At 30.6% G+C, this 65,589-nt stretch overlaps 3 protein-coding genes across 4 annotated transcripts in view; 2 read left to right on the forward strand and 1 right to left on the reverse strand.

Annotated features, from left to right (window-relative positions):
- Positions 1-2,235, forward strand: part of LOC124543783 (circadian clock-controlled protein daywake-like) — an 18,204-nt gene extending 15,969 nt beyond the window's left edge. Inside the window, exons 4-5 of the mRNA XM_047122088.1 lie at positions 593-748; positions 1,924-2,235. Of these exons, the coding sequence (XP_046978044.1) occupies positions 593-748; positions 1,924-2,087 (320 nt within the window). The 3' untranslated portion in view covers positions 2,088-2,235. The remainder of the gene's footprint in view (positions 1-592; positions 749-1,923) is intronic.
- A 19,315-nt stretch (positions 2,236-21,550) lies between these two features.
- On the forward strand, positions 21,551-54,071 carry LOC124543693 (prominin-1-A). Of its 2 annotated transcripts, none has more exons than XM_047121962.1 (18): positions 21,551-22,621; positions 22,708-22,763; positions 33,264-33,487; positions 35,559-35,746; positions 36,323-36,418; positions 36,794-36,996; positions 37,338-37,473; positions 37,936-38,106; positions 38,669-38,768; positions 39,448-39,529; positions 40,249-40,412; positions 41,114-41,335; positions 41,528-41,643; positions 42,979-43,169; positions 47,101-47,259; positions 50,448-50,581; positions 51,301-51,356; positions 53,176-54,071. In XM_047121962.1, the coding sequence occupies exons 1-18, from the start codon at positions 21,604-21,606 to the stop codon at positions 53,322-53,324; spliced, it is 3,465 nt and encodes a 1,154-aa protein (XP_046977918.1). In that variant the 5' UTR covers positions 21,551-21,603; the 3' UTR covers positions 53,325-54,071. The 2 variants fall into 2 exon arrangements, with proteins under 2 accessions (XP_046977918.1, XP_046977919.1); XM_047121963.1 differs by having other exon boundaries at positions 51,297-51,356; positions 53,176-53,340.
- On the reverse strand, positions 24,051-27,175 carry LOC124543695 (protein takeout-like). Its single transcript, XM_047121964.1, has 5 exons — positions 27,054-27,175; positions 26,215-26,437; positions 25,067-25,191; positions 24,800-24,952; positions 24,051-24,508 (listed from the first exon to the last, which is right to left on the reverse strand). The coding sequence occupies exons 1-5, from the start codon at positions 27,124-27,126 to the stop codon at positions 24,360-24,362; spliced, it is 723 nt and encodes a 240-aa protein (XP_046977920.1). The 5' UTR covers positions 27,127-27,175; the 3' UTR covers positions 24,051-24,359.
- Positions 54,072-65,589: the final 11,518 nt, after the last annotated feature.

Consider the following 65,589-nt stretch of genomic DNA (forward strand, 5'->3'; position numbering starts at 1 on the left):
TTTTATATTTTTAATAAGTTTAGAAAGCGAAGCAAATAACTGCATACTATTGTACAAGCAATCACCTTATGGAAGTCTGTTCTTATTTTAAACATTTAAAAAATTCCATTTTGGATCTTAGTACTCAACCATTTTTCATTTTTACTTTGGAAAGGACAAACATTCAATTTTCCATGTAACCTAACTGAAGGTACCTATTTAATAAACAAAGTATCATCGAGATCACTTGACAATTAAAAACAAATATATCTTACATATAATAAAATTGGAGTAGTCAATGCATATTTATGTTTACACGGTACACATGCCAAATTATTTTTTTTTACAATTTTTTTCTGTCAGTCTGCTTGTTCCAGCTAATCTCTGGAACGGCTAGACCGATTTTGACGGGACTTTCACTGGTAGAACATCGTGCATATTGATAGCCAACTTACTTTGTTGGCATAGATGCAAAATATACATAAAGATTAAAAAAAAATGAATAGCAATCACTTAAAGTAATGAAGTGAAACGTTAAACAAATTGGTTAAAAAATATGAAAAAAAATAATAATTTTAATACACAACATTACTTTAATTTTTATTAATTCCAGTAAACCTCAGAATGAAAGTCGACATCAACACAAAGTATATCAAGGATGAACAAGGAGTCAATCACTTCGCCCTTAAAAACTACAAGTACTCATTTGACTACGGAGATCGCGTCATGTTCGACCTAAAAAATCTCTTCAAAGAAAGTCAAGAATTAAGTAAGTACACATTTTTTAATAATAATTTTAATTGGGGCCTTTTTTAACATTTATAAACTAAAGTAAAAATATAGCAAAATATAATAATCCTCCTGATTGATTTTCGGCCCCGACCTAAAAAGTTGTCAAGTCAGAAATATTATAGATGAAGTGGTTGAAAAAACATGCAATGTACATGATGATTCCCATATGCTTATAATTCAATACGACTGTGATATAACGACAAGCTTACCAGCGGTAGTTTCCCAACACCGGGCTGTAGAGAATTCTTTGATGGAAAAATTAAATGCCCAACCTGGGACTGAACCACATAACCAGCAATTTATGTCTTATGACTAAGTGAACCTTATAATATTTCAAGTTTTTAAGGATATTATTTTAAATCATACACAAACTTACTTTAATTACGTGGATAACTGATCTGATCTTATTCTCATTACCGAACTGATCGTGCTGTCTTACCTGATTTTTATTAATAAAATAATAAAGAAAATTTATTTAGCATCACGTAATATTCACAAAAGACCTTTTCAAACTCAAGACAACGATAAAAAAGGCGTAAGAATATTTTGTTACATAATTTGTGCGACCAAAATCCAATATCTGAAGGAATTTTGTTCCTTTATTGTATCTCGAAAAAAATTGGAGGAAAGATTTTTTAAAAGAATAAGGCTCTTTTGTATCGAATATCTTCATTAACATTTTAACAAACCTTCTATATTCGTCTAGAAAATTGCGCAAAAATATAAATTCATAACGACTTATATAACCGTGAATGCATTGCATAATTATAGCATTAACCGTGGATTGACCTATGACCTTACTAATACAAGGACCTTACATGACAAGTTAACATAAAACATTTATTACCATTTTATTTTTAAATTAAAAGATTGATATTTTATTATTTTGCATGCAAATGATTGTTTTTATATATTCAATACCATTCGTTATATCAAGTAAAGTTTACCTTCCAGTAAAAAAGGCTAAGAAAATAAAAAAAAATCAAGCTATGATTGAAAGTGGTTACATATTAAATGAACCAATAACATGTCAGAATGTTTGAAGGGCATACACTCATCAGGGCAGCCTATATACCGGTGCACTTAAATAAATGAACTACTTTTTTTAATTTTAGAACTTTAATAATAGTTACAATATGTTATATTTTTCAGGTGAAACAGTGTTGAAGTTCTTGAATGAAAATTGGAAGACGGTAGCAGAAGAATTTGGGAAGCCTATCGTTGATTATGCTGTTGACTTAGCGATACGTACAATTGAAAAGTTCTTCCTAGTCGTTCCGTACGAAGAACTTATAAACGTGCCTATACCGAAATAATTTAAGACATTTATTTTTATAATAATATATAGCTGTCTATAAGAAATATGTATATAATTGAAAATTAAAATATAAGTTAAGTCAACCAATGATTTGGTTTTTGTAACAAATAAAATGTGCAATAAATAGGAACTTCATAAAACCATCACTTATAGTTTTATTTATAGAAATAAATTACTTAATTATTTAGAACTTCATTATTTAAAAATTATAGACAAAAAAGTTTATTCATATTGAATCTATTCGGTTTACAAGATTTCATGTCACAGGCACCGTAAATGTGTCCGAAATTTTCAATTTGTTGGACTACGTGCAGATTAATAATTCGCTGCAAGATTTATCACATATGTACTAATAGATTAAGTTAAGGTTTATATCCTCAGCTCTTGGTTATAGAGTGAGAAATTATTTTGATGATATAAGTCTGTCAGCGAGTTAATAAGCGTGAAAGGAAAGGTTTGTTATTCTGCATTGGAAGCCTTGATGCAGCTCTGCCACTTGATTCACTAAACAGGTGAATGTAGGTCGATTAAATTGATTTAAGGTTTCTTGTGACCGTGCGACGAATTTTTATTTTTCTTAAACTATGCAGCTATTTTGTATATGACAGTTTTTTTTAGATCATCTTGAGTAAGTAAAGAAATACTCGTGTGTATCTTCAGATAAATAAATCGTTTACAAATAATATATTTATTGTGAGTTGTTTTAACTAAAAACATAACTAACATCACTCGCGATGCATTACGATTATTTCAATATTCAAATTCTAATTTCATTATTTCAATCATTAACCATACTTTGAAATATCGCCGAAAAGGGACTCTATTTCGATAGGTACGCTAACTACTCTGTGGAGAATAAGTACAGAAAGTATATGTAATTCGTCATTCTACCATTGTACAACGTCTTTAGAGATGGGATCGAGCTCATTGTGACAAGATTTAAATAGTGGCCCTTTTGTAGTATGTGAGCTCAGATGGCCCAGTGGTTAGATACCGATGATTTCGGGTCCAAACCCAGGCAAGCACCACTATAGATGTGCTTAATTTCATCGAAATTCTGCCTCATGTGTATTCCACCACCCCTCATTGGAACAGCGTGGTGAAATATGTTCCAAACCCTCTCAAATAATGGAAGAGGAGGCCTTATCTTAGCAGTGGGAAATTTACAGGCTGTTACTTTACTCTACTTTACTTTGTAATAGCTATCATTATTTTGGGCTATTTTTATATTAGAAGATTTCCAAAAATTACAATGTCAGAAATGTTTTTCTGACTCAAGCATAGCTAGAGATACTTGTTTAGCTATAGGTACGATAATTTACTACTACTCGATTAGGGTCGACAACATTGGAATTCGTTACTGATGTCGCGGCCAACAACTTCATACATTAGTTAAATCGTATACTAAAAGAGGGCATAAATATTTCGGCAACAATTTTAGTTAGTAATAGTTAATTGTAATTTGTTTGCGTTAATCTAACGCAATATTTTCTAAAAAGTTGTTTTGCTTCAAGTTTACAATATTATGATTTTGGCCTTATAATCTTTTGCAACGTTTGCTACGTCTAAAGGAAATAAAAGAAGTCCATCAAGATCTAAGAAGACGGTCCGAAGGCCAGCCCTCGAACATTACCGTTCAAATTACAACCAAACTACATGAATAATTATAAGTTATAGCTATTGCACAAAAACAAAAACATCCGCTTTTATTTGTCCGTATGTTGAAACCAGATACTAATTTTAAAGTAAATAAATGGATTATAAGATAAGATGCCGCTCAGTTTTTCTTAAAGTCAGTTCTGTCAGATAAATCTTAAAATATATTGAAATTATCTCAAGTTAGTAGCATTTTTTCTATTTAGAATTGATAATATGAATTGATTTACTTGGTGGTAGGGCTTTGTGCTAGCCCGCCTGGGTAGGTACCACCCACTCTTCAGTTATTCTACCAAATAACAGTACTCAGTATTGTTATGTTCCGGTTTGAAGGGTGAGTGAGCCAGTGTAACTACAGGCAATAGGGGCATAACATCTTAGTTCCCAAGGTTGGTGACACATTGACGATGTAAGGAATAGTTAATATTTCTTACAGCGTCATTGTCAATGGGTGATGGTGACCACTTACCATCAGGTGGCCCATATGCTCGTCCCCCAACGTAAAAAATTAAAAAAAAGAAACAAATCCTCGTGACATTAAATTTCAATAACAATATTACCAAATTTGGACTAAATTGGATGGACAATATGGAACGGTTAGAATTTGAACAAAAAAAATCATTTATTATCTATAAAAACAAATAATTACTAACAAATTGGGTATTATTCGGGCAAGCAGATATACTAAAGGAACGAAAAGTTTTCTACGTATATTTTTACCCTTATAGAAATTGAAAAAATGAAGATTCTTATTCTGAGCAAAATACGTTTTGTCATCAGAAATGAATGCAATGTAAGTTCATGGGCAAAAACAGTGCTACCGCATAACCATTTAACCAATATGTCTTGTTCAAACAATCATCAGTCACAGTAAGACAAGATCTAGACACGCCTTTTCCGAGTCGCTGCCAATTATATAGAAACTCGACATATTGCGTCAACTTTTTACTTTAATATCATTTATTATTACACTTAGGTATTATTATTATACTTATATACTTTAACATTTGATGACAGAATGATTGACAGTTTCTCTTTTGTCTAGCAGCTAAGTCAAGAGACCAAAATGTTCTGGGTTTAATTCCAATGAAATAAAATATGCAAAGTTAACATCCTTCTTGATCAGTCAGTCAGTCTTTCTGTAGGTACATATTTGGTTTGGCGTACCATAGGTTTATGAGAATAGGGGATAAAATAGTGTTCTTATGTTGTCAAATATATTTCCGCACTCCAATGTCATACGTAGATTCCTTGAGACTATACGTCGCGACTGAAATATGTCAGAAGGGCTGAAGATGATTTTCATAATTTTGTATGTCTCGTAGTTTTTGATGGTTTAATAAATAAAAGCGTTTGACTTCAATTATGCCATGCATTAACGCAAATTTAAGGGAAAATTTAATCTTGTAAATGGATTTTTCATTCCAAATATGAAATATATGCTTCCTTTCCACAGTTTATCGGATAAAAAATCGGCATCTTTCTGTGCTTACCTTAAAAAACTATTGTTATAATATTTATTAAGCTTAAACAGTCACATAAAACTTTCTAGTGTTTAGTATTAAATATTAAAATAAATTCAATCAATATATTTTATTTCTTAAATACCAATAAATACCAAATATTTGTTCCGACGTTCACGTCTTCATTATAATTTTTAGACGAGAGTGCACACGACATTTGAAAATATATGTCCTATATACCACAAGTCGAATGTCGCCTACATCATTATCTCTGAAAATATATTCGCTTGAATATCCCTTTCGAAATTCCAATATTTTGCCTCAAACGTGCAAACTTGAGTTCGAAATAAGTGATGTACAAACCACTTCATAACAATTTTGAAATACATCTTCTATTTTATTTTATGAAATATTTGATAAAAAAAAAACGTACACGGATTCTGAAATTTTACGCAATTAACCGAGACTTTACAATTTCGACTCTCATTCTGTAAACTTTATACATACAGTTTTTCCAATGTTTTGTTTGTTCAAGTGCTTCACTACATCTCCCAAAATTTTAACTTTCATTTTTTGACGAGTGTTTTTGTAAAGCGCTTTCCGCATTTAAAGCTCATTAAACTAAGCTATTTTCAGCATAAGTTATAAAGTCTCCAACATTCTCAGTCGCTAATTTAGTGCAACCGAACAACGATTGTTTGTAAAAGATTTTAAGGTTTTTTTCAGGGTTAAAATGTATAATTTCGTAATGCTGTGAATGGGTTAGGCTTTTACTCAGTTTTTGGTTGATTGAAACTATAATATAGTTCAGCAGAATACACTTTGAATATTACTTGGCGTAGTTTTAAAATTTAAGCGTTAATGTGGCATTGGTTTATGGGCCGCCTACCAGTGTAAAATGTAACAGTATCGATCCTGAATCCTTGAGCAATTGTTGTCCCTTCTTTAAGTTTAAATAGATGGGTAAATAAAAATATTTATAGTAAATTAATTTAATGGTACATTGCTACTATTATTTTTAATATTATCATCTTGAAATGTAAATATCTTCACTATATTCAATACAATCCAATAAACCCGCTTAAACATTTGTATTACGTTTCAACGTATCCTGAAGCTAGAAACGTGTAACTAAAATTAAATTGCAAACTAAAACCGGAATCCTCAGGGACTTCGAACATGAGGTTGTTTTCTGTTTAGAAAGCATTTTAAAACTTCTAGGAATTGTCCCTTTATTTTGACAAAATATAAAAGAGTCTATTTTATTGATTATTTTATTTACGTTAAGAAAGTTTATGTTGTAAAAAATCAAAATCAAATTCAAAATAATCTTCATTCAAGTGGGCTTTTACAAGCACTTTTGAATCGTCAATTAACAATTAAGTGAAGCTACCACCGGTTCGGAGAGTAGATTCTACCGAGAAGAACCGGCAAGAAACTGTGTTGAAAAAGGGTAATTACTTACTCTTTTTTAACATTTAAAAATACAAAGTCATGTTAGTTAATACAACTATTAAAATTAACATATCCTGCGTGGAAGTCAACAGGTATTAATTCCACGCCTTTTTATCATCTACAAAATCTTGTATCGAGTAATACGCCTTGTTTACCAGTGTATTTTTATAAACGATTTAAATTTACGAAGAGGTAAAGTTAAAAATGTCTGCGGAAATCTATTATCAAAACGGATAGCTTGCCCCAAGAAAGATTTATGTATTGACTTTGCGGAGTCGGAAACTTGGCGTTATAAGCTTATCCTTACTCCTAGTGCATATACAATGATATAATAAAAGATGACTTGTTAAATAAATTACGAACTGGCACAAACCAAATAGGTTTATTTCAAGCCCTTCGACCGCAAATAACAATTGTAATTATATATTATAATGCAAACGTGACTGATCATACTAATTTTATTTATTAATCAATTACCACGGCTTCATAAGTATTCCATAAATGTAATCCTAAAAAGCCACTTTCGGATTTATATTAACTGTGCCTAACTTGATTTGATACTCACAATATTCTGTATTTTTTATATGAGATGGTTAGGCAGGTCTATAAATTGCATGAATGTGTGTATGTGTGCGTACATGGGAAATGAATATAAAAAACAATTACTAAATCTAGTACAATTTATTTGTTACACAGTATTAAACCCAATAAAGGCCAAATACATACAGAAAAGCTTTCATAAAGTATTCACATTAAAAAAATATTTTCACCGTATGAATTAAGATAAATTACATAAAAAACTCTTTCAAAATGTTTAACAAATAAATAAGACTTGTTAGTGCAATCGGTGGTGTATTGGTAAATAAGCATGATTAATATTTCGTGCAGTATGAATGACTATGACCAAAGGTACAGACATCAACATCGACATCACGAGTCATATTTGATAGACCGCCATAAAAAGAATTAAAAAGTAAAAATTAACTGGTAAATCTAAGTTTTATTCCAAAATTACCATAAATATAATAAAGTTTTCTAAGTGTTAAATAAAAATTACTTTACATTATAATATTATCTTGTTACATTAAATTATGCAGCTAGTTAGGTTAGATTCTGAACAAGACTCAGCTCATTCGAAAACCAGCGACTTGTGGCCGTAACAACTTGAATGAACTTGTTCGGAGAATGAAAATTTAAAGATTTCCTTTATTTTACGAGGTATCTTATATGCTTCGATAGACTTTTTTGATCGGCATTTTTACTTTGAGAATTTTCAATTGATAATATATTTAAAAGTCAACGATACAATTAATTCGTTGATGAAATGTGATTCAGTTAGTTACCATGAGATATCTCTATCTATTCTAATTTTTTTTTTTTTTTTAAATAAATATGAGACAACATCACATACATTACTCTGATCCCAATGTAAGTAGCTGAAGCACTTGTGTTATGGAAAATCAGAAGTAACGAAGGTACCACAATTGTCTTTAACATCGTCGGTCGTGTTCTCTTCTCTCTCTCTCTCTCTCTCTTCTATTTTTGGCCTACTCTTGGCCTTTGGTTGTCTGAAAACCGCATGTCAGATTTGGTTTTTTGCGACCATTGATCAAAAATTAGTGTTAGTATATAAATAGAAGTAAAGTTTCCTTATTGATACTAAACAATTCACGTATTGGTGACTACATCAAACTTTATACAAAATAAACCGGCGTTGATGTTCCATTGTTGGGCTAAGGTAACTCTTCTCCCATGTGTTGTTGCTTATATGTGACAGATTTTCTTTAAAATTAGACACATGTAGGTTTCCTTACGATGTTTCCTAGATTGCCGAACACGAGACGAATTAGAAACACAAATTAGGCAATCATCAGTTAAGATGCCCGCGTTCTAACGATTGGGCCATCTCGGCTCTTACTAGTAATTCCAGTAATCCTATGTAATTATACAACTGTCGTTAATCACTCTAGCTCCCAAAGCAGAATGTCATAATGATGCTAGCTGACCTAGAGACCCGTGCTAAAAGGCGTTTAATAATTTTATAAGATGAATTTATAACATAAGCTTAAGTGTTGCTGTCGGTTTTAAATCTCGACCTTTAATTACGATTTTTAATGTTCGAACAATTTCATACTGCACAAACAAAACGAATGTTTTTAGGTAAACTCTTGTAACATCAAATAAATAATGTTATGTACACAATGACTAGAAAATATGATAGCTCAAGATAGTTTTACTAGGGAAGGCGATCGAATTTTATTATATAATGATTGTGGTGTGGGCACCGATGGACACTTGTAAGGTTTCTTAAGAGCAAATCACGCGAGATAGTATCCTTATTACATCGAACACTTCAACGAAACGTGTTTACGCAGAAAATTGTATTAGAGTAATACTTATAATATTATTTAAATATCAATGTATTATATAGTATGTATTTAGGTCTTATTCCAAACTATTTCTTCGTCCAAATTGCAGTTAAAACAATTGGACATTGGAGTAGTGCCAAAACCATCATTAAAACCATACCTTGTCTTATTTTCTTTACTGGTGACGGGAGTGCCCAGATCGAAAATGAATTAATAAAAAAAAAGTATTTACTCTTATAATAATACAATATAAAATATTGTATCTATAGCGGATCTAATATCGTCCATAACTAAGATAAATATATATAGGCATTCAGTGATGAATAGGTTATTTTTCTCAATTAACAAAGCCTTTTCAATAGTAACCACTTAAGTGTATTACGATATTAAAGCAAAATTGTATAAAATTGAAACGTACTATTTTATTATATACAAAGTAATATTAACTCCACTAGAACTAAATATCTGTTTGATATCTAAGGAAACTAGGTCGATGGAAAAAAAAATCACACTGTGGAGTGCTGGAGTGGCAAATTCGATTATTAAATTAACGCCCACGTCAACACCAGAAACTTTTAACTTGATTAGTTATCACTAAGCAAAACAAGCCTTCTGACATTTACAACCTTGAACTAAATGCTCTGCTACTAATGTCATTAGTAGCGTTACATTGTTTATTACAGAGTGATGCTACTTTTCATCGTTATATTACGTCATAGTTTATTGGACATTGGTAACTTAATGAGTTTCTTTTAATTTGATATAAAAAAAAATTTACTTGTTAAATTATACCACTTAACAACAGCCTGTAAATTCCCACTTCTGGGCTAAAGGCTTCCTGTCCCTTTGAGGAGAAAGTTTGGAACATATTCCACCACGCTTTGCCAATGCGGGTTGGTGGAATGCACATGTGGCAGAATTTCTATGAAATTTGGCACATGCAGGTTTCTTCACGATGTTTTCCTTCACCGCTGAGCACGAGATGAACTATAAAAACAAATTAATCACATGAAACAGCGGTGCTTGCCTGGGTTTGAACCCGCAATCATCAGTTAAGATGCACGCGTTCTAACCACTGAGCCATCTCGACTCTATATACATATATAGATATCACTTAATAACGTAACAACATTAATGTTATGTAAAATGTATCGTAATTTAAATGTATATGAATTCATTCAAAATCGTGTTTCCTGTCTTATTAAGAATTTTAGAATTTAAAATTTTATTTCTCGCTCGAGAGCCTTGACCGAGATATAAGCGCAGACCCCTTATAATCGTATCGCTTCACTTCTTATTTAATTCACGATCAAATTAAATTATAACATTAATTTTATTTTTCTCACATTATAAATGTAATATTTATTGTAAAGTCTTCAAAAACTTAATCTTTATTGGATTAAATAATTACAAAAAGAAAGATGATTCAATTTCATATGTATTAATTAAAAAAATTGTTTTAGATTTACTTGGTGGTAGGGCTTTGTGCTAGCCCGTCTGGGTAGATACCACCCACTCATCAGTTATTCTTCCGTCAAATAACAGTACTCAGTATTGTTGTATTCCGGTTTGATGGGTGAGTGAGCCAGTGTAACTACAGGCACAAGGGACATAACATCTTAGTTCCCAAGGTTGGTGGCACATTGACGATGTACCTAAAGAATAGTTAATATTTCTTACAGCTTCATTGTCTATGGGTGATGGTGACCAATTACCATCAGGTGGCCATATGCTCTTTTTATGCGTTACTAGACTATTGGTTATGACGTGTGATATGTCCAAATAGTTACGCTACATCTTCTAATATTGCTAATCAAAGTCCGTGCTATTAGATTGTAGTTTTGATGTTTATATATAAATTCATTTTTATTATTCGTCTCGTGCTTGACGAGGAGGGTAAACATCGTGAGATCTTGTACAAAATGAACACATCAGTGTACCTACAAATCTTGACCGCAACCTCAATCTAGAACCTTAAAGGTGCAACCTCAGGAGATGAGGAGGCTTTTAACTGGTATTAACTGGCTGTTACTAGTTTTGTTATATATCCGAGAACATATAGGATATCTATTTTTGGAATCAAATTTTATAGAACTAACGCCACTGAAGAAAATCCTATTCTAATTTGATAATTAATTTTTACATTCAAGAAAACTAGCACATAATTTTTGCATTTTTTTCATCACCCTTTAAATTACAGGATCGAATCGAGAAAAGCGAATACTGCCTATATTTAAATAATGAATTATTTTTACTTGACTCCTTTTTGCATTCGCATCGCCAAAAGATTTGATTATTTGGAGCTTTCGAGTATTCTAAGGTCTTAAAGCATATGATATATATGATAGCACAGTTATTTTTTCCTCAACTTTTTTATTGTACAACCCATAAATAAATATAATAAATAATCCCAATAATAAATAAATATAATAATAAGTATATAAATAAATATAACAATAAATAGCCCAATTCATAAAATACAGAAGTTCGTATTATACACTCTTTTAGTTTGTTTATATTTGTTCATTGCCAGAAGTACTTACAATATACAGATGCAAAACCTATTTTTCAAAAAACAATTATGTGACTTTGTTTGTTAAAACTACAACAAAGTGCAGCATTAAAACGTATTTTTCCTATTATTATAGCTATATTATAATGCTAGTACATTACATATTATTTTAAAATATATTGGTGAACAGTTCGAGCGCAATCATCAACTCAGCCTGTAATTATTACAGCAATTTAAATAAACATACCCATTTCTGGCAGGAATAATTGAGTCAAGGTAATTGTAGTATTATTATCGGTTACCTTGATTATTAAGTCTACGAGAGATAATATAATAATACAAAATAATGATCTTTGAAAAATGCAACTTACATCGTGTGAAAAACTGAAGATCTCATACGAGTCATAGGCGTCGTTAGTTGAGTACCTTGGACTCAAAACTGGAGTCAGCTAGGTTCAAGTCGTGTTGTTTTATAATATTATTATTTGAAAATGAACTTATCGCATTAATTTTAATAATAGTTCAAGGATCATTGACCAGGTTGTTGGTATTTATAATTTTGTATTTAAATTTTGTCAGATAATAAAGGCAAGTTTATATTCCATTGACGGAAAATGTCTTGCATAATTTTGAGTAAATCGAATTTTATAGAATACAACGAAGACTTATGACTACATTTTTATAGGTTTATTAGATTTAGTAGTAAAATTGCGTGATGATAAAAACAGAGCTGACTAGAATTCATAAACAGTTGTTCCAAGCTTATCAACTTGTTCAATAATAATCATAAGTATGTTTGTTACATACACATAATAATGATGGAATTAAGCAAATAAGTACTGTTGTTTGACGAACTTCTCTGTAGAATCTTAATTTTGAAGCGAATGTTTATTTAAATTTTAGTTAATCTTGTAAACTTACGATACAATAATGGCTAGACGAACCGACTTAAATAAAGTGGGTATGATGTTTTTAATTTTGCCATGATGTGATGCCCAGTACCACATTCTCACATTACACACACAATGATTCCAGTCAAATACCGCTATAAAGTAATTGCTACAAATATATACCAAAATATCTACATCTTTAAATGTACCCACTGACTGTGCCTAATGACCAAAGCGTAACTGGGATTACTAAAACTAATCACCTGATTACAGTTGAGCAATGACTGCTGTGTCTGGGGAAAACAAGTCTTGGATAAGTCTTAGAATTAACAGTCACCCTTAATCGTTGCTACTGAAATAAGCGAATCGATATAATATAGGCTTTAAAACAGTGACTACAATTATACGAAAACTTATGAAAAAAATCCAATAGAAAATCCTGATCTGACACATTTGATCGTAATAATAAGGACGATATTGCAATACTCATATTTATAATTTGATTGATTAACTATACTGTTCGTATGTATATTAATGTTATGAATGATTCGAATTTCGAATCAGGCTATTCAAATTACTTATAATTATTTTGTAAGTAAATTATCTACACATAGGGCTGGAATACTTACTTATAATTTTTATGTTAAAGATTTATCTATTACTATATTGCGCTTTAAATCATTAAGAGTGGATTAACAGGTAGGACTTTTGTTTGTACTGAAAAAAACAAAAGAGCTATAAAATATCTTATAATTTAATTGCTCAGATAAAAATTTTAGGCGTTTTTGGCGTATCTTAAGTCGATTTAATTTTTTTGTTACGAAATTTACACATGTATCAAAGATAAGACACAAGATGTATAATGGTTCAATACTATCGTTTTGAAAGTGGTGAATATTGAATAAGTATTGCCAGTCATCAGTTTTATGAAGCCTGTAAACATAAACTTCACGAAAAACACTTCGTTACATGGGCTTCATACACGTGTGTCATACACAAGATATTAAAGGGGATTAGAAATTGAAGTACTTACAGAACTGCCAACATTAAAAATATTATGTAATAAAAATTGGCGTATTTACGAAGTAGTTACAAACTACTACTAGCTGAAGTATCGGCTTTACCCACAAATTTATAAAATTTTACCGTATCCCACCCAAACCATTAACACCGCTTCAGCTTTTTAAGCGTGAAGAGGTAGCAGATAGAGTTACTTGCGGATTTATGATATTCGTAGAGACGATATAAGTTTGAAAATAATATAGTCAAATAGTAGTCTATTTACTTACATATTATATATAATAATTTACACTTACTTTTATTAATTGTCCTAATATATTCCAAAGAAAGGTGACCCTGACTCCATGCGAGTAAGCTTACAACTAAACTATAAGAGAATAAGAATAAGGTTTATAATTTGAAAGATACATTATCTTTCAAATTTTAAGTCTCTATCTCAAATATCTGTGGTTAAATAGTTAGTTAGGATATTTTATATTGCCTTTTATTTCTAACTGATAATATTTTAGTTTAAGTACAATGTTAATAAGAATAAAGATGTTTAATTACCAAGGATGAGCACAGCTTTTCATTGTCATTTTAAAAATCTCTCAGGCATCTTTTAAAAAAAATAACTAGAGTAGCTTATATTCCTATGACAGAATTTTAAAACTAGTGAGGACTTATTAAAAAAAAGGAAGTTTTTCATTTCAATTTTGGAACGGTGTGTCCTGTCAATGAAATAGTGCCCGCGATTCATAAAATATAGACAAGAACAGATATCGTTGCCGAGGACACGGGATATTCGCATTCTGTCAACGTCGACTCTTAATGACGTATACGTGAACCAATCTTTCTCTCTTTCAGCGGCAAAATGCTTTTATAGATAATGATGATATTTCATCTGAATCCGTCACATCATTATAATTATTTTTCTTCTTACTCTTCATTGGTTTATGAATGATATTTCAAGTATTTTACGCGTAGTATTCATATTTGATTTGCTTATATTATATTTAGCTTTTTTAGGGACTAATGAAGTCGGAAATTTAACGTTCCTTATTTTACCAATCCACGCCCAGTCTCGGTAACTAAAAACTTCAAAATCCTTTTATAATTGCTTTGGCTCATTTACCCTTAACAGAACAAAACAATAAAATTGATAGAAAACAATAACATTAAAACTGAAAACTTGTCGAGCTAATCGAGCATTTAATTTTTGTATTTCTAAAAAATAAAGTTGCCTTTCCAATCCTTTACGCGGCTCCTATTTGATCATAGTTAATCAATGTTTTCCATTCTATTGTGTCTATTATAGATTGGATTCTCTCATATGTGTTCGTATATCACTGACAACACATTTAAAAAAAATCGGGTTCAGAACATGTTCTGCTCTATTTTAAAGCAATTAAAAAGTATGACAAAACGGAATGATAGAAAGAAACAAAATACTTGAACGACAATACAGAAGGAATGGAATTCAGTATTAGGGTTTAATACTGAATTCCATTCCCTCAACAATATGTCTACAGATGTCATACTGTCATGATTCTTACAGCAATTATTTTTAAATTTAGAACCGCAGAACTATTTTGTCTGAAGTAATTTCCTATTTAACCTTTAAGTATCGACGTGCGGTCTAAGAGGCCCCGACAGGTACTCGACTTGCTAGTTCACCCCTTTCCCTGCACAATACCGAATCCAGCTTTTCGGTAGCTGCATAGTTAGCGCCCACATTGATTTCGGAACAGGCAGTGTTTTCATTGCGGGCATATACGGTGAGTTATTATCTTACACCGGTATAACATAACAGAAAATGCACGTCAGTAAAGAAAAGTAAAGCAACAGCCTGTAAATTACCCACTGCTGGGCTAAGGCCTCCTCTTCCATTAAGGAGAGGGTTTGGAACATATTCCACCACGCTGTTCCAATGCGGGTTGGTGGAATGCACATGTGGCAGAATTTCGATGAAATTAGACATATGCAGGTTTCCTCACGACGTTTTCCTGTATCGCCGAGCACAAGATGTATTATAAACACAAATAAAGCACATATATATATATATATATAGTGGTGATTGCCTGGGCTTGAACCCGAAATCATCGGTTAAGATGCACGCATTCTAATCACTGGGCCATCTCAGCTCACGTACTTAAAGGTTAATTCGTGTTACATCGAGCAGTTATGACCATGCATTGTTTTGAAACGAATGTAATTTAAATGATATAATCGTTAACAACGATAAGTTATAGTTTATTCCTGTATTTGTGTCAAAATTTGAATTAAAGAATATACGTTTTAGAATCTTTTTTAATTCATTCATATTTATAAAATAAATAAAAATAAAAATTAGCGTTAGCGGGTTTTTTTTTTTCAATCCCCTAATTTGGAAGCCTTGAAAGTTTGCCGCCCTGGGCTCATGTCCCTTGTGTGTTGTAAATCCAGCGCTGTCTAACTTGTAAATGATTTTTGCTTGAGTGCAAAAAATAACAATCTTATTAATCTTATGTTTTTATTGCTTTCTTTCCAAGTTTTAAAACACCAACTACTCAAAGTAATTGTAACCGATTCACAAATCATCATTCGTATTACTTTTAAACAATATCACTTTAAAAGAAACACAAATTCACTTTAAACTTATATATCATTGATATGTTATTTATGGTGTAACTTTTGTATGTTCAAAACCTTTAATACTTTTGACAAGATGTCTCGAAGCTGCTGTAATTTACTGCCTTAGGTTGATTTATGTTACGTTATATTATTAATATTAAAACAATTTAGCATTAAGATAAGAATAATAAATTTATTTAGCATACATTTTGGTATTTTGATTTTAGTGTTTATTATGATTTGGTACTCGATTTATCGTAAACGTTTTAATACGGTTTTTTTATTTATTTACTATAAAAGATTGTTATAGTGTTTTTCATTGAAATATTATTTAAATATGAAATTATGTAGAACACAAATATGTATATTATTACATATTGAATTTTTCAAATATTGAAACTTCTTATGAATAGCTTTTAAACGGTAGAAAAATTGTATTTAATAAAGTAAATATGAGATCAGAAGCATTTCAAATATTATATATGGGTATATCACTCGTATTTTTGTTATATTATCTATGATTGAAAAAATCCTCTATGTTGATCTTAGCTCAACAATAAAAGTGATTACAATACGAGTGTAATAAAATATTACTGAATAGTAGAAAAGAGTTCTTGAAAAATAATTTATACTATTATTATTTAAAAAAATACATATGTGTTACAATATTTAGCTACATATATATTTTTATATTGAAATAAATGAATAATTTTAAGATTAGGACGTGGAAGCGCAATATCCAGTGAGAGCACTTCCGATGAAACCCTTAAGTGCTGTGAAACTGTAATTAAATCTAGTTTGTACCACTAGCAGCCTTAGTGTTTGACTTCCTAATTGTATTTCGCGTGCATTTCGAGTAATACCGCTATCAATAGCTTCAGGGTTTTATTGAAGAATTTTAAAATAATTGGATCGTGAAATGAAAAATAATAATATTTTATTTATAGTTTCAAATATAGCAAAGATAAAAATTAAATTGAGACATTTAATCAGTGGTATGGCTTAAGCAATGAAAACTAATGCGGTCGCATGGAACCTTCTGTTCCAAGGGAGCCCAACGTGTCACAGTTATTCTATTATTTCAAACTTCTTCAAGGAGGGTTTCATGTTTCTATTTAAAAAAAATAATAATTAGAAATTTATTAGAAAATTTATAAATAATTGTCACAGACCCTATATTTTCGTTGTATTGAGTATAAGAACAACTTGAAAAAAACCTATTGCAATTTCAGTTTTATTTCATATTCAACCCAGCTTTCAGGTGTCAGGGTGATCAACTTTTCATCCTACGCTCGACAGACCACGTTCGGTTTCGTAATAGTCAAAGGGGAGCCATACTTTTTTGCATTAGGGCCCGAAAAGGCTATGCTAGTTTGAAATCTTATTAATTATTTCTGCAAACTTTATGATTGTGGCCAATTTTCTCACAAACACTCATACATTTTATGACCCTTATGTTTAATATAGTATATATAATACATTAATATTTAATTTATTAAGCTATTATATTATTTAATATTCGTCATCGCGATCAAATAGCCAAATGTTTTAAATCGAAGGTTGAAACAATTTTTTGAACTTAAAACAATTCTCAAATATGCCTTGTAATATGTTATTATTATTAATTTTGATCATTATTACACATTGTACATTGACCTGTCTCAGAAGCCCACCGTGAATAAATAATCCAATTAAAAACAAAAATCAAACGTTTTTTTTTATATCCAGGAAAAACTTTCAATGCAGCCAAATGCCAGTAGTTTTCCCAACAGACGCGTTTAGAAAAAGTTTTTCAAATAAGTTCCCATGCTTCTAGAAATTCATTTGAGCGATGTTTATAGAAAGTTTCAATGGTATTTTTCGTTTTATTTTTTCAACTAATAAATAATTAGAAACAGAAAATTGTACAATGAATATATTACTACTACTCACAGACAATTTATTTTGTTGTAATTTTTATAATTATATTAAAGTTAATCTTTCTTTTAATTATTGCAGATATTTAATCAAAAGGTCCATCTTGAAATTGATAGAGTTACGCGACACTCAAAATTAAATCTTTGAAACTAAGTTAAAGCTGAGATATTAAAGGAAATTGCCTATAAATCTTCGGTCATTTCTAAGCGCATCCAACGTAGGGTTGTCGTCAATTTTAGCACTAATGTTCCAAGCAGGTATCACCTAAGAAGGTTTTGCTATTAGTATTCTGTATGATTTAATCTAAACAAGTAACAAGTGACACAGATAATATGGTTAGATGCAATGTATAATTTTAACTTTCATATGTTAATTTTTGATATGGTAACCCTAAATATTATGTTAGATTTCGTTAGGTACTAACACATCTTTGAGGCGTTAATAAAACGAATTTAGACAATTTGCAAATTTGATGATCACTTCTGTAAATTTATATTGATTTCAAGAAAGGTTTAATACTTTTTGTAGCTATAATATATATTTTTATTATAATGTTTTATTTGATTTAACAATATTTTCATTAAATTTATTGAAAATATTACCTTTATTATCAAACATTTGAAACGTTATGAATTAAAAAAAAAAACATTTCGAATTCTAAATTTAAATTTATTGTTACTTTAGTTTTTTAAACTTGCTAGATTAATAGTGTTTTTTTAGTTTTAATCAATTCTTGTTCATTACGTGTCGAGCGTGCAATAGGCAGACTTCGGCTAGCGTGAGATAGGTGCCACGCCCTAGTTGTCACGGTAATTAATAGAAATATGTACCAGGGCGGGATTTTTAAATAACGTAATAATTAAAAACATGAAATTTTCTTTTAGTGTTAATACAATTTCATAACATCTATGTTATCATATGTTTTAAAATATGTTTATATTAGAATCTAATTAATATGTCATTATAAATTTCAAAAGAAATTTCGAATATATTAAAAAAAAAATCAGTAACATAAATTCACACAAGTACGTATTTGACTTTGTTTCTTGTAAAAAATCCTCTTGTATACGACCCTGGTGACACATGAACATGACATGCCGCCGAGACCCGCTGACCTGTTTCTCTTCAACCACCTGCGACTAGTCAATTTAGCTTAAAAAATCTCAGAAAATCTCGCCAAAAGAAAAGCAGTATGTTGACATAACACACATACATACCTTAACGGTCACGTGCCCTCATTCCGTTGCCACAGGAAAGGAGCCATTCAACCTATTTATATCTTTGAATTTAGGGTCGGTATTTCTTTGAACAGTTGAAAGATTCTTATGCTATTTCTCATTTTTAGATTGAAAATGCTTAGAAATGATGACCTAAAGCGCTATGTTTACGATATTCAAATTGCTGTCACTCGGGCGGAATACGCATAAAGTAGATAAATCAATAAATATTCCGACATGGTAACAGCAAACGGACGTGCACTTTAAGTTTTGATATTTTGTCAAAGTATTTTAAAGTTTTCATATACTTCAAGCAAAACGAACGTAAAATTGAAATGTAAATTGACGAAATGTAGCGTTTTGTAGGAATAAATTTCAATACTACATCACGTCTGTGTAGTGCAATGAATTATTCAGAGACGTAACGTACGTGTAAGATATAGAATTCGATACGTATTGGGCAGAAAAGTCGACAAAACCTTGAACGTGCTGCTTATGAAAATCATTACTAACAGAAAATGTTAGTTATAAAACAATATCTTGGCTTTCTACCACTAAATAGGAATTACATCACAGCCTGTATTCAGCTGTTGATATATGTTTATCAAGATGGATTTGATAGTAATAAAATACTTATGACGCAATGTATTTAAATGTTACACATATATAAAATAATATAACTTATATATGTAGAATAATAACATGCAGTCAATGTCCCTCTGAGAAAGAGAAGAGCTCTCATCTCCTTAAGTAGATTTTCGCGGATCTTTCACCACAATGGTCGCCACGTACTTATCTGACTTATAGAGGTTTCCTGACAGCCCATAATAAGATGAAAAATAATAAATCATACGAAAATTTACTTGCGTTCTCCCGAATTTGAACTCCAACCTAGCCTCTAAACTGACTCAGTAGTAAAATGAATCCATGTATTAATGAGATATTAATCAACTATTTTAAATCATTAAATAAAATTACTTGATAATGAATTTCAAAGGAGCACAAACTTTACTTATTCGGTTACAGAGCTCTTAAGTTTCTAAAGCCTCAGGTGATTTAGTCAAATGTCAGATTAAACACTAAGAAGTTGCCTCAGAATTTGTGAGACTCGACGATTTGTCATTCCAAATTGAGGAAATTAACAAGTTACTAAACCTATTACTTTAATTAAAACTTTCACAGTAATATAATCAATACGTAAAACCAACTAGGTTACATTTTATTATAGACAAAATTAAACGTTTTGAAATTATAAATTGATTTTGTATTTCGTGATTTAACCGCAAGTTTGATATGCCCGACGTTTTGATAGAATTTCAAGTACACCTATCGTGGTTCCATTCGTATTATAAGTATATATGAAATGGATATAATATTAAACGCGAATGGATAATGTTATAATAAAACTTTTATGCATATAATTATTTATGACAATTTTTTCATTGATAAAAATGAACACGTTAATTCAACTAAATTTGATAAAGTATTCATAATATTGGTTTTCCTAAAAAAAGCCAAAAAATGTATTTTGGCAAAAAAAAACACGTTTTCATAGCCATCAAATTAAATTAAATTCTAAACCTTTTTTCCTGTGAAAACGCTGTCATTCATTTTATTGACGTAATAATGATAAAAATTAATCCAGTCGCTGTGTATTTAGTGTTTTTAACATATCAGAAAATAATAAATTACAATCATTTTTTTGGGTGTGAAATTCTTATTAAATTTCACACTAATTAGCATTACCATTACTTTACCCACCAGCCCACATTGGCGTGGTGGAATACGTTCCAAACCCTCTCCTTAATGCTTTACCTTTACCAGCATTGAAACTTCAGAAAAGAGGTTTATCAAAGTACCGAATGATATTAAAAAGTTTTTGCCTAAATGATGTCACTCCATAGCGCCTCGTGTTTTAGGTCATGTGATATGTAGACTAAAAATTATGGCTTTATTTTTTAACATAGTAAAATAATAAAGTGCTTTACCCAAAAAATAATAAAAGTACCCTATTGTTATTATTCATTATTATTAATATATGTACATTAAGAGAATGCTGATCATCATCATTATTAAATACTAAGTCACGAAAACTATAAGATACGTCTTAAATTTTTAGATCTCATATCATATCTCAATTGAACTTAAAAGAAATAAATGTTTTTTATTTATATTAAAAAGATAAAAAAAGTTTTTTTTTTCTTTTTAACACACTAGAAATGTCTTAATTATATATTAGTAGAATATTTTATTTTAACGTAATATTTTGTATTTGATTACACTTCTCATAATCCCGTAAGTGGAGTACGGCAGACTGCTAAGTGCTACAAATCCTCTGTTCAATGCCCCGCACCGCAGTACCTCGTCGATATTATCAATTATACGACGTGAACAGAAAAAATATAGAAATATATTATATTATAATGAATAAAAAGTCAGTGCTTACACTTGTTTTAATAATCTTAGAAGCAAATCTTGTTATATCACGAACGAACTGTGACTTGCCGGCCGAAGTAAAGACGTTAGAGCCGAGTGGCTTTGCTACGGTTTTTGCCTTGCAAATCCAACAAATCCGTTCGACGTCGGAAGAGACGCCCGCGGTCTCTACCGGAAGCAATCTGAATGTCTTCGATACAAATGTACCAAGTAACTCTCTCGATGTACAAGAAGAAAATTTCCGAGCAATTTCAACTCTCCATCCGATTGAGGAAACGAACGTCGGTGAAAAAATGAGAAATGATCGAGACGAAGGAAACAGTGAATCACTTTTATCAAACAGAAATTTACAAGATGGAAAGAAAAGTGAATTGGAAGGTGAAAAAGTTTATAATTCAAAAGAATCTTTGAATCTTGTTTGGGACAATTGTTTTGAGAACGTTTATAGGGACAATACGAATACGACGAACACAAACGCAAAATTATACACAGATATAGAAAGTGCTAGAGATATAGAAATAGAAAACATTAAAAGTTATAGAAATATTTTAAATAAAAGAAATTCTCTAAATGTTAGCGGCACATCCGCTTTAAATGCGTGGCTGGAAAAATTCAATATATTCAGAACTGCGAACAATGAAGAGCCTGATATTTCAACCAAAGATATTTTATTATCGCCGTCGACATTAGAATTGTCAACATTGTCTAGTCCACAAAATACAATTCCTTTTATACCGATTACAAAGGACATATTAAAAGAATTTACAGAACCAATTAACATAACGTTTGATGTTGTGACGGAAAACAATATAAACTACATAAAAGAAACCAAAAGGGATGATTTTTATGTAGAGATAACAAAAGACAGAAGCAATATTAAATTCAGTAGTTTACCTCAGAAACAAACTTATTTAATTCCAAAATTTAAATTAGATGAGGGATTTTATCCTTTCACATTTATGTCCAAGTTTTTTTCAGTGATAAACCTATTCGACTATCCAATCGGTAAGTTTTTCTATTTATACCATTAAAGAAAACTTTATTACAAAAAAATATTAAAATAAATTTTGCAACATTTCATTAATTCTCAGGTCTTGTCAAGGAGATAGTAAATGGCAAAGCAACGTTCCCATATTCATTTTTAAAGGTATAAAGTTTAATTTACTTACATTAATGTTCATATAAAAATGCCATATGTATATTCCTTTGTCTTGGCTCTTATTATAATTAAATTATGGCACCTAAGACACGGTACAAAGTCTGTAGATGCTAAACTGGTAGGCTTATGAGTCTTTTTCCTTTGAAGACACGGATCGAAACTTAATCCATCAGATAAATCTAGCTGATTTTCATCCAACACACGGATTTTCTCAATATATTTTCCTTTACGAGCACGAGGTGAAATATAAACAACAAAGGAGCACATTGATTTAATGGTACTTGACCGGGCTTGAACCCCCAATCTTAGCTATATGTATCTTAATCTTATATCAACAATTATTTCAATACATAACTCATACTTCTATTTGTAAGATCACTTGCGGTTGAATTTTCTTAAGATTTTTAAGTTTTAACTTTTAACAAAAAGAAAACTGAACTTCAAATGCTTTTAGCAAGCGGGCACACTGCCCAGAGCCCATACTATTGTACTCAACAAATAATGGAAACTAAAACAACTATCGTTTTTGTCTCGGTGTTGCAGAAATGTTGTTTTGTAGTTAACCAATATAATATAAAGAATACAATCTGAATATTTTTCTACATAAAAAATGCAATATAATCTTCAATATTACATTATACTTAACTAACTTCAATATATTTCAAACGTAATTGTTTGCTTGTGTAAAGTGACAAGTTTGTGAATTTTACAGTGTGAGATAAAGCCCTAGTGATTTAAGAAATGTTTGGCTTGAGGGCTCATTTCACTACTTTACTGCAATGGATGTGACAGAATTTGACCGTCGGAAAGCTCACTCTCACTCAGAGAATGAAAACCTCAAAATTTTCTATCTAATCTGTCTAGTACCTCATTCCGCCTAAACACCTTTTTTATTTCGTTACAAGAATCACACTTCATATAGTTTGAACCACAAACTGTTCGCAACGTTATAAGTATTGGTGAACAACTTGACCCAATACATGTTTCGGTGTGGATCTTGACCTAATTTACTCAACAAAACATGTAAAATTGTAAGTCAATGCGTTGTCGTCTATATATGCCTTCCTATTAAATAAAAAAAAAACTAAATATCGATGGAAAAAAATAATTGTATACCAAATTAAAATGTAAGTGAGATCATTAATCGAACACGTTCTTAAATTATAATTTTCTTTCTTTCTTAATATGTTTATCAAATTGATTAAAACACTTGGCTTTGGAAAAGATACAGTTTTTAATGTCAATTTTATGAATACACAGAATAAAAATAATAAAGTTATAGAGCACGCATATTGCTTGTAGTTGATTATAGTTAGTTGATCAATGGATTTATAGTAAAGTCTCATTTATTAATTGGCAATAACCGATTGTTCTTACAATATAGTAGTAGTACTACAACTATTTTGACATTGTCGATAAATATAAAACAAATTCAAAGATACATAACTCACGGTTGGTGGAGTGAGGTTTTAAGAGACTATAGACAAGCTTTAAGTATCGCTCTCCGAAATAGTGCTCACGTTTTTATTAGTCCGCTCTATATTGCTTATTAACTCTACGTATGAACACCTTTATATCATATTATTACACGAATATCTCGTCTCTTGGAACGGCATGGAAGAACTTCTTGACGGAGTCAAAAACAAGACGTATGAACTTGTCAATAAGTGGTTTACCGAATTCATTTACCATAACTTGCCAGTTCTCATTCATGAATTTCAAAATCGCTTGACCTGAAATAAAAAAAATAGAAAGTAAAGTCAGTTAAGTATTATTAAAATAATTTTAACATAATTATATAAATATAATTGTTCAGTGTTCTAAAAGAGGGAAATTAAAATTACATAAATTGTAATATACTGTGCCATGGACATGATATTAACAAAAAAAAATTCTAATTTTGAGAATACGCAGTTTTAATTATATTTTATAGTCCATTGAGGGTTTCTTAAGTAAAACCACTGCATATGAAACAATATTTACATCCATGTATTTAAGGTATAATAATTTTATTATTGACTTACTAATTTCAGGATTGCCTTTGAATAAGTTGGTAATAACGAAGTCGACCTTTTCGTTGTATTTGTATACGACTTTGTGTTCTTTAATTTCGCGGTATATAATTCCATTGCGAGTTCTGTCCTCAAATTTGGCTTTAAAACTTAACGTCATGCTGGCTAAAATATAAAAAAGTACATTTAAAAATTAATTATAGGTAAAGTAAAGTAATTAATTCACATAACTTAGTTAAGTATAAAGAAAGGCCTTGTTTTTTTTTGTAAAACACTTACGGGTTTTTATTCTAGCTTCGCCATCCCCATTTAACGAGAATAATAATATCTGGCCAGTGGCCTTATATTTTCCTGTTACTGTCACACCACAAGTCAAATCCACAGATGCATCAAGTCCGACAAACCTGAAACATATGTTTACATAGTTTACTTCTACTACTACTACTACTAGTAGTCCTTCTACTACTACTAGTTTACTATGTGTACATAGTTTACATATCAAGGATTTTTATCGATATCTTCTACCCGTGAACGTTCAAACGCTAAAATAAATATATATTACTCATAAACAGAAGACCAAATACCGATTTTGATATTTATAACTTTCAAAAATGTCAAACTCTCATTCTAAAAAAGGAGATGAATTTTGATATATCCTTTCTGACTATTCAGGTTTCAGTAGGTTTTTTTATTCATAATTTCATACTTACCAGCTTTGAACAAGGGTGTATGTTAATAAAGTAAAATTTTAATTTTCTGAATTAGGCATTTCAACAAAATCCCAGACAATTATCATTCGTGATAGAAATATTTATATATTTTTGGATAATAATTGGACAATAACATACATTGAATAAATGTTGGATAAAGATCGAGGATCTTAAATGTATTGAGCATAGTTGTTTACCACGGTTTTTTACATAGATAAATATTATATTGAACAAATATTACCTAAATTAATCAACAGCTTAAAATTAATAAAAAATAATAAATTATAATCTTATTAAATATTATTATATAAATTTTATTCTTCGTAGAGATATTTGACTAAAATATTATTCGCCTGATAAATTATGGCAAGCAAATTTTCTAAAGTACAAAATTAGTCTAGAAAATCTTTGGAGTGTTTATTTTGTTTTCTTACATTCCATGGCCGAATAAAATTGCGTTGGCCATTTTCAATGCAAGAGTATTTTGCTCTAGCTTAATTTTACCTAAACAATGCTGTAATGTAGGTATATTGTCTTACTTTCACAATGTAATGATAATTAATACAACTAAAACATTTCCTGGGGTTCGAACCTTGGAAATCATTAGACTCAAAAGTTTAGTTACATATCCACTTTAAATATAATGTCTATAAATATATACCTTAAATTTAAAGGAATATTTTGATAATTTAAAAAACTAAAAATTTTTCAACTCACATAACCGAATCTATAACACAATTCCTTAGACCAGTCATAACTGAATCGATCAATTTCACTTTTATTTTACCAGGCAGCTCATAAGCGATACTATCCTTGTATAGAGGATCTGTTGAATTTATTCCTAAGCTCGGCACTCCTTTAGCAAAGAGTGGAATAGTTTCCTGTATACTCTTCTTCAGACATTCTGATTTGAGTCCTGGGCATAGTATTATATAGTCCGCTGAAAAATTTCGAAGTATTAATAAATAATTATTACAACAATATATATTTATTTGTTTCCCATTATATACAAGAAAATATATTTAAAAACAAACTCATTATATAGGCTCTTTTTATTTTCTTTAGTTAATTAATTCGTTTAAAATATTTATGTAGATCTTTTATAATCTTAGCATACTAAAATCTGGTGTAATTTATAGATTACTATTGTAATAAATTATGTTATAATGTATATCGTATTTATTAAATACTTGTTCTACAGTAAAATTCTCTAAAAGGAAATAGCCCCTTTGTGCTTCCGCTAAACCACCAGCTCTAAGTAGTTAAAAAACTAATTAAAATCAGTATATACCTAGGTATAACCTATAATCAAGACAAAGTTCAAACTTCTGTAAATTTCTGCTTGGAATCTGAACAGCATGCGCGTTATTAAATAGTATAGCAGCCAGGCAATTTTATAAATACAATATATAAGTAAATTAATCAGTAATAAGTATTTAATGGGGCCATACAATACAAAAAATATGCACTCAGCAACGTACAAATACAATTGTTTTTGAATAAATAAGTAAACATTATTAATGATTAATATGCAAATAAAATAATTTTATACTTACGAGCAACTTTAGAATCACCAAAACTTAATATAACAAAGAGTGCTATAAAAAATAACCATTTGTATGATAACATTTTGGCTTCTTAAAAAATAATTTAAATCAATAAATTAGTTCGAAAGACGGTTGTTTATAACCGTCGCCAATTATATACTGATTTTAACTCAGAGATGTTGACTTTATAAATTAAACGTCTTAAGGAATTCATACGAATATTTTTATGCTAAATATTGAAGAGGAAAAGCTTAATTCTCGGTACTCAAACCTTTTGAATCTGTTTTCGCGTCAAGAGCGAGTTCATCTTGGTGGTTTTGGAAAAGCAATTTCTTTAAACTCGTTTATGTAATATCAACTTATCAAGACTTGTGGATTCAGCTGATTAAAATGGCAAGCTCATGTCAAAAGTATTTTAAGATTGTTTGTATGGTGTTTTGATAATGCTTTTTTATATAGACCAATACTAAATCTATCAATACTGGTAGTTGACAAGTAACGTGTTTTAATCAACCACAAAATGATAGGGAAGCTCGGGTATCCAGTAATACAGAAACTTGGTCGATAATCATTGTTGTCAGACTAGTCTAGCTGGGTACTATTTACTAGCTACTGTATGGTATGAAGTTGCTCCAAATGACAGCATCGAACTGAAAAAAATCTTATTCAAATTTTATAAAATGGAAATAAAAATAAACTAGATATATTCGAATAGGCTTTAAAAAGGAATTTTAATCAGTTTGAAAGTTATACTAGCAAGTACTTTAGTAATGTATAGCTACCACAATCTGATATTAAAGATTCTACAAAGATGGACTAACTAGAAACTATTGAGTTACCATATTATTCTTTTATTTTAATATTTTAAATAGACTTTGATATTAATATGTTTTATATACCATGAAAACCAATAAGTACTAAATCGGAAAACGAGCATTAGCATTGGCCGTTATATTTTTATAATCGTTTAATAACGTTATAAATGGATTTTAAAGAAGTTTTGAAAGTTGTTTACGGTTCGTGAAATCTAGCATTATTTACTACATACAATATATATATTTTTTATGGCTAGTATGTTTTTTTTATAATTCGGGTATATGAAAGAAGTTCTGCGTGTTTAACTTATTTAATTATTTTTTAATACAAAAAAATATCAATGAATTATATTCGAGTTTAACGTTTAATTTAAAACTTATCGCCAAGATATTTTATATGCTATTCGCCATATTTTATCCTTTTTCTCTTTGTTATATTGATAAAGACATAATATACCGTAAATAATTTATTACTAATTCATTAAAAGATTTTTTATTTAAACATATTTTGGTTTCCATGGAAACTATTGAAGTGATAATTTTATGTAATTTACTTAGAATAAGACCCTGGTACTTTAAAAAATATTAATCAAAATCAAAAGATAAGTTTAGTAAAATAGTTTTTTAGAGGCACATTTTAATCGTCATTTAACAAACTATATTTCGTGAAGCTACCACCGTTTCGGATTGCAGTTTCTACCGAGAAGAACTAGCAAGAAACTCAGTAGTTATTATATTTTAAAATTCATGTTAGTTTAATGTAATCCTCACATCATTTTTGAGACACCAATGTGCCCATTGTTACTCTGGCTTACTAACACTTCAAACTGAAACACAGCATCACAGAGAATTGTTATATTTGCGGTAGAATTATTCCATTCCGATCAGTAATCAGTAATTATACGTAAAATTAACATTCGCTTATAAAAAATAGGTAATAAAAATGGATTCACCAATTCCAACTTTAAATTTCTCGTAATTAATGGCTTTCAGTAATACGCTTACAAAACTGTCCAAAGATTTAACAAAATAGATCCATACGATGACATTGACATTTTAAAAGGATCGCTTCCTGTAAGTCGATAGCGCCAAAATCTTTCTTGCACTAATGGAGGTATCGATAAGAAGTCCTATAATAATACGAGTATTACTTGTGAACTACAATTATTGGAGATTGTACCTGGCCTTCGAATTAACTTTTTTTAATTATTATATCGCCTTTGTCTCCTCATACCAACTAGTCAGTATGTTTTGTTTTCTTGTGTGAACTCGTTTTGATGTATATACGAAATGGATTATAGCGACAGTATGATACGAAGTTATACCAATTGGTTGGATTGCTCTAAAAAAATGTTTATTCGACGATTACAAAATACAAATAATAATATTTTATACTCTGGATATATTATGTCAATTGTAAAATGTAACAATTGTGTTGTGTTGTGTTATTTATGAAGAACCGTCAAATACTCAAAAGTTATTATATTTTACTTATCTTATCTTACTTGTCATATTAGATTTATTTAACGTATTAAGTATGAAATTCAAGTAATGCGTTCTCCAACTTTTTCTTAAAGTTATAATATCAATTGCCAATCCGTACATATCATTAAATATCAATCTTTATTATAGAAACGATTGCCGGGCCCTGGGAAGCTTATATTGACTTTGCGAAGTAGGAAACTTGGTGTTATAAGTTTACTATAACTTCTCGTGTGAATTTTCAATAAAATTTCACTGACATCAACACTATTGTATTAGTGCTAATACAAAATGGTGAAAAGTCCGTGCAATTATTATATACATTGTAGGGAAATTATAATAACATGGATTTGACAATAATCCTGAGGCATATGTGTAAGAATTTCTGTCCTTTTTCTGTTAATTTAAAATGTTCATAAAAAACAATTTAGAAATCGGTAATGTAAATGTATATTCAAAAACGCTTAAATTTAAATGAAGTGCGGGTCAAATCCTTACTATTTAACTTATCGTATTTTTGTTTTGGATATTCTACGAACCTGATAACTGATAGTAATTCCAGTTATGCTGATTGCCTCTACTTTAAATCGCATTCTGTGGAACTCACACTGACACTATCCTTTGGAAGTATTACGGGATCACTTGCACATGCTATCGTGAGGTCTCAAGGTTTGTCCTCGTTCAGAGAACGTCAGACAACACCCTAATATCCAAAATAATTAAATTTATAAAGAAAGTCGTCTGAAATTAAAGAACAGTTTGTTTCTATATATGGGTACAAAATATCAGTAATTTACCAAAAGTACAAATAATGTACAATAGTCACAAATAAATAAATGCCCTAAAAGTTTACGATAAAATTTGTAAAAAAAAAACTAAAAGTACCAAAAAATAAATCTAAAAGGAAAAGAAAATATGCAGATATACACACCAGATACAGATATACGAAACTTAATCCATTAGATCCCAAGTGCCGCATTTTTTACACAGATACAAAATGTTATCAGAGCAAATACTTAGGGTAATGAGATTGTATCTCATTAACAAATGAGCTTATCGCTCATCTAGCAAGATTTGGTCATCGTTGAAATGGATACTTCACGTTATGACCAATGTCTGTTTCTGATGTAACAATCTATTAAGATTATGAGGGTGTAATTGCTTGTCTTGGATTATTGTTTATGCGCTAGCATTTCATTTGTCAGACAAATCATTTCTGTTCTCTAAATTATGTAAAATTAATGAAACCGATATTGTGACAATGTATTATATCGTATTAATGTGTTTTGAAACTATATTTTAGTGAACTAGATAAGTAGAAAGAAAAATGTGACGTAAAATTTCGCTAAGACAAGTACACCTTTCCGAGGCGCGGTGTTTGAAATCAGAAAAAAACCGTTGATCATTCTATGAGTAATAAATTCTAAAATTACTTGTTTATTAACGTAAGAATATAAAATAAATAAAGGGCTCAACGATGTATATATAAATTATTAATAAGATTTATTATGTTGTATCGTTTATAATATATTCATACTATGTATATCGAAAGAGCTAAATATAGAAAAAGCCGCGCTTTCTGTCCCCGTGCGGACAAAATACGACAGACACCAAAGGGATAATAGACATAGAAAACCACAAACAGATTTGTTTACCAGTTTTCCTCGATACGATAGAATCCGAAACCGAAACCGAAAATCCGAAGAGCTTATTAGAATTAAGGATATATTATTATACGGATTAGAATTCGGTGAAAGAATGGCGTACAAACTGGTTTTTTTAACTGTATTTAATAATGCAAATACATTAAACAAACATTTGTAAGAACTCAATTATCTATTTACCATCTAATAAAATTGTAATGATTGCGCAAAAAATGTTTTCAAACAATTATTGTGTATCTGATCACATCTTCACGACTGACTTATTTAATTATGATTTTCTATGGGTAGAGTATTCAACTGGTGAGGTTATAGTATGTACGCAAAAACAGCACTCGCTTTTCCAGCACTCCTAAACCTAAAGTCCTACTTAGCTTGGTGCAAGCCCGTCTTTGTAGGTAGCGCCCATAATTTATTCTGGAGTATATATGTTTTCATCTATTATTAAAATAACGACTTACTTCGGTATCGTTGTGTTAAAGTTTAAATGGTGAGTGATCCGGACTAATATAAAATCCGCGTTGTACCTGTAAATGTTTCTTAGTGTCAATATAATTGGGTTGTGTTGAACACTTAACAATATTCTTTATTCAAGTTAGCTAATAAAAACAATTCTGAGTCATAATTTTACGAATTAAAAACTAACGCAGCCATATAGACTACCTGGCCTGCCCGAATAAATTGATTAAAAAGAAATATCGAAAACGGGAGGAATGACTGTACGTTGTTTCTGAAGTACTGTTAACAATACCAACATAGACCGGCTCAATAGTTCAAACTTCGAACTGCTAATGAGAATTTTTCGACGGAAAACTTCGTAACTTATATTGGCCCAAAGCGAATTTGAAAGGATCTACCACCCTATAAATTAGCCAGTGCTTTCCAAAACGACATAAATATTGTATTAATACAGGTCTCATTTAAAGTATAATCTTTAAACATTGTAGGTTTATGCATATAACTATAGGTTTAACAATTTAATTGCCTTTCTTGATTTTTACTTGTTTTTCCTTCCATGTAATGTTATAATTAGATATAAAATATTTCATCACTCTTTGAAATATGCAATAGATCATCCTCATATATCTACGCCAAAAATAAAGTACATAATTAACTTTTCATGAAATTAACTCGTAAAGATAAATTTAATGAATATCGTATCAATGTATTTATTAAAACAATTTATTTGTGATGTTATTACTAATAATAAATAAATAATTAAGTTCCTCTGTGGTTTCAATAAACCATTCTATGTTATCGACATTATATCGAAACCTTTGACACCTGCGCGATTGAACATAAGCTGAAATAGGTCCGTTACATTTAAGTTCATTTTGGCGTGTCAAAAGAAGGAATCATATATGACGTTTTGTATCTATTCAAATACAAATCTAATTTATAACCCCAGAGAACATTTTTTTTAAATACAACGTTTTTTCAACACCTCAAGAGACAGAATCCAATACAGACTTAATATGAAAAAATATATAGTCGTATAGATATTCCTGCCCGTTAATCGAAATTGTTGATTCAAATCGAACCAGATACCAATATGAAGCCAATTTTGGGAAATCATATTAACGTCAAACATGAGAAGTGCTATTTGGGAATACTGATAATATTTTTAATGTTTTTTTTTTAACTTTCTTTCAAGAGTCGTATATACCATAGTTATACAATTTTTTGGACGTTGTGATCAATCTTAAGGCACTGTTCGCAGTACTGTTAAAATTGATGAGGCGAGAAGGCTCAGTGGTTAGAACGCGTGTATCTTAATCAATAATTAATTGCGAGTTCAAACCCAGGCAATCACCAATGAAAATTCATGTGCTTATTTTGTTCTTATAATTCATCTCTTGTTCGGCGGTGAAGGTAAACATCGTGAGGAAATCTGCATGTGTCTAATTTCATAGTAATTCTGCCACATGTGTATTCCATACACCTGCGTTGAAACAATGTGGTGGAATATGTTCCAAACCTTCTCTTCAAAAGGAGTGGATGCCTTAGCCTAGCAGTGGGAAATTTACAGGCTGTTGTTGTTGATCGCAGTGTCAATAGTGTCCAATCGCTATTAATATAATTCCTATGGTATGGTGGTAGACAGTATATTTTCACTTATAACAATAATATCAATATATTTTTTACTTTTATTTTATTTTGTTACGCAGGGTACCACAGCCTAATATTGATTTTACTTAAAACTGTATAAGATACATTTTACCTTAAAATATAAGTATTTAATAAATTTCACTTTTTTACAGTCAATAAGGGTGGAGTCTTCGTTTTTGGTGTTCATCATTATATTTGGAATTTTCGCTCTGATCATTCCTCTGTATCTCTTCATATTGAGTTTAATATCGTTATTCTCAAAATCAAAATGCACTGACGAAATCGAATCTGGAACCCTATTCCTCGAGCCAGAGAGCGGAGATTGCCATAGCAAAATTCTCGTTATCTTCACTTTCCTGTTTCTTCTTATTAGCTGGTAAGTACAATAACTTTTGCATTTTAATTCAACTTAAAATTTTATCATTCGCATAGCCGATATACAAGGTAATTGTACTTTTATCTATAATCTATAAAACATTACACTATTTTAAAGTACAATATTTTATAATATTTTACTACAGAGAACGTGTTTGTGAATTAATACTGATAAATAAAATAATTGATTTTATTGTATTAATAAAAATAACACACAACGATGTTTTTCATTCCACGAAACACTATCGCGTACTGTAAGTAAGTATGTTTTTTTATTATTTTTGTTATAATAAAAATAATGCAAAACGGTTTATATGAAGTACATCTATTAAAAATATTAAACATGATAATATGATTTAAATCGTTTGTTAAAATGAATTAACTATTACAACTATGACAACATACCTTAATGCAATTATACATAAAGATGATAGAACTTCAAAACAAATAAAGGAAAATGTGCATGAAGTAAATAAGAGACCATTAGGCTCTCTGTTCCGAAACCGCCGTCGATCCAATTAAGAGCTCTCAAGACTATTGGAAGCAGGTAGAAATCTCGGGAACGCAAAGCATTACACCGTTAATGACGGTCCCAGACATTACCCAGTGCGAAGTCTTGGCTAAAGGTTTTAACGCAGTTATGGATACGATACTATTACCTTATGAGAATAGTGACAGTAAAATATAACTTTATGACTTACTAAAGGTATAGACTTTATATTACCCTCAATGAAACTGTCACCTACAATATTTTGGGATTAAATTATAGTGGGTTTACTATAAAATTAGAAGCAATCGAATATAGATTCCCAAGTGATTTATTGTATTTTTTTTTGTTAAAGAGCACATTTAAATGAAGTAGTCATAAGCATTGATTAAACCGAGTTCAATCATAATTCCTTAATAATCGTAAAAACTAAAATCATCAAAATATATCGTGATCTATGAATAAGTAAGTTATAAAAACAACTATTATATAAAGGCTTGTCAAAAGGTTGGTATATTGAAAAAAAAATACATCGTTTGTCAGAGTAGAAAAAGATACCGAACTCTTCTCTTCTGTGTTATCTCTCGATTTAAATATAATATATATATAATCAATACGAAAGAAATCCAGATGTATTTCCTTGCTTATAAACTAGAGAGCAGTTTTAGTAAACCGTTCTTAAAAATCAAATTCAATGGATACAAATACTGACAAATGAATAGGTATCATTCTAAGACCTTGAAATACCGTAAATACAGGTAAAGTTTAAGCATACTCGCTAAGTAACTATGACTTCATGAACCAAAATGGATCAGTTTTATTTATTTTTATATATTTACGAGAACCCGTAACAATTATTTTAAGTATTCTTGTAATAATAACATATTACTCTGGCTGTACGCGCTCGCTGAGTCGCTTCACAATCTTCACATGCTTATCGTCGCTTTGATGTTCTTCTCAAGAGTGATGTATAAACTCGTATCATTTGAATTTCGAACGCCCACTGGGATGGACTGACTAGGAACTGTTGCTGCATTTTGCCTTGGTTCTATAAGTCACTATGATCTTTTACGAGAGTATATGTGCGTTTTCGTTTTCATCACGAGACACAGTTTCAATAACAAATGAAGAAAGTGAGACGCGACGCAACGAAGGCATCATGGACACACTCGACTCATGATATCACGACGAGCGCGTATAGCTAGCATTATATTTTTCAAACAAGCACGTTTAAGACAATTCCTTTTACAATAATGTTCACATTTGCTGTATGAATTCATTTGGATTTTTCATTGTTATTGGCCTTGTATCTTTCGCGTTGTTTATTTTAAAATAAAAATAGAATTTGTTATTCTAAATGTAGAACTTTGAAAGTTTCGATAGATGTTTGTTAGTCTATTATGTGACGTCAAAGGAAATGGACTGGAATGAAATACAATATGATACTTTATGATATTCTGGATTTGCTTATTCTAATTTTAATATGTTATCACATATTATAATATATTTATTTTAATTAGACTTTTCAAATACAACGATTTAGAAAGCATAAAATAATAAAATACTGCTTCAACTTTGTTTTCAGTTTTCTTATAACCGGAATGGTTTTGACTAATGAGCAGTCACGCATGGCTGTAACTGAGAGTCGTAATATCATTAGTTGCGCATGCGCAGATATAGCATCCTGGCTTTCGACCGCTGCGCAGGAATTACACCACAGCCTAGTTCCACCAGTAGATATGGTATATTACGCTTATAAAGAGGATTTAAGGGGTAAGTAATAAAAAATAAGACTGAATATAAATAATTAACGTAAAATAACGTTCTTGTAGAAGGAGAAGCTTTAAAGCTTATTCCAGGTTTATATTACGTTGAGATTTTCTCACTTTGTTTTTCTGCTCAGTCGAATACGGTATGAAACAAACATTCAGTTTCCGGGAAATCCCTTAACTGACAGGTTACATTATATTTTGAGACGAGTCTCAAAGGTGTCCAAATATTCCAGGAAATTGTTGATTAAAAAAAAGATTAGATTTTATAACTTGTTTCCATTCATAGTATCTATATCAATGTTAAATATAGTACACAAGCGCAATCCTTCTACATTCTGCGATAGTAAAGACGAAACGACAGTTTTACACACAGACTTATATATTTTTAACTATAGTTAAGTTTCTATAGAATAAGACTCGATATTCCTTTGCCTAGTTTTTGCTGTTCTCTTTGGAAATCTTCGTCCATTGTATAAATTCACCAGTATATAGCAGGAAATGATAATTCTTTACTGAATTTCAAATGAATGTGATGTTAAAGTTATAAATTTAAAAAATATCTACAACATGTTTTTAGAGGCAGAGACGCTTCTTGGGCAGCCGATACAGCAGGCTATAGCTTCGGAAAGTGGCATTGACCTAGTTCTTGATTCATTGGCAGACATAATAACAGGTATCTATATGAAAACGAAAACTCTATTGACGTAATTTTACTTTTCAAAGCAAAATATTAACGTATATTTTTTGAAGTCATACTTCAAAATGTGGCAGTAGGTAGGTACATATAGAATTTTATTGTACCTTTATAACAATCACTATTGTTTGTGATTTTTGCATTTTCGGATTAACAGTCACGATAAATATAGTGTTCTTAATAAGCGGCAAATTCAGTAGTAGCTTCAAGAGTAGCGCACCCTACGATATTCATTCGCCACAACATAATATAGATATACCCCTAGTAGCTCGTCACTCACTCTTTATTGCCTTTTGTTTAGAAAATCTTTTGATTCTGGGCCTTACATTTATTGAAGTTTGTCTTTTATTACAGAGAGCGAGGATTTATCCATGAAAGTGTCTTCATTGCGTGATATATGCCACAAAGCTGGTCTCTTAGCAATTGCAACTTCAGATAAAATTAAAGACTTGGCCCAACAACTGGATAGTTTAAAGAGAAACTGCGCCGAAAAGGATGCTCCTCTATGTGATACGCTAAATACAAATTCATTGCATATTACGATGAAATTTGACTCAGTAAATATTTTAAAACAAATTTATTTTTATTTCAGTTTTTTTTAGAATATTAAATTGACACGCCGATTTTTTTATAAATAAAACAGAAGTGTTTGTGTATATGTATGTAATTAAAAACAATTTGTTAATACTTGACTTAAATTTGTGTCGATATTAATAATAACATCTTTATACTTTAGAAAATACTGACACTTATAAATATTTTGAATCAATCTAATAGCCTGATAGCTGAAATCTGTCTTATTAAAAAAATAAACCTTTTTTTAGAAAAAAAAACACTGATTTTATGAAACATTTATTCAGCATAAGGATAACATTTATTAATTAGAACTATTTTACAGATACTTCAAGAGCACCAGTTACTTGAATTGAAAGATCTTGGTGTCATTAACCTTACTCAGGCCATATCCGCAGCTAGAAAAGAGTTTCGTACCCTGCCTTCTGCTATATATTCGCAAACGGAACTCGTCAGAGCAGGTACATAGACCTTTCAAATATGTAATGGTTATAATAAAAAAAAATGTATAATTTTTTTATTCCTTACTACAATATTTTTTATGAGCCTTTTTTTAAAAAAATAGGTAGTACCATAGCTTATTAAAATATACTAAGTTGAGAACAAATGCAGAACAACTAAAAAAGTTCGTTAGAATTAAAATTCCGCAATAATAAAACGCGAATTATTTACAATCGATATACGAGGTATTCGATAATCTTGAATTTTTAGTTATTTCTAATAATATAATTATTTATTTCTAATAATATATTACATTATTTTTTATTATTTTTGAATTATAATATTTTAAGTAGGAACAAAACAATTTTACAAAAAATTGGCAATGCTTACGAAAGTTAGCCGATTCAGGCATTATAGAAGTGATAAAAAAAATATTTATATAATTTCGCGCACTTTATTTATATTAAATTTTCATTATAAAGATATACTACAAGATATAGAAAACCGAAGACAATCTGTTCACAACTCAGCAAGAGTGTTGAGCGATATAGTGCGCCATCTCACATCGGCTTTGCATAGCCTTGCGAGACAGTTCGACATCGGGTTGGACAGAGTGCACAAGTATGATCTATGGAGATGGGTAATATTGCTAAGTGAGTCTCTTCTTTTATGCCTTTTCTATTCTAAGTAAGTATTAGTTTTAAACATTTATTTATAATGTTCTAAGACGTCAATTATTGGTGAAGATGATTCCTTATCGATTTCGGTTACGCTGTTTATTCTTAATGGACACAAGCGCTGGAAAGATGTGCACAGATATTCTTTCTCAGTTTCCTCACCTGCATAATCCGATGTGATGGCAAATATGTGCGACCGGCTAGAATTCAGACTTCCAACTTCTAGACTCCGGGCAGAGACATCTTCAACAGAAATTTTTATTAACTTTTTATCGGCTCAACCTGGGGATTTAACTCAGGACCTTGGTTATTTGATTTACTATTCAGTTATCCAATAAAGGGTCAAATGAGAAACGCTTCCGCTAAAATATATTTCGTTAGAGGAAACGAAGAACAGCTAAAACGCTAAAAATTGTACTTTTGGGAAATGAGATTCAAAGTAAAAGCTTCGACGCTCGTCGTTTGATCGTTTCCTTTCTACTGACTATTTGATCTTCATAAGTTTCGTGATACTCACGGCATATTATTATATTTACAGCGTGCAACGCGTCCCTCAGTTTCGTGATGATACTAGTTTTATTCGCAATGTTTTGTGGATGTGGAAATGCAAAAATTCACGCAAAAAGAACATTACAAGTGTGAGTATTAAGTCAAATTTCACCAATATTTAAAAAAAAAAAACTTTCTTTACATGGGTTTATACAGTAGAGCTTGATATAACTCATTTTACCGTCAAAAAAACAAGTGAAATACATTAATATGTATTTATAGTTTATGCTTAATATACGGATGAAATGCATACCTTATTATTTTATATTGCCAGTCTGAATAATTATTCTCTTAGACTAAAAAAAACTATAAATTACGCTACTTTCCTTAAAACCATTTAAGGAAACATTTAAATGTTTTGAGTCGAGATGGCCCAGTGGTTAGAACGCGTGCATCTTAACCGATGATTGCGGGTTTAAACCCAGGCAAGCACCGCTGTTTCATGCTTAATTTGTCTTTATAATTCATCTCGTGCTCAGCGGTGAAGGAAAATATCGTGAGGAAACCTGCATGTGACAAATTTCATAGAAATTCAGCCACATGTGTATTCCACCAACCCGCATTAGAACAGCGTGGTGGAATATGTTCCAAACCTTCTCCCCAAAGGGAGCGGAGGCCTTTAGCCCAGCAGTGGGAATTTACAGGCTGTTTTTTTTTGTTGTTGTTAAATGTTTTTAAGGAAAGTAGCGTATTTTATAGTAAATATCAATAAATGTATAAAATCAACTTTGTATAATATATTTTCATAATTGAAGTATCTTGTTTCAGCTCTTCGTTCTGCATTTGTATCACTTCTATAATATTATGGAGTTTAATAAGTGCGACCTTCCTCATCGCGGGTCATGCTGAGGTAGAGTATTATATTTATTACCTTTATATTTTGTTTAATCAGTATGGACTTCTTAGTAGAAAATAAGGCATTTAAAGGTCTACGAATTTTTTTCTCAACTTTTACATAGGAAACTAAATACTCAAACCTTCTTTTTACAATATACTTGAAAATTTACATAAGAGCTTCCATTTTCTGGTTTAAGTTTTATGGTAAACTATTAAACCAATTTACCTTATATTGGATTAATATTTCATTTCAGTTTATTATTCATCATATGTAAAGTAACCTCATATTAATAATAGTAATAATTAGTACGGAGAGATCATATCTTTGTTAAGGAAAAAAAAACATTAACGAAATATTATAAGTGTTATTATATATTATATATTTTTATTAACAAGAAGATATATTTTTTATATTAATTTTTATTTTGATATAATTTAATTTAACTCACATTAACATATTGCTCGACGCCTGCACGTTGTTTATTAGCAATTTTAATTTTATGTTGTTTGCTCAGTCTTTTATAATAGGCTATTCAGTTTTAATATTCACAGCAATATTACTCAGCGAGGTGTGTTGTACTTTAATTAAAAGTTATTAAGTACTTATCATTTATCTATTTCATATTGACAAACTGCCAAATGTGCCATCTGATGGTCATCACCGCCTACAGATGGAATGCAGACAGCTTTTCACATAGCCAAATTCAAAGTTAAATTATTTTTTTGTTTCAGTTATATGCATGCCAAATCTTATGGGATACACAACAGTACAAGACTTTATCAATGCTTTTAGATAAGCCGTCACCTTTGTTATCGGATAACGAGGGTATTTTCGATGTTTTATTCAAAGATTTAGACAATGTAACCATCGAAGTATCTGTCAAAAATATCTTAAGGTAACGCGTCGTTATATTTTAGGTAATATGTTTATGTTTCTAAGAAATTTTCGAACACCAAAAAGCTTTTAAAAATATTATGGAAAAAGTATAATGTACTTTTTTCGATTATCCGAAACAAAAGAAAGCCTAATAAGAATTGTTTTTAATCTTTTTACTTTTATAATTTCTTATCATGTAAGTAGTAGGGTATTTGCATTATAATATTTGATATATTTAAAAAATTAACACTATTTTCTTCAGTAAAGAGTTAAAATTCAAATAAAGGTTTTAAGACTTAAATGATTTTATTTGTATTACATTATAATTGTTTATTTACTATACTAAAAAGGAACAAACCAACTTCAAAAACGAACAATATTTCACATTCGATACGAAACTGTTTGAAGTCGGTGTCCCTGACCTAAACATTAAATGTAAAGAACATAAACAGAGTCCTTGATGCCATACAAATTCCTTTTTTTAAATCAAAGAACAATAAACAACATTATAATAATATATAAGTTCGCATTCAATATAGAACCTCTTTGTTTCGAATTCAACAAACCGATAATCAGACGTTTTATCGTAAACTCAAAGTTATTAGACTTTTTTTAATATCTTCTCTTAAAGCGGAAATTTATCATAAAATTCTATCTTAAAGTATAAGTAGTATAGCTATGAGTGAATTCACGTCAAATACATTTCGTTTTATCGTTCAGAGAATGTGAAAAGAATCAGCCAGCGTACGGCGTGTTTCAATTAGAAAAAATATTGGACGTGAACAAAGAAACGTCTTACTTTGAATGGGATGAGCTACAGGATGATTTGAAAAGATTATCGACGACTATCGATGTTGGCTTTCTGAAGACAGTATCGGACAATTTCAATAAGTTCCTTAATCGGATACTCTTTGTCTCCGATGTCAATTTGACTAAATATAGGTAAGATTAAAAGCAATCATACCAGTAGAGCCATTTTGAAAGAACAAACGCGAATATCATCGCAGAAAGTAATCCTGAAATATATAATAAAGAGTACCATAACCGAGCTATTTCCAAAACAAATAAACATCGAAAGTTTTTTGAATATCGAATGTTTCTTTTTTTAATATTCGCTATTTTTAAATGTTTAAGAATGGAATTCAATGGGCCAGTCGTGGGTAAGGACTTACCATCCTTTGTTGACCAGTTAGAAAATGTCGCTGTGCAAGTATCCGATTTGAACACTGCGGGAAGACTAGAGACATTAGGTATGTATATAAACAAAATAAGCTGCAAAATGTAATCTACTTACTAAACATTCTACTGGTAAACAACAATAGTTAGTATGACCATGTTTCATTTTGGAGGGCCAATGTAACTACAGGCACAGTAGACATACCATCTCAGTTCTGAGATCAGTGGAGCATGTTCAATATCTTATCCTACCGATTTAAATCTCTATGCCTTTTGATTTTCCCTTTCCTCCCTTGATTTTATGTGCATATAAGTTTCAACAAAAAAAAACATTTGATTATCATAATTGTACAATTAAAATTATAGTTCAGATCAACGAATGATAACTCCAAGACTTTTCAACATCTATATAAAATTATGAAAATAATTACATGGTTTTGATTTCATACGTAAATGTGTGATATTCTTTAAATGGTTGCCAACTACTAACAAAAGTGTATGGTCTTTTTAATTATACAAAAATTAGATTAGCCTACAAACTCCCTAATATATTGTCGGCTCATCCAATAAAGAGGCTCTTACGTTCCCTTAAGGGTAAACTTGAAGTTACGCCTCCATCTTTATACGAACTTCCCGTTTTTACCCCAATCCAAGTCGAAAGCTTCACTAAAGGTCGGCTTATATTCTCGTCTCTGGATATAAATTACTTGTATGGACCTAATAAAAACCACCCTGGTTTTATCAGATGAGACACAAAGTAACCAATAAATTAATTTTGAATAGCTAAATTACTTTTTAATTATTTATATGGGAGAAGAAATTTCATTTTATGTAACTTATTTCACAAGTAAATTATTAAACTATATCTAACAAGGCTGGGTTAATACCACACATAATATATTTAAAACCAATCGCAAGAGAAGTTATCTGATAATACTGGTTGTTTATTTTATCCTATATATTATACCTATAGTAGGTACTTTAGCGCAAGGCTGTTGACATAGAAACTATAGTCATTGATCAAAAAGAGCCGTTAGAGTTATTGTAACTCCAAAGATCGAGAATATTTATCTGTTAATTGGCATACTTATATTCAATGTATTTATAACAATATTACTGATTTAAAAAAGGCAAAGTTTTCGCTTTTAATATAAAAAACATGAGCGATGTCATAGTTAATATTTTTACGGGGCCAATGTATGGGCGATCATTTTCCCAATAAGTAACATTTAAAATAACTATTTCATATAAGGTAACATTTATACGAGGCGAACGCTGCGATATAAACTGGAACGTAGCGACATCTATCGGAGTCTTTCAATACTAATTGTCACTTCAATTGCATTTTTCGTACATAATATAAGTATTTTAATATATTATACAAATTGATAGAGGTTATTTATTTTTAGCGACAAGAACACAAAGGCTTCATCTGTCAAATATAAAGCCGTTGGAGCAGCTGAGAACCGAGTTGGTCTTCAAATTGACGGAACTGGAACTGCAAATGATGCCGTTTCGACGAAAACTGAACATTTCCCTAAGCCACATTCACACGGCACAGTTCTATATCGACAACCAAGGAGATGTCATAGCTCAAAAGGTTCACCAAATTTTGTTTTAGTATGACTTAGAATCACATTCACCTATTTAAATACTTTATGGGCCACTACAAAATGAGGTAAAATCGGGACTTAATGCCTGAAGGCATTCTCTCCCAGATAACCTTTAGGTCAACAGTGAACATATCTATATATAATTATTTAAAAGAAAATACAAATACACATATAATAATAATAATAATAATAAAGCCATTTATTCCATATTTCAATATAACATTTCAAATGAAATTAGTAGTTTGTTAGTAAGTTTTCTTAATTTATTGTTAGTGTGGTTAGTCTCCATTGTGTGAAATATGGACCCCTTTTTGGGTAAAGGCCTCCTCCAGTTTTTTCCACGTCTCTCTGTCCTTGCTTACTGTTAGCCAGTCGCTCCCTGTGACATTGGTGATATCATCAGCCCACCGTTTTCTTGGTCTACCAACACTTCTCTTACACATATATTATCTACGAAATAAATATATATTATCTATAGTATAAAGATATAAATAATAGAAGAGCATAAATAGAAGTCATGGGAACTAGGGGCTCCCTGACAAGCTTTCGGGTACTTGCTTGCATACTTATTATTATGAATTATATTACTTGTGTGTTTTTTTAAAGTGAAGTTTTAATTATAATGTCATCCTCCTCTTGACTCATGACATGCACAATGCACAAGTGTTCGTAAAAACCCATAAACATTCTTTGTTCATTAATTTTATGACTAATCCAAAGTGTTGAATGATCTAACACGAAATAAATTACCTCCAAAAACATTAAAACTAACACTTCTTACTTCAAAACTCCGAGTTGCTACTCAGAATTACCTTAATGACTTAGTTTCAGCAAGTCTTAGATACCTAGGAACTTAGAATCTAGAATTTTGTTAGTTAGCTAATAGACTTAAAGAGAAAGCTAAAATTGCAATGATTTTATTGTTTTTTCAGCGTTTATTCGTCTATGATCATACAATTACGTGTGTTTCTGTCATATTATTAGGAGCATCTTTGATTGAATTCAGATTGTGATCTGACCTGAAAATAAAACAAAGTCGCTTACTATATTGTCTGCCTGTCCCTATGTATGCTTAGATCTTTATAATTCTGCAACGCTGTTTGATAGTTTTTTTAATAGATAGAGTGATTCGAGACGAAGGTTTTTGTATATAATTCATAGACAATATAGTAAAGAAACACTGAAAATTTTAGACGTTGATGATGTAAATATTTAGTATCAGTATTGCACCCGTACGAAGCCGGAGCGGACCGCTAGTTAAATAATATGATAAAATAAACGGCTCGGACAGTGCATCTGTCGAATAATATATATACATATATGTATACAGTTAATAGTTTATTTTAGTCAAGCTTTTTGGCACTTCATTTCGTCACGTCCGAACCACAAATAAACAGAGAACATACAAAACAATTAAGCTGCTACGTGCAACTCATTAATAAACATTGCTTTGACTTTTAATTTCTCTACCCTTAAAATGTTATGTACTAAATAGCCTTCTGGTAAAAACGTCACATTTAACCGAATATTGTGGGGTCAAGTCCCGGTAACAATTTAATTGTCAGTTGTGTGATTTCAATATGTTGTTAATTAAACTTCCATGGATTTTAAGTATTTGTGAATAATGAGAAAATTAATTCCAATGGATTTACACAGTGTGGTATTAAATATATATACCTAACAAAGAGTCAGACATCAGCTCGTTATCAAACATGATGATATCCGAAATATAAGACTAGTCGTTCATGTTGGTAATCTAGTTCTCCCGATATTCTTTCAAATATCCCTTTTTTGCTGTCATGTGTTCTACGTTATACTGACGTCGCCAGTATATACGATAAATAATAAATAAAACCTTCTTAGACATATAGAGAAATAATTATTTAATACTTAAAATTGACTAAATTATACTAATTTATATTATGTTTATAATTAATATAAATGTGGAAGTTATTCAGTCTGTCTGTCTGTCGCCCTTTCACGACCAAACCAATGAACTGTTTTTGATGAAATTTGGTGTGAAACAAACTCAAACTTCAAGAAAGGACAAAGGCCTAAAATGTGACAACCAAACCCATACAACGCAAGCGAAGTCGCGGGCGAAAACAAGTAACTAATAAAAAACGGATGAGGACATGACATATCACATGTTAGATGACCAACTTGGACGATTTGGATGTTTTAAAATGTATTCTATCGAGGCGATTCTAAATAATATATAGCTGTGACGTAAAGCATACCCTTTGTTGGCTGCGGTACTACCGGTAGTACCACGGGTGGAACTAACTAGCTGTATAGATGACATTAGTTTTTAAAAGAAGGATTTTTATTTGACTATCGCAAAAGTCTGCTTTTCAAAGTTTTTAATTTTAAAATATTTTATCAAGAAAAATATTTCATTTAGGTACGACTTTATTAATTAAGCCAAATTGTTAATGACCTTCAGTTTCATTTTATATAATTATATTTAGTTTATATTTTTAATTTCTTACTACTAAAGACACTAATGAAGTAACGCTTAACGTTTAAAATTGATGTCAGTGTAGTTAAAGCTTTGACATGTAAATTAATAAAACAGTTTTATGATAAAATTTTCACTTAAATTTTAACGGTGAAAGAATTTTATTCAAATTGTTAGAGGAACTGTAAATGGGCCGAAAATATTTAACAAAAAAAACGACAGACACTATTACAAAACAAATTAATATGCACTAAAAAATAATTGCGTATTTAATAATTAATAAACAACTTTAAAATTTTTCCACTACTATTAATATGTAGGTTTATACGATCTATGAATTTATTTATCCACATTTACCCGTATATTTACATCTAACTCAACAGAATTTTTCCAAGAAAAAGTGAAATGAAAAATATTAGACTACTTAAAGTCGGTTTACGATTATGTAATGTAGTTAAAATTATTGCTATTTTTGGACCCGGTGTCGGTTAAGAAAGCACTAAAATTTATCTAGCAAATAATAATACGAGAATACTTTTTCTATGCTGTGTGCAAATCTCTCTGGATAGGTTATCATCCACTAATCATATACTCTAAAGAATACATTTTTATTATTGTTGTGTAACGGTGTGAAGGGTGAGTTATTCAGAGTAACTACAGGCACAAGTGACGTCATATATTTGTTAGTGGCGCATTATATATGATATCAGGAATATATTACTCATAATACCAATGTCTAGGGGGTAGTGGTAACCACTCTCCAACAGGTAGCCCATTTGACAGTCCATCTACCTATATTACATAAAAACTTATTAGTTTCCTTCAATCTAGTGATAAAGTTTAAAAACCAATGATAATTAAAGAATACTAGCAAAACTATTCGTGATCTTCCCACCCTTAAGCTAATACACATGACTGGACGTGGATTGTTTGTCTTTACCTCTTCTATATTTAATATTTTATAATTTTTATCGACGGTAAAAGAAAATATTTTGTTTAGTAATTTATAGTTAAGAAAAATACATTTAACCTTTTTTAACATTAAAACGCATGTTGATAATATCACAATTTAGTGGATTGAACGCTGAACGGATTTATTGGGATTCATTTCGGTGTACTACAAATCTTTCGTACAAAGGTTTTGTTCATCTGTTATACATATATTAGCGTTTCTTGGCACGCGCCGGGACTACATTCTCTTCAACTTGGATGTCACAATAACCTATTCTATAAGAATATGCAACTTACAGAATAGAAAACTATAATCTAAATATATATATTCTCGCTGAGTGCGACTAGAACTAAGCGCCTCCATTAAGCGCCTGACACATTTTTTATTTTATCTGACCTCTGGTCTCCTTGTTTTTCTAGGCCATCTATTGTACATTGACCTTCGATCTTCACGTCTGGCCAATTTATTTTACAGAGAATAATGATATTTCAAATGTATATTACAGAAGCTGTCCATCTTCGTGTCACGACTAATAGCGCACACAGCTGGCTGGCGCACGCATGCCATCGACGCTGTGAATGGGCACGCGGCGCGCTGTGGCCCTTTGTTTGCCGTGTTTGCGGCCATCAGGACATTATTATGCACCAAATACGTTTCAGCTTTGGTAAGGTGATTCTGATGTGGAAATTTGTTTTTAACTCCTTCAAATTTTCAATATTCGCTTTGCTTAAAATGTCCAGTACCATTGGGTATGAACCCGAAATATCTGGTTAAGATTGAATTGAAGATCATGTTCCAAGGACTGAACAATCGCAACTCTTAATGTAAGTTAATTCTTACTAAGCAATAATGAGCTGTTCCCGATCTTTCTGAGATGTTCTAAAAATATATGAGAACGTCGTATTTGTGTGTATGGAAATATACAAAGTATTTTTTTTAATTCTAGTAATTTAAATTGTCTGTAACTATTTAACGCAATTCGAAATGGACGTTTTGACAACTCTGTTATAACGTATCAAACGATTCATTTATTCTCGTATTGCAAAAATTGTATTGTTTATAATGACATTACTGGCATTCATAATAATGAAATCAGAAACTTAACTGGGATATATTTTAAAATAAAATATATAATACATACAACCAACATGAATATAATTGCTATCATACAATTAATAGTACTTTTTTGAACATAAGAATACAGAGTATACAATATTAATTTTTAGTTTTAATTATTTTGATATTATAATTAAAACTAAAAATATATGATTCTTTATGAACATTAATATTCATCGATATTATTAAAATACTGCAACTTAGACGCTTTATTTTTAAAATAAGTTTATCGTGCTGCGCTGTTTAGAGGAATTGGTTTCATCCCTAATAAACATTTTTGTTTATCTAATAATAGCGATCCATCCCGGCTTTGCAAGAGTGCAATTTATTAATAAAGAAAATGAAAAGAGCGCTTAGGAAGTAAATATTATCCTATCCCGGGAGGAAACGGTGATATGTTCTTAATAAATCATTTGAAAGTTATGTATTGTTTATTAAAAGATTTTTTTTCTGAATGATACTAATGATAACTCAAGGATGCAATAATGGATTGAGAAAATGCTTCGGAAACAACATATGTTTTTTTTTTAATAATAGTAATATAAAGATAGAAATATTTATCATAAGTACGTCTTAGAAGGCAGACACATAATAATGTGTAATTTTCTGTAAGCCTTTTTAAGGTTTACACACATTTAATTTTAATACAATGTTTTAATGTAACTCATACGTTTAGACAGCGTCTTGAAATCGGCTAAGTAATGGAATTTTAAAAAATCTTAATATAAGACCAATAATTACAAAATATATTCTTAGTTCCATTATTAATATCATTTTTTTACTTATATACATAGTTTTGTATAAAGATTTATTCGGCATGTTATTTTAATAATCTTAATAATATTTTAAATGATAAGATGCAGCTATATCCGTAGGAATATTACATGATACAATTGAATGTGTTCTTAAGACACTATCTCCATAGGTAATTATTTATTATTGCTGATGATTCGATCAGTCTTTTTAAATAGGTAGGTTTTTATTTGTGTCTTTTTTTGTTTTTGTGTGCGGTTTTATGTACAAACACTTTTGCATATGACTTATATATATATAAAAAGTGTTTTACAGATTAGATAGAATTAAAAGAAAAATTTTAACAAAAAGAAAAACCGACTTCAAACAAAACACTATTTTAAAACAAATAAAAATGCACTAAAAAGGAATAAAAATGACACTGACTCCAAATATAGCAATAATTATAACTACATTATATAATCGTAAATCGACTTTTAAATAGTCTAATATTTTTCATTTCATTTTACCTAGTAGGACTCTCAAAAATATGTTAAATATGCAATTATTTTTATTACTTTTTAGTGCATTTTAATTTGTTTTAATATACTGTTTTGTTTGAAGTCGGTTTCCTTTTTGTTAAAATTTTATTTATTTTTTGATTTTAAGTGAAGCTGATGTAGACTAACATTTTTTTTCTTAATAGGGATAGATTAAGCGTGCCGTTTATATGAATCAGAAACTACTTCAGGGACAATTTCAAAAGAAACTTTCGAATAAAGCAAAAATAGACTTTCGAAAATGCGGCTTTAATACATCATGCGGCATAAACGCCAAGGTACCACCGTCGAAAGAGCTGTAATCGACCTCAGTAAAAAAACTTTGCAAAAGAGCTATTCGTATGCTATGTCGTACATCATATGACATCACATCATATACACAAAATTTGATTAAAGACAGAAAGAAATTCTGCCCCAAATCGCACCCTAACTGTAAGCCGTTTAGGAGTTCCGTCAATACATAGTATAAAACAAAGTCGCTTTCTCTGTCCCTATATCTTTAAAACTACGCAACGGATTTTGATGCGGTTTTTTTTAATAGATAGTGTAATTCAAGAGGAAGGTTTGTGTATATAATAAATGAACAATATAGTAAAGAAACACTGACAATTTTAGATGTTTGCAATGTGATGTCGTAAATAAACAAATTCTTTAGTATATTTAGTATCAGTATTGCACCCGTGAGAAGTCGGGGCGGGTCGCTAGTTGATTATAATATTCGATTATGACAATTACATGAACATAACCACGTTCCGGAAGGTGATTCAAATATCCAAGTAACCCATAAATAAAAGATTCGACCGAGTATTGCTAACGTGCTCCTCAGAATTGTTCCGTTCCCTCCCATTCCCTTAATTTGTCATGGATCCTGTGCTCAGAACCTTACCAAACTTTCACCAAATTACCCTTGAAGTATATATTTTATAATAAAAAAAGAATCATCAAAATTGGTTAACGTGATTTTGAGTTATTCACCTATTTGTCGCGCATATACATAATGCAAATTTAAGACTTATGTCGTTTTCATACGGATACCATCATCGGAAAAAAATAAAAAAAAAATGGGACCCCACGGGAAGCACTACCTTTCAAACAAAAAAAAAATTATCAAAATCGGTCCACCCAGTAAAAAGTTATGAGGTAACAAACATAAAAAAAAAAAAAAAAAAAAAAAATACAGACGAATTGATAACCTCCTCCTTTTTGAAGTCGGTTGAAAAGAGCGCTACGGTAACTCTCATGCTCCCAAGTAGCTTCTTCATGTTTAAATCGCTGAACCGATTTAAATGAAATTTATTCTGGAGATAGTTTAAGGTAAGGTAAGATTCAGTTTTATTTATTCACCCTCAAAGATGTAAAATGGTATGGATATTTTTTATAAACTTCGCTCGGAAAAACCGGTTATAACTAGTTCTAAATATTTATTTGTATGTAATTGTTTCAGAACGGCTGGTGGCTCTGCGGTTTTCTTCTAGGATTAATCTGGTGCACAGTTTTCACACCATTGTGTGTGAAACTTTGGAGAGCGTACAGTAAGAAGCTGAATACTCTGGAGACATTGTCGTTAGCAAGTTTAGGGTATGTATGGTGTTGGATATTTGTTAAAAAAATGTCTAAGCCCGTGGCCAATAATTAGTGGCGGCGCAAGATTGAATCTTAATGAATATGTAGGTGACTATTTCCTAGAGCCCATAGTATACTATATAATAAACTATATGTCCCTCTGAATGTATCATATCAAACAACGCCTGCATGAATGACATATGATATAAGCATATAGAAGATATTGCTATGTAAATATCACATTTTACTTTATTGTTTAATCAAATATATTAGACTTAAAAATATAAGTATAACAATCTACTGACACTGAAATACATTTTGAAAAACGAAAATGTGTCTTGTACAAACACTTTCGAGACAACGTATTCTTCAAACATAATTTATATTGCTAAGGAAAGTAAAAATAACAACCTGTAAATAATCCTCCGCTGGGATAAGCCTACTTATTTTTGAGAAAGTCTTTTGAAGCCTACTTTATCATGCTGCTTCAAAACAAATTGATAGATACACGCTTAACATTTTATCCAATACATGTATGAAATAGTTATCAACACAAGAAGCACATTAAAACTCAGTGATGCTTATGCGGTTCCCGTAAACTTCGGTTGAGATTTTCTTAAAACCAAGAACAGCAATACCGCTCTGATGTGAGATGACCTTTATTTACATAGGAATTAAATAGATTAAACTATTGTATTTTGTTTTTGATACGACTTATTAATTGAAACAGACAGGAGCCTGGAACACCTGCAACTGCACCGTGCGACGACGCCAATTGGACCACCCCAGGGTTAGTCAAATATTAACCTATCTTCCACAATTCAATATTTAAGTAAATTTCTCGTAAATTAAAGATAAGTTATTGATTTATAAAAGTTATCAGTAATAAACAAGTAATACCCAAACTGACTTTGAAATAAGTTCCTATTAGTTAAGAGAATATGATAACTGCGACCATTTCATAGTCGACATACCATTATTTCATGATCTTATCATTCACGTACATATAATATTGTATTAATAAAAATACTTACGTATATACATATTTATATTTCTTCTTTAAATGGCCTAAGAAGGACGGGCAAATGAGCCGCCTGATGGTTAAATGGTCACCATTGCATATAGACATTGACGCCGTATGCAGTTTTAATAAAGTCTTACAAAATAAATACACTGTCAACTTTGAGAACTGAGATGTTTATGTCCCTTGTGCTTGTTACACTGGCTCACTATCCATTTAAGCTGTAATAAAGCTATTACTAAGTATTACTAATAGGTGGTAGAATATATAATGGCTCGGTTAGTACTCAGCTTGGTCTATTTATAGTCCTACAAAGAAGTAAATATTGAAGACTTGTTTAAAATCTTATGACTATTATTTTCTAGTACTTAGATTCATTTTATATAGTTTATTCAAGTACGAGGCTATAAGCGTTTGAATCGTCACGTTATAGGATTAAATCGAATGGAAAGTCATAACCCGTTCGGAATGTAGATTTTACCGAGAAGAACGGAAATCAAGTCAATAGCTAGCATTATTCTCGAATCATGGTATTAATTACAAATAAATTTATTTATCCTATACATAAATCAATTAATAAGTAATGTTTGATCATGCAAAATTAAAATGGAATGGAATTTGCGGGTTCTAGTATAATTCATCTACTGTAATAGAATTATAAATGTTTAACGACAAAATATTATCAGAGATTCAAAGTCGAACGATAAATACATCATGATGAGCTTTCCACAGATCATATACCAAACACTCACTAGGTGTATATGATCTGTACAACGCATGCAGTTGCTATATAAGTTTTTGTCATTTACATATATAAGAAGTAGCCTGCATAATCACATCGGTCAGGAAATATGAAACATATACCTACTGTATATGTTTCATGCGGTAAACCGTTGGTTATGCCGATATTGATTATGCCTTAACGTTACTTGAGTAATTAACTTTTCTTACATAATAGCCATAATTATTTCCACCATAGGAGAATAAAAGCCAAATAAACAATATTAGACAGCAAAAATCGAAGCTATTGTATTCACTTTAGATTTTCACAAATAAATTGCGTTTTTGAACGATGACGAAACCGTTATCGAAATTTTGTAAGTAAAATTAAAGTGGAAATAAAGTTATGTTAGACTCTTGTTTGGACTCAATAAAGCTAAGTTATTAGTAGTTATTAATAAATCACATGAAATACGTAAATCTAAGGTTTTGTTTATCTTTATTCCTACTTCCGTTGAAACAGGCATTGATTGACTACTTAAATCAACATCGTTAAAAAGTTTCATCATACATTCACACATTTCATACTATTTTTTATATCATTTACTTTGAATCTGCGTAAGAGATAAGTATTTATGTGCTTCGAAAATCATTAACGGAGTATTGACTCAACCAACTTCCAAATCTTCTAGACGCTACTGTGAATTTTCTAACAGGAAGTCCCAATTAATTGATCCGAGGTTTGTATTTTGGACCTCAAGATCTGTAGTCGTTTAATCTAATCACAAGATCATCGAGGCAAATGTGCCCTATATGTGATATAATTCTTGTATAGAAGTAGTGTAATATTAAGTAATTCATTTTCCAGACCTCCACCGCCACCGACAAACGACAGTTGGTGATTATACATTTACAAATATGGAAAGTGGAACAGATTTGGATTTCAATAAAGGCGTTCAAGTGAATCGAATGTTACCTTCCAGCACAAAAGTGTATCCTAAAGATTATTATTATTAACAACATGTTTGTACTATTCAAGATAAAATTCCAAATAATATATAAAAATATGATTAATTTTTAAAAATGGAATCTTAACCATTTTATTAAACAGTCGTTACACGAATATTTATGTGTTATCTTGGTTTATAAACAACACATTGGCAATATCGATAATATATATAGTTTTACAATATACGAGCATAGATACATAATAGGATTGCATTACTTTTGAAGAGCTAAATATTTAATGAAATATGTCAAAAGTGCCAATTGATTCAAAGCAATTTCATTAGGCATTTGTATTAATTCGCTTAACAAATTTGCTATTTTCCTAATTGTACAAACATTGTGTATATAATAATTTAATTAACTAATAGCTAATGTTATGTTTTATTTGATGTACTCAATGAATTTTGCTACTGTTTAAATTGCAAAAGCAAATAATCAATAAGGTTTGTATCGTTGAAATATTTCAATAGTGTTTATTTAGAAATAGTAATAAGTAAAATAAGTAGATAATAATTATTGTGATTCTTATTTTTTTACTCATAGAATCTAAAATTCTGTAATATGTGGTGGAACTAGAGGGAAATATTGAAGGATCGCTATACTTGGTACAGGCAAACGGAATTAATGAAAATTATTTAGACATCTGCCTTTCAAAGACGTAATTTTTAATGTATGAGCCGCGATGTATAAACTCTTTAAAAGTTTTCAGGCAATAGCAGAAGGAGGCTGTTTGTTATACTGTAAATAATTAATGAAATCGATATTTTTAAAATAGTCCGGTGAATCTAGAAATTCAGTGATACATAAATTTGCACCAAGCTGATAATTGGTAAAATTGTTCAATTTATAATTATAAACAAAATATTGAATTTAAGTTAAATTGTTGTACCAATCATGTGTATTGAAAAAATATTAAAGCTGTTAAATAAAACATTTCAGTAAATAGTTTGGCGAACTGAAGTCTGAAGTCATGTATGAGATACCTCATCTCAACATTCATTAACAATCCTAGGAACACATAATTAATTAATAATTAATTAATAAGATTTGGAAATAGCGTATCTAAGTGCCCCATCACATGTAGGTTTAAAAAAGTACACGTATGATGTCCTTGCTCTTTAAAGAATTTAATTTAATTTACTTAACTTATTTTGTTTTTTTTTTTAAATGATATGTTACTCAAATAAATTATTTTGTATTCACGTAGCGTACGTTACGTTACGTACATAAGCATTTGTTTTAAGATTGAAATAAAATTTAACTCATCAAATGTTTTCTTATCTTGAATAATAACAATAATTAAATTAATTTAAAGACTTTTAATTTACGGTTACCACTTCCTACTCTATTGGTATATATAATATGCGAATATATAAAAATCTATACATAAAACAAAAATGAAGTATGTGTTTGTATTATTGAAATAACCGCTATTTACTAAATAAATAATAAATGTTGTCTGTCTGCCTGTCTGTTACAGCTAGTATTATATAAATGTGTATGTCCATATGACTTAAGTACTTAATACTTTAAGTCATGATGATGTCATCCTAACCGATTTCGTTTGCGGCCAATCTTAAGCATGACCAGCCAGTACGCAGATCATATTATCGTTTATAATTATGTGCAACACAGATGCATAGTAAGATCTATTCTCTTACTCTCATAATTTGATGGGACGGTAAATCTCAAAGAATCGGAAAGCGTTCACACAGGATAAACGGCTTTACCTACTGTCGGAACCAACGGACAAACTTCGAACTTCTAGACTTCCAGACTTCTAGACTTGGCAGAAAAATCCAATAACTTATGGTCCTGAGATTTGAACCCGGAATCATTTGTCTCATATCTCGGTCTCTCAGTCACTAGACTAACGAGGTAGTCATTTTTAGTCAAATTTACTAACTATTCATAAATAATCAATTTATAGCCTTAATAATAGAATATCTAATAAATTGTGTGCTTTTATTAAATAAGACTAAATTTTTTCGAAGCTATCCTAACAAGATTGATAATAATAAATCAAACTATTTATATATATTTATCGTGGAAAGTTTTCGTATAAACTATGCAAAATATAATCGTTGCAAGTGAGTGGGTGTCCGTGGTATATCCAGTGGCAATGCAGTTGCATATTAACAACACGTGTGACCTACAATGCCTTAAGCCTTATGGTCAAAATATCATAACTTGCTTAGACACAGTTTAAAATATGGCCGTATAAATATTTAGTCATTTGTGCAAACATTAATCATATACCATATAGTATATACAGTATATACATATACATTTTGATATCGGTTCGGTGACGAGACTGCGTTCTGGAATAGATACGCGGTTTGAAATTCCGTCATGCCAAATATTTGTACTTACCATAGAGATAATTAGTGAGGTTTACAGATATCTGTTTTCGTATTTGCATCGTGTATTAAGAGAGTTTGTGTTATAATTCACTTGTTTTATTAGGTAGTCATTAATTCATTAAACTTTTCTATAATATACGAAGGTGTTGTTACGAATTTCTAGATTTGAAATGACTTTTAGTTTAATACTATATATACCTTTTGTGTCTACATTTTTAAGTGTTATAGACAGTTTTATTAAACATAATAATTAATATTAATAATGATCTATTAAAATTCAACATTTTTTTTCCGATTGTAGTTTTAGATAATATCATTTATGTAAATATTTCAGTGTTTTTTTTTCTATATTTAAATAAAGAAATTTTTAGTCTCGACAGAATTTAAAATGAATCAGACTTCACATAATGTTATACACTATGTATCTGATATTAATATTTACGACGGATGTGTCTTATAAGTAATAGCTATGTATCACACAAAATCCATTAAAGATTTAATTGCCAATGTCTGTAGAAGTATTAATTTCTCATATCTAGGCTAAAAGCCATATTATTTTACCACACACACAGTATTTGCAATTTTAAAGGATTAGAGCGCTTAATTTTTGTATAACATATTTTAAGTCTTTGGATATAGTAGATTATTTAAGGTCAAATAAAATCCAAGTATGTTTCTCATCTGAAGGAAGGATTGGCGCTTATCCACGACGCCAACATAATATACAGATATCATTTAAACAATAAATTAAGCTCATTAATTATTTTCCCTGAATCTTTTGATATTATGATGTCTTGTAGCCAATATGTGTTTGAAATACATCCATGCTACCAAGGTTGGGTTTCATTTAAGCTTATACAGTTTTTAAACGAAAAATTTGTGATTGTGTACCAACAAAACTTACATTAAACAAAGTTTAAGTAGTAGTAGTAGTTATGAAAAATTTGTGATTGTGTACCAACAAAACTTACATTAAACAAAGTTTAAGTAGTAGTAGTATTAGTATACATATAATTATATTATATATTAACAATTGTATCCATTTATGTTAAATTATTAAAACGCTTGCTTTTGATTTTTACACCAACAATGAATAAGTAAATCACTTCCGAAATAAAGGAAATGATGTCAAAGCGTGATAAAGCTAAAGCTCGCCTTAGAAAATGGTCGTCTGATGATAACTTAGACCGGTACAGATTACGGCGAAACCGATGCAACAAATTATGTCGTGAAGCGAAGCGTAGATACATCCACGACACTATTCATAATTCTGACAGTAAACAGGTCTGGAATTTCCTAAAAACTTTCGGTGTTGGTAAAGTTCCCGTTTCTGGTGACAATTTAGTGGATCTCAATGCTTCAAATTCACATTTTTCTACATCTCCTATTGTTTTGGACGATGTAATTAAATCAAATACTATTTCGGACTTGTCCAAACATGTATTACCGCAATGTTCTTCTTTCTCTCTTCAGCCAGTTACCGAAGCTGATGTAAAGAAACATGTATCACCGATTAAATCAGCTGCAGTTGGTAGTGATTCGATTTGTTCCAGAATGATTCTCCCTATTCTCTCTGAGCTCCTTCCTGTCCTGACGCATCTGTATAATTACTCCATATATACCTGCACTTTTCCGTCAGTATGGAAAAATGCTCACATTATCCCTCTACCTAAAATACCTAACCCTAGTTCTCCTTCACACTATAGGTATAGACAAATTTCAATCCTCCCTTTCCTTTCTAAAGTTTTGGAACATATCATTCACGAACAGTTGACGTTTTACCTCGTGTCTAATCGTCTCCTGAGCCCTTGGCAGTCTGGTTTTCGAGCTGGTCACAGCACGGTTACAGCGCTTCTAAAGGTTGCGGAGGACATTCGATACGCTATGGAGAATCGTCAACTTACTGTAGTTGTATTGCTTGATTTTAGCAATGCATTTAACTCGGTAGATTATGATGTTCTTTTATGCGTTTTACGATCTTTAAACGTGTCATCCTCTGCGTGTATCTGGTTTGAATCATATCTTCGAGGACGCTCGCAGTGCATTCAGTTGGGTGAATTAAGCTCAAATTGGAGCGCGCTTAATTCGGGCGTTCCTCAAGGCAGTGTGCTATCCCCTCTTTTATTTTCTGTCTTCATTAATACTATATCAGCGGTAATTTCTTCTAAGTTTCACCTTTATGCAGATGATCTACAATTGTATCGCCACTTTAGTGCTGTGGATATTACTACGGCTATTACTGATATAAACGAAGACCTCAAACGGATTCACAATTGGGCTAACAGTTTTAGCCTTGTCGTGAATCCCGCAAAATCGCAGGCATTAATTGTTGGAAGTCGGTATATGCATAAATATATCTCTTTAAATAGTATTCCTCCTCTGGCATATAACGGCATACCAATCAATTATACCGAGCATGCCAAAAATTTGGGTCTTCTTCTCAGTAGTGACCTGTCCTGGTCCAAGCATATCAATGAGGTAAGTAAAAAGATTAATTTCTCCTTTCACTCCCTTAAACCTCTTCAATATTTTCTTCCTACAATAACAAAAACTCTTCTTGTTCAATCTCTTTTGCTTCCTCTAATAGATTATGCTGATTCCTGTTTTCTTGACACTACTGAAGAACTGCTTGACAAACTTGAGAGGCTACAAAATTTATGCATCCGCTTCATTTTTGGTCTACGCAAATTTGATCATGTCTCTAGATTTCGAGCTGAACTCAAGTGGCTTCCTATACGTCTTCGCAGGGATACTCACGTTCTATGTCTCCTTTATAATATACTTTTTAATCCCTTATATCCCAATTACCTTCGAGAACGTTTCAAGTTCTTGCATCCTCCTGGTTCTCCTTGCCAGCTCCTACTACAAATCCCTTCTCATAATTCTGATGTTTACACCTCCGCTTTCACAGTGCATGCAGCGCGTTTGTGGAACGCTCTGCCGTGCACGATTCGCACTTCTAATTCAATTCATATTTTTAAAAAGAAGTTAAAAGAGCATTTCTTATCAATCTCCTAATTTTTAACCGACTTCAAAAAAAGGAGGAGGTTATCAATTCGTCGGGGCCTTTTTTTTTATTTTTTATGTATGTTACCGAATTACTCGAAGATGTCTAGGCCGATTTTGACAATTCTTTTTTTGTTTGAAAGGGCATGTTTTACAGGTGGTCCCATTGTCAGGAGATCAGGATCTGATGATGGGATCCTGGAGAAATCGAGGGAACTCCTCAAATTTTATAGGCACACCTATAGTGATTTCGGTTTTATTCAAAGTGCCTTGGTCATATGCTCACTAAAAGTGACATTTGATGAAGTGGAACTGATGATGAAGACCACAACTAGTAATCAGAACCTATTAGTAAGTAACTATTTTACGGGCTTAGTTCTATTTCTTTATGATAGTCGTCAAGCAATTGATGTAAGTAAACATGCCTATGATGATGTCTAGCTGATGGTGGACTACCAGGAGAACTCCTCAATGATTAACGGCATTAAAGTGAATGACAAACACTACCAATTGTAATTATAAATAACAAAACAACACTGAAAAGCAGTAAATAAATTTTTATAAATTAAAAAAAACTGCCTTCAAAAATGAAATAAAAAGAAAAAAATAATCAGTTACATCCATATCCAATTTACGACTTTTTAATCACCTTTTGAAGGCGGTGCCAACAAAGTAAATAAATTCCTATATTGAAATCATTTAATTTGTATCGATAGTAAGGTTTGTCTAATGGTGTCATCTATACAATAAATAGATTTAGTTTTTGTATGTATGTATTATGTACCTATATGCATATATAGCAATGTTGGCACCGACTTTGAGAGGTGATTAAAAAATCGTAAATTGGATATGAATGTAACTGATTATTTTTTTCTTTTTAGTTCATTTTTGAAGGCGGTTTTTTTTTAATTTATAAAAATTTATGGCATATTAAGTAGTGTATATGTATTTATATGTAAACTTTAATGTATTATATATATATATATATATATTTCTCATTTTTAGTTTAGTATTTGTTTTAGTTTTATTTTGTAATTGTAAACTCTTGCCTGTCTACCTTTCACTGTTCTGTCTATTTTCACTCTTCTGGGTATGCTGGAAGAAATGTCTTATAGGGATAAGCATACCTTTTAAATTTTGCTTTCCTGTGACTTATATATTTGTATCTGTACTGTATCTGGCAAATTTTAAAAAACTGTTAAATAAATAAATAAATAAACAAGTAAATATAATTCACCATACCATTAAACATTATTCCTTTTCAGATAATATTATTTATTCAAGCTCTCTCAGTATATATACATATTTTGTTACACATTTACACAACGCACGATTCAGGTTTCACGGTTGCTCTCCCGATAGAAAAACAACTGATTCAACATGCTACAAATAGCCATGGATTTCACATAACAATAAATAAAGGGCATAAAACTTATAGGTTTCGGCGACCTAAATAAAATGGGTAAATATAATATTTTATGACGCCCTACCTGTTACTATCAAAACAAGGATTCTGTTAGCGGAAACGGAAACCATAAAAACCTGCCTCGCCAACGTTTGACATTTAAGTATTGGCATTGAGCCAAATCCGTTGATTAAACGCGATTTGAATATCGTATTAATTGTATATCATATATCATCGGTAAATAATTAACGTACTGACTAATTAACTTAAAAAATGCCGGAGAATGGTTTTTTTTTACTTCCGTATTTATATATATGTTTCGTTTGTGAAAAAATTATTTATAGACAAGACAGTAAATCTCAAATATGGTCTAATTATATTTATTTTTATTATTAATATATATTTAGTATCATATCTTAATATATTTGTGATATACCTAATAATTATTATATGTGGATATTAAATCTACTTTGACAAATTTAATAAAAATAAAATGACTATCTAAAAAATAGAACGAGAAAATTCAGCCACACTAACAAACGTTTATATTTCACACAAGTTGCGAGGCGCTAAATTTCCACCCTTTTCCACCATGGTGGGTAGATGTTTATTTAATTAATCATCATCTAAATTGATTCGTGAACCGGACCAAAAAAGTTGGTCAACAAATAAAATTATTCTTTTTTTAAAATTGCCTCAAGTTAATCATAAATTATTGAATTATTGAGAATATTTATTTGATTATTTTTTATCTATAAATAGCTAATATGTTCTTGAAATACATTTTAAATATCAACATCTCAATTACACAAAGATATATATACAATCTGTATCCATGATTTCATAATAACCTGGCCGTTCGTTTGTGACATTTAGAAACTGGGCTCTTAAATATTTGCTGTAACGAACTGTCTCTTGCTCCACCCTGTTACCTCAATAAGATACAGATTTACTGACCGTTCGGGATAAAGCCGGTAATCAGATAGAAAGGCGATCTTACGAGATTTTCTATTAAACAAAAGAATAATTTATTTAAAACATTTATTTAAATTTTATAAATATTATAACATTATAAAAGCAATAAATATTCTACATTATAACCTACCTGGGTTAGGTAAGTATTTTAGTTGTATTTGGAACATTAAACTTAGTTAATTAAATAATTTCTTTCTTGTATAAATTGTTTTGAATCGAGAAGTTTATTTATAATATGATATAGGTAATGTTTTAAGTAATATACATCAAGGCAGAGGTAGGTAATCGTCAAGTTAATTGAAATCGGATACAAGAAATAGACAAATTGAATATATATTTTAAATGAGTACTTAATCTATGTTTTAATAGGATTTTTTCATTACAAAATAAATATATTTCGTTGTACGTTTCCGGTTGACGGACAATTTATCTCAAACAGAGCACTAAGTTATCAAGAGAATTAAATTGCAAATCGTTATAGAATCCGTTCACACTGCTCCAATTAAAAGGAAATCTAGGTACTTAATGTTGAATACTATAATCTATGTATTACACAAGTTGGTAATGATCCATCAAGCAAACTTGACCAGTTAACATTTCAGCGCGGCCTTAAGCACGAATGAGTTGCAACACGGTGCCTGCGGATTAACACCGGCTATTGTCATTATAGATATAATTTATTATGATCATGTCTATGGAACAAGATGAACACAGATAAACGTACCCTTGGTGATGATAGATATAACGAACCAAATTGTTTACAAGTTTTCTGATTGTAATCGAAGTATTAGGAAATCATTGTTTGGTATAACACCCAAACAAGGAAAATGGTTCCTATATTAATATACAATCCATACATATAATTAACTTGAAGTGTCTATTTGGAATATTAAAATAACTGCATTTAATAAAAAAAATATGTATACTAAAACAACATTTTTTACAACTTTTGTTTGTAGGAATGTCTGTTTGTTGCGGCTAATCTCTGAAACGGGTGAAACTATTTTGATGGAATTTTAACTGGTCGATGCAAATCTAATAAGGAGTAACTCAGACTTAGACAGTTACATTTTGAAAAAAATAAAAAGCGCACGAATTCGCCGTCTCAGCTAGTATAGAAAGATAGATCCACTTTTCAACTCTTTTCGAGAACAAATATATTTTTCCAGTCTTCAACAGTTATCCAGCCGCCAGGCTACCTCTGTCAAATTTCATTACAGTCAGCTTAGTGGTTTAGTCAGAATTTCGTAACATATAGTCAGATAGTACGTTTTCATGTATAATATTAGTCTTATTTGTTTCGTTGTTTCCGCTAAATGTAAGCGTTCTTTGTCGATGGAAAATTGGAAACATTTCTTTTGAGGTTAGAAGCAACATTTACCTTGTGAAAAATAACTTCTCGAAAGGTAATGAAATATATGTATGTTACTAGTAGTCGCCCAAGGCTTCTCTCGCGTTTTAGGGTTGCCATATGTTAATCAAAAAATTAGCCTATATCCCTTTCTTGGAGTTCAAGTTTGCTTCATACCAAATTTCATCAAATTCGGTTCAACGGTTTTTCGTGAAAGAGCGCCAGACAGACAGACAGATAGAGTAAATTTCATTTTTATAATATCGATAATTGTAAAAGTTTCATACACTAAAGTTCTCAACACTTTCTGTGAATAGGCCTTTTACGTTCAAAGAGAAAAACAGCTCGATAAATAGCGAATCGGCAATACGCAGTTTGTTTCAATGTATGTAGCATACAATAATCTAATGTCATATAGATAATTGACATACAACTACTAGTATTATTTTTAATAAATTTGTGCTTAATGCGGATTCAGAAGTCGAGTTTTGTTTGGAAAAGAACTCTGAACCATTAGAAGCCTAATTCGATCAAGATGGGATTACTAATAATCATAATGACTTGTTCATTGGAATGAGAAAGTGTATAAAAGTATCCTCATGTGATGTCCTTCTCGAAGATTTACTTATAGAAAGAAGATCACGAGACAAAATATCATATACCAGAGAGACAGGGATAATGCATAATTTGGTAGTAATGTTACGCGATCTTTCACAGCCATTTTTCTAATTGTAGTAGAGTAAGACCAATTTCGTCTCCTGAAAGGAGTCCGGATAAAAAGCCGGTTGATTTCTATGTCATGGATCAAATTCAATTCCCAGTTTACGGCGTTTCGCCAATATCACCAGCAGAAGATTGCAAAGTACAGATTACACAACTATTAGAATACGAATTTACAAAAAATAACTTTCCTTTCAGAAACTTCTTCGTGAGGATAATAGTAAGGATAGAATCCTACATTATTCATTGTAGAACATGTTGTGTGTGCTGTGCTCTGTTATAGAGAATTTCTCGGATTCGCTTATTAATACTTTATTTAGGCTATATTACAAAATATCATATTTATAACTTAGCTATTGAAATGTTTCTGTTTCTAAATTTTACTTTAAATTTGTATTAAGTGAAAACGGTGATGTTTTTAAAATAATCTGCATGCCAAGTCTCATAAGATTTTTTTAGTTTTTAAGGCATTTTTGAGGAAAAAAAATCTAAAAATAATTGAAAAAAAAATCATTTTCAGTCTGGCATTTTTAAATTTGGACCGATAATTATTGTTTAAATATTGAAAAGTGTTTAATCGTTTTTATAAAACAAAAGAAAAAATAGATTTTAATTGAAACTTTTTTTTAAATAAATTTTTGAAGTTGCATTTTTGACAAATTCTAAAAAACATGATAACGCAAAAATGGTTCACTTTTGGATTATGCACATGGGGGTTAGAATTATTGCAAATAGTCACCCCTATCCCCTCCTAACGGATATACGTCGAGTTACCAATAACCCTGTATAATTGCAATATTTATGACATAGGTAGGCAAACAGGTAAATGGACCAACTAATGGTAAGTACAACCACAGTTCACCAACATTGGTACCTATATATATATTAATTCTTTACAAATGGAATGCGCCACCTGTTTTGGGAACTCAGTAATCATGTCCCTTATACCATTAGCTGCATTTACTCGCTCACCTTTAACCTACTACCAAATAAAGCATATTGCCAAGCCATTATGTTAAATGTAAATTAATAATAATTATTATAATAGGAAGTAAGTATAAAAATGAATCTTAATAAAATGCACAATCGTAGTTTTAAAACAAATATTATATTGTTGCAATGATTGTTATAAAATATATTCATCTTTTTGTATAAAGACAACGTGATTATGCTTTAGTCACCTTGGCACAGAATTTTCAAATTAATTATATACTTTACAACGTATTTAGAGTTAATTGTAATCTGAATTATCTATCATTATTTCTTGCTAAATTCTGCTCGTTTTATTTTGGTTCCGTGTGCAAAAGTTTCCTCATCTATCAGTATGCCTGTTAATATGCATATTACCATTTTCCAGAGATGAAAAGGTCAAATTTATACCCATGAGGAGGTTATCTATTCGTCTGAATTTTTTTGTTTTTGTTTGCTACCTCATAACTTTTGTTGCTATATTTGGAGTCGGTGTCAGCCAAGAAAACCCTACAGTATATCTGTCTTAAAACAATACGTGAATAGTTTAAGAAGTATCTTTTTTACTAATTACCTTTTATACGATAATATACTGGGTCAATCAAGGGCCTCGTATCGCTTCTTTCTTTTGATTGTTGAGGCGCGTGCCTGTGACACCGGCTCCAAATATAGCAATATTTATAACTACATTGTATAATCGTTAATCGACTTTTAAGTAGTCTAATATTTTTCAATGCATTTTATTTACCAGGACTCTAAGCAATATGTTGAATACGCAGTTATTTTTATTACTTTTTAGTGCATATCAATTTGTTTTAAAATAGTTTTTTGTTTGAAGTCGGTTTTTCTTTTTATAATATTTTATTTATTTAAGTTAAAGATTTTCGTGAACATAATGCTACTGAAGTATTTAGGACCTCCAAAATTATGCAACGATACTAGAATATTTTTTATGGTATAGGTTGGCGGACGAGCATATGTGCCACCTGATGGTAAGTGGACACCATCACCCAGACAATGAAGCTGTAAGAAATATTAACTATTCCTTACATCGTCAATGTGCCATCAACCTTGGGAACTAAGATTTATGAATGATAGTTACGGCAATCCATCGTAATGTCATAGGAGCTACAGATATCACTGGACAATGGATGGATTGATGATAAACAGAGTACTGTTTATGCCTAAAGTCAATTAATAAAACACAAGATCTAATCTTTAAAATAGAGGAGTAAAAGTTAGAGACGAGTGGTTTTGCCTGGAAAGTTCTTAATAGCCTGGTCGATATTGAGCTTTACAAGCAGTCTAGTAGCTCTAGCCCACGAAATTTGAACCATAGATGTACTTCACAAAGTGGTCTTAACGTATAACTAATTTACGTAGTATTTTAAATTAGTCTATTTATATAATTTCCACGCGAGCAAAGCTGCGGGCAACAGCTAGTACAATACAATATACAAACACAGATGTGGTACGGAATCTTCA

This window comes from Vanessa cardui, chromosome 3 (genome assembly GCF_905220365.1).
Source record: "Vanessa cardui chromosome 3, ilVanCard2.1, whole genome shotgun sequence".
NCBI lineage: Eukaryota > Metazoa > Arthropoda > Insecta > Lepidoptera > Nymphalidae > Vanessa > Vanessa cardui.

Bases quoted from the DNA above. Each gene is read 5' to 3' on its own strand.
- LOC124543693 (XM_047121962.1), top strand. From the start codon at position 21,604: ATGAATAAAAAGTCAGTGCTTACACTTGTTTTAATAATCTTAGAAGCA. The intron at 36,997-37,337 runs GTAAATATTTTA...ACTATTTTACAG, and splicing joins TTACGATGAAATTTGACTCA to ATACTTCAAGAGCACCAGTT. The intron at 50,582-51,300 runs GTATGTATGGTG...TGAAACAGACAG, and splicing joins TTGTCGTTAGCAAGTTTAGG to GAGCCTGGAACACCTGCAAC.
- LOC124543695 (XM_047121964.1), bottom strand. From the start codon at position 27,126: ATGTTATCATACAAATGGTTATTTTTTATAGCACTCTTTGTTATATTA. The intron at 26,438-27,053 runs GTAAGTATAAAA...GAAATTTTTCAG, and splicing joins TGGTGATTCTAAAGTTGCTC to CGGACTATATAATACTATGC. The intron at 25,192-26,214 runs GTGAGTTGAAAA...CATATGTTTCAG, and splicing joins TGTGTTATAGATTCGGTTAT to GTTTGTCGGACTTGATGCAT.